This window comes from Phymastichus coffea, unplaced genomic scaffold (assembly GCF_024137745.1).
Source record: "Phymastichus coffea isolate CEN01 unplaced genomic scaffold, Cenicafe_Pcof_1.1 PCOF00078, whole genome shotgun sequence".
In the NCBI taxonomy this organism is placed as follows: domain Eukaryota; kingdom Metazoa; phylum Arthropoda; class Insecta; order Hymenoptera; family Eulophidae; genus Phymastichus; species Phymastichus coffea.
The window spans coordinates 1,275,473-1,338,050 of NW_026706889.1; the positions used below are offsets into that span (position 1 = coordinate 1,275,473).

Below are 62,578 nucleotides of genomic sequence, written 5' to 3' on the forward strand. Positions count from 1 at the left end.
AGGGCGACGAAGTGAGAGGATGGCTGTGAAAAAGAAGAAGACAAAAGAGAGTCGTCGAAGGACGTAAGAGCGAGCGAGCGAGCGAGCGAGAGAGCGAGAGAGAGAGAGAGAGAGAGAGAGAGAGTACGCGTGCGCCAGAGGGACGAGAACGCGGTTGAGCGGCAAACGCGCGCTTGGGAGCTTCTCTCTCACTCTTTCAGCCGCCAGTTCGGCACGGCGCATCGTCAAAGCCGCCGGCAGGTTTCGCACGCGCGCGCAACCATAATCACAGACGCTGCTCAACGATCGACGGAAAAGCGCCTCTTTTCGTCCCCTTCTTCCTTCTTGGAACCACGTGTGTTTGTCATGAGACATAGTTGACTATTTGTTTAGTTTTGCTTTTGGTGACAAGTTGATTTGAAGTATCAAATAATGGGAGAGCAGAGGCATAACGGGTTACATCAGTGTGCTTTGTCTCATGGTGAGGACAACACGGCGTTTACCAATTTTCAATTCTCACTATCTGCTGCACTTGTAGAACTTATGCATTTTTCATGTAAATGTATGTACGTCTGTCGATATTGCACGTTACCATTGTCTCCCGTACCGCATAAGCCGCTGCGAGTTCCATCATGCATTTGTGCGCATACGTCATTCCATCTGCGCGCAGCCCGCAGCAGCTGACGTAGATGTTAACTCATAAAAAATCCATTCCCATCGTTTAACTTTGCAGCGTCGCTTGACATGCAAAAGGCCCAGCAATCAAGCGATAAGCCCGGTCCATTGCATATTTTTAATAAGATTTTTTTCAGCTAGATATGAAATAGACCTATAGATCCATTAAATGGACGTAGCCTAGCTGAGATGAAACTCGGCGAGCATAGCAAAGACGCTTCGTTATCGCGCCCGCGAGAGGGAGAAAGAGGGTGAGAAAGCTAGAGCGCCGGAAGCTGCATGACGTCAATGCCCTCGACAATGCACGCGTTCGGTATGGTTGGTGGTAGAGTTGGCGGTGGGAGAGCGGCTGCCGCTGCTGCTGGTAACACACATAAACATCGCGTCCACGCTCTTTACTCTCCCCTTTCGCTTTCTCTAGGGAGAGCCGTAATAGTAATTATAGTTCACAAGTGCAACAACGCATGGCTAAAGAAAGGCTCCAGATATTTAATCACACGGATGGCCTTATGTTACATATTACGTGTGACTTAGAAAGGCGCGCAGCAACGCCAAGCCATGTCATGGAGCGGCTTTGAAAAATTGAGGCTGCCAAAAAAAGAGGGCGATCCGATTTCAACCCCTGAGCTCTCCATCAATTTCGTCGTGACGTAATGAGCTTTTTGAGAAAACAAAGCTGTGTCGCGAAAGACAGACTATAGTGTACGTAAAGAGAGCTGGTTATTTTACGACGTTACTTCATTCCGATTACGCATCTGAAAACTTTGTCGATATATTGATTTACCATGTGAAAAGGGGTCGAATTCGCATGACTGTTCGACGTGTAGCTGTTTTTGGTGCGCGCGGTATACATGCGCTTGCACAAAGGACACGTGTTGATGCATTGCGCATGCGTACTGATGATGTTGGCTTACGGTGTACGTATTTAGTGGCGAGAGAGAGAGACCATATCTTCATCATTATTAATTACCGCTCGGATTTATCGATTATCAGAAATCGAAGGCTGAAGATGAATAATGGATTAGGATGGCTTTCGGCGAATACACAATAAATCCTCATCATCATCATTAGGTTTCATTCACTTGAAATGGATTGGGACGCGCGAGGTGCCCCAAAGAAAATTATCCCCGTCGAATAGTACATCGCTGCGCGAAGGTGCCATAGCGCGAAATGCACCAACGCAATCATTTAACAAGAAATACTCAGATGTGAAATTTAAGCGACTCGACCGATTTGTAATATAATTGCACTTAGGTCAATTTATATTTTGTTTGGAAGAAAACAAATGAGATAGAAGAGACAAATGAAGGAAATAGATAGAGAAGGTGCGTGCACGATGGTGCGTTTTTAGCGCCCGAGATAAACTTGCGCCACCATAAATCAAGTGTACATTTATGGCGGATAGACCTTTCGAAGAAAGCGTTCACCATATATGCGCCAGCGTGTGTGTGTATCTATGTGAGACCAATAGATTCTTGTTTTGTTTTCCGACGAATGAGAGCTGGACTTATGGCGGATTCGTGCGGAATTACGTCAAGATTTGGGCGGCCACACATGCTGAGATCGAATTCTGTCTCCAAAGCTTTTAGTGCGTCAGGAAAAACTTTTCTGTTTGTTGTTGGTATTCTTTTTCTTCGAAGTTTCCGATGAACGGATTTTATAGGCATATTTTTATGTTATACATTGTTTGGGGATTATGACTATTTCGATATTTTAAGATAATAATTCCTGTCATTGAAACACACTCAGCCTGAGTATTATATGAATGATAATTGCATCTATGTATTGCATTTATTTTATGCATGGCAAACGAACAATAGACTTGGATAATAAATCGAACTAAAATTTACGTAAATAATGTTTATATATTATATATAGCAATTGTGACATTGGTTAATTTATTAGAAATTAATTTCTTGTGTAGGTATTATTTATAAAATAAATACGTTCAAATCTTAATTGCGAATATCATGATAATATATTTACAATACGTACTATCAAATAATATATTCTTGAAGAAACTATTGACCACGTAGTCGTCGGAAGAATATCAGAAATTCGTTATTTAATTTGCGTAAAAACTTAAATTTTCTTTTAAAAGTGAACAAATAATCTTGACTTTTCTGATTTTCTATTGCGTTGAAAAATTCCAAAGAAAGAGAGAAGAACCTGAAAAGAAAGCAAAAGAATTTCTTAAAATTCCGACGACTCTACGAGACTATGCACTCTTGCCTCGCACGCAGTGGCTGCATGCTCAAAATATATATATATATATATTCTCAAGGAGTGCTGACACGGATATGGTACTCGTGAAGTCAGCCGAGTGCATCCGCCTAGAGCGGATTTTTAACTGCGTTTCGCAGTTGACGTCCTCGGAAAATTGTCCACACACGTACACGTGCGTCACACACCCTCAGAACGACTTTCTCTCTCCCTTTTCTCTCTGTTTACTATTCCAAATACGACTCTTTCAATTATGCTGATGAAGAGCCTTTGCTCGTAAAATAGGACAGAAAAAGACTGCTGTTTACGCTGTACGTGCGAGTGCAATTTAATTGCTCGTGAAATATGCGCTTCGATGAATTAATTGACATTATTATTTTTTCATATGCTGTCATTTCATATTGAACGACGCATAGCTACTTTTTGTAGAAACATTTTTCTTAACGATTGCGACGTTATTTATTGAAATAAGCTTTAGGCAATCAAACAAGTTGAATTCTGTGGTGAAATTTCTTTCAAGAAATCGTATCGTATCTTATAAATCGTACCTTTCGAAAGTTTTTTCCAAAAAGTTTGTTTACTGAGAAGGAAAATATCTCGACTATTCACTGCTTTTCCTCACTGAATTCGTTTCTGAAAAAAAACGAACCAATTTTTTTTCCTTTTTTCTACTTACACACTGTGTGTGTGTATATGTGTGTGTTGATAAAAATGCAGCAATAAATCTCAGAAATTCTCCTATTAATATAGGAAAATAATTTTTATATATTAGCATTTCCAAAATTCAGGTACGTGCAAAGAGGTTGATGCAACAGGCTACGTGTCGTCCCTCGGGCGCGTAAAAATTGCGAAACAGCGATGTACGTAGTCTTTTCTTTCGCTTTCTCTATATCTCCCTCGTACAACTTTAAGCTATTCCATCTCGACTCTTTCACCTTAATGTTTTCTCGTTTCATTTACATTATTTCCCTTTTCATCTTCTCTCTTTTTCATTCTTTTTAATGTCAGATTAATAGTTTTTAATAGATCAGAGCATTTAAATTTTATTTGATGCTTGATTAATACATTACTGGCGATGTTATCAATCAGCTGTAATTTTGGAGATATACGTACTGAAATCAATTTTGTATTAATCACTCGACAGAATATGATTTTCTTTATTATTTGCAAATTGCTAAGTGATATTGATAAAATTATAATCAGTTTTTTTTCATTATCGATCTGATGTTAACTTACACGACTTAATATGATTTTATAGATCTTTTTTCATATTGCAGAAATGTTATTTCATAACGTGAGTTATAGAAATAGGTCATAAAAGTAAATGTCTTAGTTTTTATAACGAACAGCCATAAATCCTGACTTGATTCTCATACATCCGAGGGTGTTAATTGTATTATCGAAGTGCAATTTTACCTCTCTCTGGAAAGCTCGAATTTCCATATTACAATTCCGTCTATGACGCATTAGCTCGAGGTTTTATGCATAGGTATACGAAAATTTTTCCCTAGTACAAATATATTGACTCTCAAGCTGGTTGATTTTCTTTTCAAAATGTTTTGATTTTGAAAATCAAAGTAAGCTTTGCCTAATTCTCATTAATCCCCGGTTAAAACTTTTCGTTTTTCATGATTAAAAATTAAATTTCTTGCTAAACGGTATCACAAAGAAGTTCTGCTTTTAATTTATTTATATACGTCGACCGTAACAATAGAATAGCATAGCCTCTCAAAATTTCAAACGTAGTGCCTGCGTGGAAATATTCGCGCAAGAGAATATTTTACCTTTGTTGGCTGGTGGCGCATAGTTGAAACAATCGCTCAATTAGATCGACGTCCTGCATGCCAACAGGAATAATCCAGTGACAATATCTCAAACGCAACGTGCCAAGTTTCAAAGCAAAAAGCTCGCCTTACGAGATTCCGTCAACTGTGCGCCAACTATGCGCCTTTACACGTCTACGCAAGCAACGTGGCACGCAAAGTTTCGCAGGGCGAGACAAATATACACGCACACGCACACGCACACATACATAAAAAAGAATTTCGTGGCTTTTTATTACCAGTTAATTAAAACTTGTAACTTGTCTACTTTAATACTTTAATGTTGTTACACTGTGGTTTTCAGTTTTCCTTACGCGCGACTTGGATTTCTCCACTCGTCTTTTTCGCGTGCTTTTTTTCCAACCCCACGGCGGACGCGATGCATCGCTAAACTCTATTTTCAGGATTTATGGCGCTGCACGTTTTTCATGATAGAAGCGTCGAATTTCATTCGTTTCGTTTTCACGCAGTCAATTTGCTGAAACGAATTTCGACAGCCTAAAATATTTGAAGAAAGATATTGAACGCTCAAGTTTCATTGTAGAACGGAAATTACCGAACGATCGCGCGGGAAAAATATGGAAAAATCGATGAGCCAAGTAACAAAGTCAACTAAACGTAAAACTCCGTTTCCTCGATAAGCGTATTCAAGCGAATTCAATTATAATGCTATTTTCCAAAACTTGTCACCGAAACAAGAATACGCGTTTACTTTACAAACTGTCAATATTACATGTTGAGTCTTTGTCACTCTAAACGAAACATCGACCTGCATGTGCATACTAAAGAGTGAATTTAATCTTCTTAGCCTTCGTGACGAACTTTGACATTGGATTTTTTTCGAAGAACCTGACGTTGATGTGCAAAAATATTTGCCTACTTATCGATCTTGCGTTTCTAACAAGCGATGCAACAGGAAAGAAAAAGAAAAAAAAACTTACGACTCTCAGCAACTAAATCACGTCGGTATCTCGTGTAGTAGCCATTACTCCTTTCGAAATGGAAAAAAGGAGCTCAAAACATGGTTAGTGTGCTTCGGTTTCCAAGCTCTATCCCCTCCTCTCCTGCGATAGTATCCGTAGCGACTTTCCGGCTTTTATTACCCCCAGGCACCAGAGATAACGGCGCGCAGGCACAATGGCTGGAATTGAAATTTCCAGTTTTTTTTTGCTCGTTCGTTTTAATTGGAGGATTTGATAGAGCTTTATCAATTGAAGGATTTATCGTTCTACGGATATACGATTTTGTCAATTCTTCTCGCGCTTTTTCGCGAGACATTCTATGTTCCATATTTTTTAATTGCAACATGAAACAATATGTACGCCACACTGCTCTCGTTAAAAAAATGATTACGAATGAAAAACTAACTTTTTTCCCAGAAAGCTTAATGCTTTATTTACCAACACGTATGTGTATTCGCAGTTTCAAAACATGTCGTAAACCTTATTTTTCGACAGGTTCATGTGGAAAAAATAGACAAAGCAAATTTCAGTGAAAAAATTTTAACGCAGGCAATTGAGTATTGTTCGCAAGTAAAATTTGCACACGCGGCGAGATATGAAAAAAAAGTTACTACGGGTTTTTGACTTTGCAGCGTAACCGCGTTTGCGAACTTTGTCACATTTCTTTACTACATTCAAACTCACGAATGAAATCTAAATAAAAAAGAATATTATAGACAAAATGTAATTTATTCACGATTCAAAATATCCGCGCCATTATTTTTAATTACTCATTTAATAAAGTCTACTATCAAACAAATTTTCTGTGTTTTATTTCCAACCTTCAATCGTACAATTACATATACAACAAACTTAGAGGACTCTAAGAAACGAATAAAAGCAATCTATATGCGAGCGAATCATTAGATGAAGAACATAGTAGTGCTATGCATATAGTATTATAAATATGAAAATGAAAAAAAAAAAATAACTAAACAGCAAATTTAAAGTCTCGCAATAAACAAGTGATTGATATATAAACATATTTTCCATCTTGATTTGCAACCCTCTTAGCGCAATGCTGATTCTCTTTTAGGCGTCAAGTGTAGGTTATCACGAATTACTAACTTCGAGGATGACATTTCGAATTGATTTTTTCATTAATTCTTTTCCTCTCTATCGAATGTTTGGCGTCACAGAGTCCCCAAAAAATCAAACGTTGATTCAATAACGCTTGATTTAGTCGTGTGCAAGCACGCCAACGCACCATCAAACGCACGCATGTGTTTATCGGCGTCGCAGCGCAAATGTTAAAACGTATAAAATTCAACGAGCGAATAATCAAGTAAAAAGTCAAATTGAGCTGTATGAAGCTAACGCACACACACATATGCAATTGGTCATCTGTGCGTAATCATTTGCATCAAAAGCTCCAATTGAATTTTCATCGTGTGTGCGTGTCTATCCGTTTCGCTTCGTTTCGCGAACGAAATAGTTTTATTAAGTTGGCGCTCCAAGTAAAAAGCTCGGGAATTACACTCGTTTGGGTTTTCAGTTGCGCTCTCTGTGGGTAGCAAAATTCCGCGTGCGCTCTCTCCCGCGCGCGCGTACATACACACACCCACACACACACACACCCACACCCACACACACACACACACACACACACACACACACACACACTTTATGCTTGACTAGCACGCGAGATGAAAAATAGTAGTGCTCGCGCGCTCGAGCGCCATGAAAAACGTTTCATCAAGTTGCCACCTATTGAATTAAATTGTACCGAGGAGAGTCCTCAAAGGTAAAACTTTGCGAATCAAAACGCACTCTACACTTCGTCAAAGAGTTCTCTAACTGAGAAAGTGTACATGGTTAGAGGAGAGCAGGTATTGATCTGAGTAGTAAGTGGTGACCTATAGCAAGGCGAAAAAAAATATTATCAAAAGTAAATAGGTTATCTTAGAGAGAAGGCCGACCCATGTATTTCATGCCTTACGGATTTCATCCCACAACAGGGACCTCCTTCTCCCTTTGTCCTCGTACTTTTTTTCGGAAGACTTTATCTTGGTCACATTGGCGTGCTATCTGTGTCTTAGCGTTAGTGTGATCAAGAAAAAGGGACTTGACGTTTGCAAAAATATGGGATGGTTTTCATTTCCAGGCGAACTCTCTTCGTAAGGTAGATTAGAGTGAGAGCTTTTATTCCTATGCTAATTTGTCAGCCAGACAGATTCAAATTGAATGAGATACAGTCGTTTATATAATTTTTCTTTCTTTGTTCTACGCCACGGAACAATTGGCTCCGAATTTTAATGAACTTATTTTACTTGGAAATTATTCGATGCGCCTAAGTTAGTTCAATAAAAAAATAACTCTTCACGAATTACGAGCTGGTTTGAAAAAAGCTCCATTAGAGAGCAGTGAACTTGATTATGCTAGTCCAGTCAAAAATATAGAATTCAATTTTAAATTTTGAAATAAGTGACGGTGAACAATCTTCGTAAAGTATTTTGAAAACTTCATACTTTAAAGAAAACTGTAATTTTGGTGGTAACGGTTCGCAAACTTCGGAAATGAGCTCTGGCTAGGTAATTTATGCACTTATCCAGTATATTTATACACGAAGTATTCTCGATAATGGACGCCGGCTGAATAATTTTATTTTCCCTATTACTCGATCGCGTGTCCGTGGGAGGTTGGCGGAAAAGAAAACGATTTTACGATATTTTTGTCTTTCATAAGGTTCGTTGACTTTTATTTATGCTCGAATACATTTTTTGTTCCCTCTTTAAAAGTAACTCCTTATATATTGATAGATTGTTTTGTGTGGCTAGTAGAAGGTTCCTTCGTCGACAGAACTTTACTGTTCTTTTATTTTATTACACAAGTACAATAGCCGCTTACAATCACTAGCCATAAAGTAAAAAGCACATCACTTTACTGACCCATTTTGTTATAATAGATATGAATCCTTCAACAAAAATTATTGTTTATGTACTGCGGAGTAACGATTTGATAGTTTTCAAAAATCTATATAACATTGAGCGAAATTATAAAATTTCTTTCCTTGCAAAAATAGGAAAACCAAAAACACAATCGGGAAATAGGAAATTGAAAAGCAAGTTACACGGTTGCGGATCACATTGTAGTTTGGCATCCCTCTATCTGTCACCACAATGAAACCCGACAGCCTTTTCTCTGCTCATTCCCACAACCGCAGCCGAGTAGTCGAACGAGCGCACAAGCATGGTAGTATTCTATCATTTAAAGAAAAACATGAACAGAGTTGACCGCGCATGTAACCCAAATGAACCGCTGCCAACACGAGTAATGCTAAGAGCGAGAATTGCGCCATTTATGCGCGCAAGTAGAAAGCTTACAGGAGCAAAGCTCTCCACTACTGTTATTCTCTAACTATAATGAAATTGATCAGTGGCGCAACTCGGTAACAAAACTAGCTATATACATTATCGAGGTATTTTATGCGTCGCATAGTTCCGAGTCTCCAGTAAATGATTAGTCGAGAAACTATTTGAACCCTTTCACAAACAACTTTTGGCTTTGCGTGAATAATTCTCCTCAACATTGTTTCATGGCCTATTGAACATTTCTTTGCTCGCTGTCATTGCGATTATAAATCTTGATTGAACAATTCGATAGTCGTCAAAACGAAAAAAAAATTGCAGCACAAAATGTTTTTAATGCCTAGCCCGCGAACACATGCCGTCTATAAAAAAATGGCTACCCCAGTGATAAAATGGAAAAGTGCTCAGTACGTAACGAAGAATACTTTTATAGACTTTTATCGACGTGCGTTAAAACCTTTTCCCGCTTCAAAATCATAAAACAGATAGCTCTCTCTCTCTCTCTCTCTCTCTCTCTCTCTCTCTCTCTCTCTCTCTCTCTCTGTATGCTGCTATTCCGTAAGCTTGCGTACAAATATACAGCGCATTAAATCTAATGCAAAATGATAATTTGGAGTTATTCGATGCGCACACGCGCCCCGTGATATCATTTCGAGCATCGATTAATCTAAAGCTAAGCATCCTCCTGAATCGTAATGATAACAATATAGATTATGCCGGCGTCCCCTTTTTAATTGGGTTATGTATTCGAACGCGTCGTTAATTCGTAATTTACGATGCTTACGTTACCTCTGGGAATTTTCAATCGAATATAGTACGCGACTCAACGTGAATTTCAATGCAATATAACGAAAAGTTTGCTATTAAAGAAAAGAAGATGAAAATATAGACGTTGTGAACGGTTGGTAAGAACAAAAGATTAGCGTTCAATGTTCGGGGTCTCGCTTGCGAAAAATCACAAATATGTTATCGACAGCGATTTTTGCGGCTGTAGATAGCAATCTTGAAAGTATTGTGTCCTTATACACACATATCATCTCATAATATTTTTCGCGGGAGCTTATGCTACTCTTTGTCACCTGCGGATATGAGTGTGATATACCTTTGACGTCCGCATGCTTACAATGGGGCATACTTTCTTGCCAAATTGCCTTTGGATTCTTTTTCTTTATTTTTCTTTTACTGTGCACACAATCTCATGCCAGTTATACCATTATACCGCGTGAAACACAAATTTGAATTTGAATTCACAATTTTATACGGTATCCTATTTTTTACCGCAGATATTATTTAACAGCAAAATCGTTTAATTTTTCCTATTCAAGCAAACTGTTTCCCAACTAAGAATTGACCCGAAGAATAAAAATAAAAAGCACAAATCCAGAAACTTTGTTTTTCTCTTGTTTACAGTAGATGCTTTTTTTTGAGGATGAGATAGATAGATGAGATAACTTAACGGCATAAACTTTTAAATCGAAAATTTTTTGAATTTCGGTTTTAAACGTTTGCCGTTTGGCGGTTAACGATCGAAAGTTCTTTGCAAAACAAACGATTTGTGGCATACATATAGATAAGTTTCTGCAGGAAACTGCACAAGAACAAAAGTATTACAACTCACGTGTGTGAGATAAAGCTCGGCAGCCTAATATTCTCTCCCGAGAGAAAAAAGAGGAACAAAAGTCCAAACTCGCATCAGTCACTAAGAAAATCATTATCCCTCTTACTTTCTTCCTCTTGACCTCAAGCACCGTAATTTCGTAACTATCTACTAAAATTAAATTATTATCTACCAAAATTAACTATTACTAAAATGAAAAGAAACAGTTACAGAGAGTCAGAGAATGAGAGAGAGAGAGAGAGAGAGAGAGAGAGAGAGAGAGAGGAGAGATGAGAGATGAGAGTGAGAGAAGAGAGAGAAGAGAAAGAGGAAGAGGATGTAGGTCTGCACGAGATTACACTCTCTTTCTCATGAGCATGCGAGTGCAACATTTTCAGGAAATTGGATATCCTCGTTTACTCACGCACATGCAATCCTGTCCTGAAGATTTTCAATTGTGCATTTACATCAGTGGTAGGCACTGCCTACGTAATAATCCGTATTATCTCTTTTTGTCTCTTAAAAGCTCACAAATAGATCGCCTCCATGAAAAATGTGTTTCTCACGTGCTCATTTCAATTAACCAACGCAATATCACACACAATTACAGTTAGCGTAAACGTCGGCATCAATTTTCCAAACGACGAAAAAAGCCATACTAATTAATCATCTAAGGAACATTGTAGTAAAGGTCAAGTGCGAGGCCAAACGATGATTATGGTAATATTGCGAGAACGCTTGAAAAGAAAAGGAAGGAGGTAGAGCAACAATATTACACTAATTCTGAAGAGGATGCAGAATCGATAGTCTCGACTTTGCATAGCTCCCTTCAATTCACGGCCTTGGTACTTCGCGCACCCAGGCAAGATTGCATTTTCGGCCGCCACGCACGCGCGACATGTACTTTAACGACGAGCGATTCGGCCATAGTACGACAGATTCACGGTGGCTAAGCTCGTGCTACGAATTTTTACGAAAGAATGCATCGCTAAGATATCTCGCAAATTTAATTATACTTTATCTGAATCTCAGTCGATAACGTGAACATGCATCTTATTTTTGATTAAACCTACGCAAACTAATATCTTATACTTGTTATTCAGGCATTTGAAACAAGAAACAAGGAATATATCGATTTATATAATCAAATCACCATGGAATAACTATAACAAAACTGAACGTATTATTTCCGTTGCAACCTTCGTACTCTCGTAACATTTAAAAAAGCTTTCCAAAACTTACGTAAATATTGTCTAGCCAGTTTATTGTATATTATTTTCGCATGTAGCACTCTCTGAATATGTGGAGAACATAAATGAAAAGATAATTCATTACCAAGCCAATCTAAGCAATGCGTTAATGCATCGTGGCGACATTAAGTTTATCGGTGAAATGCAAAACTCGCCACGTGTGCAAGTGTGCACTGGGTGAACACAGCTGTGCTCGTAAAAGCCAGTTTCGCTTGCATTATGCAATATCCTACAAATTCGTCGGGCGACGAGCGTGCACGTTCGCCTTTCTCTCTCTCTCTCTCTCTCTCTCTCTCGAAGTCTAATGGAGAATTATGCATGACCGATGTTGTGTCACACAGAATATCCCTTCCTACCCGGAAATTTCATTAAAGCTTCAGCAACGAAAACCCAGAAAAGATTAGCAGTAGTGGAAAACTAGGTTGATTATACTGATCTATCCGACTGTGATAACCATCGTTGAGATGAAAATTCACGTACGATATAAATTTCTAATGATCGAGCAAAAAAAATTCTCAATGTCATAAACCTTATTTCTGAAAAAACCTTCGCGAAATGTTTGTACTTGAAAACCAAGCATGATCCATTCAATTACATCATGCATTGAGATCGCATGTCGCAGGCAATAGGAAATTTCTAAATGTAGCATCTTTACTGTCGACTATCTGCACACAGGTTGAAAGAGGGAGCCCCGACCTTTCTCTCTCTCTCTCTCTCTCTGAACCTTATTGCAAAGGACGGACACTTTTGATTGATTACGAAACAATTTGACCTCTTTGGCAAGGCTCTTTTTCTCTTTCTCACTCAGTTTTTAATAAACATAAAAAATAGGCGATAGAAGAAAGAAACAAAGTTGCCGTGGCGTACAAAATATTATAGACGTTGTTCGAAATTCCCGTCGTCGTGTCGTCGTCGAGCGCACAGTTTATCGATAATTTTCATTCGACCTAAATTTTACCGTTACGCCAGCGGCTGAAAGCCTTTATTATTGCGCTTTCTCGATAGGCACAACAAAAAAATCACATCACTAGCTCTCTTTCTCTTCATTCAAGCTTAAGTACACGTTATTTGGGCACATGTTTATATCACCTCTAACCACGACGACGAAGACCAAGTTTATGTGGACAGTTATTAATAGTGTTTGCAGAAACAGAGTACAACTTAGAGCATCTGCAAAGTTCACTCGAGTTATGTTATTTATCGTCATTGTTTTGCGTGCAAGGCTCAATTGCTAACCGGGCAATTTTCCAAGCTTTTCAAAGTAACGTCTCGAAAAAAAATTTCAATTAAAAAACCAAAGATAAAGGTAATCGGCGTTTGCCTTAAACGATAAAATAACGTCGTCGTGTATTTCCACTTGAAATAACGTTTGAGCGTGAAAGAGGTGCGGGGGGGGGGGCAGCACTCACGTGCTATTGTTTCAGGCAACAGCCATTCCGAGTCTGTGTATCTTCGACATCTTCTCTTTTCGTTTTCGCTATATATAGGAAGTTTGTCTCTGGCGTCTCATATTTCTCACGCTCCGCTACAGTTTCCGATATTCCCGTATATGTTAGTTTCACTTTATTGGAATTCTTCGTCGGCGTGATTCGAAAAACCCCTTGGCCACCGCGCGTGTGCTTTTCTTAATGACGACGTCCGAGCCTCCAACCAACTTTTATTCTTCTTTCTTCTTGTTTGTTTTTCTTGGTGCTTGAACAATCGGCAACTCGAGTGGCCTCATATATTCCAAAATATTTATGAGGACTTTCACAAAAAATAATTACAATTTCGGTTATTGGATTTTTTCCAATCTTCAAATAGCGTGCCCCTCCTCAATTTTATGAGTTCACAGTTTTACGAAATGTCAAAAGATTTCCTGTTTCCTTGTGACATCTACTTTGAGTTTGTGAATAACTGCAAATCGCGTAGAAATGTTATGTTCAGAAACTTAATTCAAAGAGAAACAGTTTTTTAATAAGTTTTCATGTTTTCTGAACATTCAAAACAAACCAAGAAAAATAATACTAGTCTCAATTAAATTCAGATTTTTTTAATCAAAATATATCGAAAACTATATTTTAATTTATTTTCTAATTAAAGTTTTAAGTATATTCAAACTTTGACACCATGGTGTATTAGCTCTGTATTAATTAAGAATTTTAAGCCTTTGTACAATTGGACACCTCGTGCTCTTCGTGTAAAAACTAATTTAACGCGAAATGTAATTATTGGTAATAATGGTTCTAATAAAGTAAATAAACTAAGTTTATTTTAGTAAAATGTACTATGTGAGCGTGTAAACTTGATAACTCATCTAGATCGACTGACTTGATTCACTCAACCGTGATCCTTAGGCTAGCTAAAGAGAATGACTAACAAGTGCCAACCGCAAAATTCTTGAAAGGCCGTGCGAGCATACAACCGCTGCTTGATTCGGCAGACCGTCGCCTAATATACAAAACCAACCAAAACTTATAAATAATGTATGTGATATGACGAATACAACTTAATAATAATACGACACAAAGACCGTCAAAAAGTACAGTCAAATAGAAATAAATTGTAAATTAAACTTATTGACTCTAATAGTTCAATAAGTTAATAAAACACTAAGTTTCGAACTGCTCTACTATAGTATTTAAAGGTCTATACAGATTAACATTTCAAATAGAGAATAACTAAGTAGTTTTCGATGGTTTTTTTTTCAATTAACGCTCAGAATAACGTTACCTGCTTTTGTTTTCATGTTTTTACAAATTTTAAATAAACCATGAAAAATAAAGTTCTGTGACTAAAAAAAGACTGTGACTAAGCATTTATCCAATTTTTCTCTGGTTCCCTATGTCAAATACTATGTAAAAATGACTCGAGCAAGAGCTTGTAGCCAATGGAAAAATATTTCTAAACAGCGCTGAGTTGTGGCACTTTTTTTCTCTGTAATTGTTTCCTATATTGCATGCATACCACGACAGCGACGATGAATGTAGAAATCGGAGATGGCTTGCGATATCTTTGACAACTGTGCGTGAATATGTTTGATGTAGCATCATCTTTTATTTCACCGAGGATCGAGTAGTCTGTGTGGGGGTTTTCTTCTGTTTCGATTACCCGCGAAGAATGTTACTCAATACGAGATTTCTTGGCTTCTATTCAACTGCGCGCAATTCGAGTTTACCATTTATATTGCGAGTGAACGATATGTAACTTAATATATATACATACACTACTCGAAATTCTGAATTATTTACATATATCTATTTTCCATTTACCCACCGAATGCTCAAATAAAATTGCATCGTTGTTTGTGTGTGTGGGCGGGCGTGCGTGCATATGCGTGTAAATAATCATGATGTATATTGAATTTTCCTATAACGTAATGCAAAATAATAATTCTAGAATTTTCCTGTAAAATGATAAATTCCGCTGGTAATTAGTTGAATCACAGCTTCAAGCAGCGTAAATGTATTTTATCCGCAAATATCCATTGATAAACGATACTTTCAATTTCGCATTTTTATTTGAAAGCCCCGAAGTATATTTTCATTTCAATACGCACGTAGCCTCCGTATATTTGATTAAACATTTGCAATCGCTAACGGAAAAAAAATTAATTATTCTGATATCATAGCAAGCCATGATTCTCTTTACAGAAAAACCTCTCAGAACCCATCCAATTTTATCGTTGCGTAAACATGCCTCCCGCGTCAAAAGTTGGAGCATTCGATAGTATGTAACCAGGCTAATCCCAGCTGAATAATTATCCGACGTAGGTCGTAAGTTGGCCCTCCTTTCTCTTGAAGCACCCTCCCATTTGTTTTTTGACGTTGGTTGGACTTTCAACGCGTAACACTAGATACTTTACGTAGGCCAAGTAAAAGAGCTGTTCGTCTGCATGAGAACCTTATTAATTTTCAATAGTCGAAAATTCGTTCGTACAAAGGATCAGTCGAAAACCTTAGACCTAGTATAATGCAGTTTGACGTTGCTGTTGAAGCAATATGTAATATCCAAAAACTTATCCAAGAGCAAGATGGAAATAACAAAGTGCTCACTCGTCGTATTTTCCCGATATATAAACTGGCAATTCAACAAAGGATTCCATGAGCGCCACAATTCTCTGCAGATCGCGCTTGTTCTCAGAGAATAAAGGAAAGAGATGCATACTCTCTCTCCCCAGTCCGACCATTACTTCCGTCAAGTATAAAGATGCGATATGAGATGAAATCAGCGTTTCCGGTCGTCTCCTTCGCTGAAATATGACATTGAACTTACATTGTCTCACTACAAGCTTGATAATATCTTCGATGTACATTTTCATACCGAACTCAGACTCTTCTCAGTTTTTCAATTTCCCTTCTCTTCTCCCTGTTTTACGGAAGACCCTACAATGAAACACCGGAGTATCCATTTAACCACGCAACAGATATGAGATGTACGTGCAAAGTTGTTTTTTTTCCAACGCGCGTGTCTGCATTCTTTAGGCCCATGCCGTGGGATTATGTAGCTGAAATGCAATTTGACATTTGACGGACGTTTCGCTCGCGCGCGGCGAGCGTAAAACGTGCTATCCTCTTTTTATAACTCCGAGTGTTATATATATATATATATATATATATATATATATATAAACGTGTCGGAGCGTCTGCCTATACGCCATTCAGTTTTGTAGCTTCTACGCGACTCTTCTAACTGAAGAATCCCGAGAGTAATAAACAAGGCTATTGAAAGATGCGCGCGTCTCGAATTTTCACACGGCCGGAAAGCTCTTCATGGTTGTTAGGCGTGCGCTAGCCTTGAAAGAGGTCAAGTGAATTATAACAGACCACTCCCATATACACGTATGATATATACGAGGCGTGTGTAAAAGAACCAGGCTTTACGCACGCACGTGTATAGCCTCACAGACAAAGTGAACCGAGGGAAATATTACGACTTGACTTTCTAATGCTTTAACGTTTCGCCGGTATTATGTTTAAGTTTACGTTGGGCGAAAATGACTCGTTAAGTTTTCGTCTCATACGTGTGTACGTAAACCCGGCGTACTTGCGTGAGCTTGAAATTACAAACGTTTTCCAGTGTTATAGTCGAGATATGTATTATAATAGAATGATATTTAAACGGAATACTCACATAAATTATTTCGTTAAAGTTTATCGTTTCAAATGTAAAGTTGTAACCGAATTTGCAGATCAACGACTCGCAAATGGAAACGAAAATGATATTGAATATAATAAAGTACCAAATCAAAGCCGGCACTTCAAATTTGATGCACAATCCGATGACAAATGCATAATGATGGTTTAAAAATGAGATCGTGGGAAAAATTCGTCTCAAGGGAGCAGTGGATATTGAAATGCGCTCTCGACGCTTTGGAATCTTAAAAGACATATCCCCAAGCTCACCCAAGCCGGCCATTAAGAGAGTGGAAAAGCTCTCGAGAAAGTGCAACGGCCCGTGAAGCCTTGCGCGTGTGCGCGCGTGTGTGTGTCTGTTACTCGATTGCACTAACCCAGTCACGTGCAACACCAACTAATAGGTTCACTCGCCTGACTCGAATACTCTCCCTCTCTCTCTCGCTCTCTCTCTCTCTCTCTCTCTCTCTCTCTCTCTCTCTCTCTCTCTCTCTTTACCAAAAAGCTTCTCTAGCTTAGACCTTTCTTTCTATCGAAATCGCCGAGCACTACCTTTTCAATCATTCCTTGCCGACACGAACTCTCTTTCTCTGACTTTTACCTGTCGCCTTCAAAACTTAAGATCTCTACTGCGGCTACCACCTCGACGATTAGTTGATCTCAATAAAAGAGATCTGAACTGAATTCACTGATTTGTTCTACTTCTATAGTTATAAAAAGTCAATTTAATTTTGATCAATAGGATCAGCATTTTCAGTAATTTCATTAATAAAACAATCAAAATGTAAATGAAATAAGTAGTACTTCAATGGTAGCCTGATGTAATGATATCAATCTAAAATATAATTATAATGGAAATATTAGAAGTGATCTTATGAACAAAATCATCCTTAATTTGCTTAGTCAAGTTTCGAAGAGTAGTTTATCTTTACTATGTATACACAGGCGGGCGTAAATTTATTAGCCGAATATTACAGTTACAAACTTGCAACGCGTATGCGTCAGTAGCCGTGTGCATCTAATTCCACAACAATAATCTCAAAATTTGGAGCAACAGTTGTTCAGTATTGTTTGGCTTAATGAGACCTTCGTAACATATGCACAAATGTGATTGTACTACACGAGAAAGCTTACAAATTAGTCTCTAATTAAAGTCATCAAACTCACTTGAGGCAAGCAGACCTATAAATAAACGAACAAATAGACGTGACTGTAAGTATTATACTCGCTTACCGAGAATAAAATGTCAGCTTGGATTCAAAAATTAAAATGAAGATCCATTTGAGGAACAATGACGGCTGTTGAACGTAATAAAACTTGGTCTAGAAATATCGACAAAAGTTGACCGAAAGTATAAGAGCGTTCGAATTCAATGAGGCTCGTCGCCCGTTGCCAGCAGCACTCGCGTCAACACGTCAGAGAATAATCGATGCCTTCGTCGGTCGGAATTTTATCGGCAGTATTATACAACCGTCAAACGTTAACGCCACGAGACACCAGATGCTGGCGACTTTGCTCATTAGATTACAACAGAAGCTTTGCAAAATCGTGCGTAATATTTCAATAATGGATTATTTGAATAGTTGGGCGTCTTGGTTAAATTAATTAATTCACTGTTACAAAGCTAAGAAAGAGAGAGTGTCGGCGTGTCGGCGATCATTTTATGCCGTGGTGCGTCGTTAATTCATGCGCGACGTCTTCATGTAATTAGAGACACGCAAGTGAGTTTGCAGTTGAGAACAAGCAGCTCATGAAGTTTTGCGGGCTCGAGAGATAATAGGATGAAGCTGCCAGCTACAGCTAGCTATAAACGGCTTTTCTATAAGTCCCGTTAAAACCCGGTCAATCTGCTTTTCACTTTGTTCATTTCCAGTTGAATTCAAAAAACTATCCATAGCTCAGAATTTTTTATTGTAAAACTGAAGTATAGAGTAAGTATTGAAATGACAAAGTTTCGTGCAAAAAGAAATGGCCCAACAGAACCCCAAATATCCTTTTGAATTCGGTAGTTGAAAGAAAAATAAGGAACTCGAGCGTAAATTCGATGAATGTGATTTAATCGGGAAATTCATTGAACGCGATCCATCGGTACGCATGCATATCAAGTAACGCATCAACCAAAGCAATAGTGCATTACCATCCGAGGGATAGTTACAATGGACTCTCAAGTACAATTAATCCGCACGTTGTCGCGTACGTGGGTGTTGGTCCTTGGCCTCGATAAATCAAATAAACCGATCTCCCTCTCGGTGTATCTCTCGCTCGTGGCCTAAAGTACACGTGGCTTTGTTGTCAGCCGTAGCGTATAGCGTTCGCTTATTATCTCGATTATCTTAATGCGAGCCGAGTGCTGGCGCACATTCATATGCATGCGCACGTGGCAAAATCGTCGCTGCCTATTTCCTCTGGAGAAGCCAAACTCCAATTATTGACTCGCCTGCACATATGCTAATGGAACACAACAATACCTACCGACGCTGCCACTTAATTAATAAACTTTTGGCCAATGCGCGTATACATATTTCAGGTCAAAGGTATATGATTCGTTCGGTTCGATCAAAAAAATCATCTTCATATCGGATTTTCGGGGAAGATAGAAATTCATTTAATTACACTTCCATTACGGTACGAATGATGAAAAGGAGAAAAAAGTATATAAGTTCTTTGCTTCGAACATTTTCCATTTAGCTGGACAACGCGTGAAAAACTCATTTTACCTGATCCGCTTACGTTGGCAAAAGGTACTTTCTTACAGGACGCTAGCAAACACTGCTGTAGCAGCGAGCCGCACAATTTTTTCACTTAACCGATCGCTGAATTATTTCAATTCCGCGGGAAAAAATTTTAATCAGAGAGAGGAAGTTCGTTCGCTCTCTGATAAAAGAGGGAACACGTTTTTCACATAGACCGAGATTGGAAAAACTGCTGGGAAGCAGAGAATGAATGATTCTCTGCCTTGAGGGTTTTCTCTTTGTCGTGCAACCCCTGTAACTTTGCTTTCTTACCTGGCCAACAAGATAGTTTGAATCAGATTTCGCTTTACCTTATCAATGAGAAAATGGGAAACACTCATTTTGAAATTTAATAAACTCCAATCCGCTTTGCTTCGCATATTCAGTCGAATTGGTTTACCTTCATCATTGTAATTCGGCAAACGTTATATTCATAGGGATAGTCACTCGCGTAGTTTGCTTACCGCAGCTTCTCTTCTGTGTTAAGGATTCTCAGGACTCTCGACATTCCATGGATGTCCTTTGTAAGACCAACACCTGTGGATGTACGACCACAAAGTAAACTTTGAATACTTGTGTATATAACTGTGCCATACTATAGCTATTCACTATGCAACATCTCAATACATGTCGAATATTTCGGGTTTCATTGTGCCATTGGTTTTTACGCGGAACTCTGTCATTTTAATTCTTACTCTATATTAAAGTTTTATGCTCAGACTTGAGTATGGATATTTAACTTCTAATACTTTACAACTTACATATTCATGAAATTTGTAAATTTTAAATTAGCGCTTTGAAAACTGAAATTTTAATTTTAATTTTAGATTCGAAAGAGACCGCAAGGTAATTGAATTGAGACGGATAACGTTATAACAAACGCAATGTCATACAGACTTAGAATTCAATTTCGTAACACTCATTTCAATTACTCGAACTTACACCAACCGAATTTTCATCAGAGAAGCTTTTATCATAAATTCACAGCACCACGAAATTTAATTTTCTCACGCAGAAATAAAAAGTGCATGGATCACCTCGCGAAAGTGAAAATTCAAATTCTATAAAATATCGGAACATACATTTAACTTTTTCATCTAAAATACGCATATAATACTTACCCTCTTACATTAAGAAATCCTCAAAGGTATCACAAAAGTTAAGATAAAAGATAAATCTACCCCTCTTTCAATTTTACTCCCCATAGCAAAGCATTTTTATCAGCGTATAGGCAATAAGTAATCTTCGTTCGATTTATCTCGCTGTTCGTTGCCCCAACGCAAAAAAGAAATCTTGTTCATTAGCCAAACGCGGCTTCATTGAAAGACTTTAATTTTTTTCTATTTATTTCAGATGTTCGGAGAACCTTGTCGCACAATTCGCTCACGATGGCATGATTCGCCAGTGAACACTCCGATGGAGCACGTCCCGGATTAACTGAGGTAATACTGTTTTCGTAAAATCTCTTTTGTTGCCAAAATACATTATTCATCGATGTAAACATTTTCGTGTAATTCTTAGCGAAATCGGACCACTCTATAAGCCGTTTTTAACGAGATGCTCGCCGACCTGTTATTTTTTAACCCTATTATCGGCGTAAATAGAATATTGTGTTCACTTTGAATAATATTCTATGGAATATTAGAATATGGAATTTCTCCTCGAGTAACATTCAATCTTGATCATGCCATCGAGGAAACGAATGATTATCCAAGCAGTATCATCAATCACAATGCCTTTAATTGAGATAAGATGAAAGTTAGGGACGTGCAGTCGTAGAATGAGAAAATTTCTGGCGAAGAAACAGCAGCAGCAGTTCGCTTGATTAAATTAAGCAAGTTAGAGTAGCTACGCGCGACTACTCCTTTGGCAAGTTCGCTTCCCCCCCAATTGTCCTGACGGAGCTTGCTCTACCTTGCACAAATGAAATAATTGCGAGTAATCAGAGTTCCACCCCGTCTCTATCTCTCTAGTTTGCAGTGCATAGTTGTTGCTTCCATTCATTATAAGTAAGCAAAGGGCTAAAACATCGAAGGTAGAACGCATCTATATTTTTCACACCACACAACTGCTCGATTTTTTGATTCCAAATTAACTTAAACGATTTATATATATATAACTTGTAATGATTTAAAAACTGGCCCATCATTTTGACTTCGTTGTACGTACGCGTTAGTATAAAGTTGCGTTGTTGTACGCAATGCGACAACTGAAGATTCAACGAATTGATTTGAGATAATTTACATTTCATTCGTAACAAATGCCAACAGTGTGCTATGGGCATCAAGAAGCTATGGCGGGCATGGACAATGGCGCCAAGCCACACCGGCACCGAGGCATTGCTAAACAACACGAGTTTACCAGAATCATGGTGGAACGACTCAGCAGCTCTCAATACCAGCTTAAACGTCAGCAACTGGCCCCAAGAATATTTCGAACTCGATGTACTTTCCCGTGAAGATTACGAACTCATCATCACCATCGTCATTGCCATCGCCCTTAGCTTCCTTATTCTCACTACGATTATTGGTGAGTGAATTATATCTTATTTTTATCGTAAGACATACGTTGGAGGAGTTTTCAAAAAGAAATCGATAGGGCTTCTTAAGAATAAAATCTACGTCACAATGGTAAACCACTAGTACAAACGTGCAAAGTTGTTTGTTAGAAATTTCAGTCACAAGTTTGGCTTTCACTATTATCTTTTCATATTACCAATTACACTTTGCAACTTCTTATGTTTTCTCACGTAATTTACGAGCATCAGTGGAATGAATTTCACACCAAAAGACAATACTGGGCAAGTCAGCTGAGATAACACAATAGGTTTTCATTACAAATTCCGGGGTGTAACGTTCAAATGAGACACTCATTAGAGCGACTTTTCTTATCAAGTTTTCAAATTTATTCCGTGAGAGATAGAGAAGGGAAAGGATGACGCTTTATAAAACGAAATAAGTCAATTTTTACTGCTTCTCGTTAAATAAGCACGCTTAGGTAGACAGCCGCAGTAAAAAAAAGTCCAATAAATTTAGAACCAATTTAGGTTAACGATTATCGAAGAGCGAGACACGTTTACGACTGGGTGCATAAAACAACATTTCGCTGGCTGTGTGTAGCTTTGCATGATCTGATCTACTTCTTTGTTTCTATTGATTAACTAACGCGTTTCACACAATAGGATTGCGCGATCGAACTGCATAATAATTTTCAAGTGGTTGAATTATCTATACTACGTATATTGAACAATTGATAAATTACACGCTTGAAATTGTACCTTGTACCATTGTACTTGATAATCCATAGGATATAATACAGTAGCTATGTTATTTGCAAAGATGCACTAAGCATTACATCTGATAGCCAATTTATCTTCAATTATAAATACGATTAATGCACCGAAAATAAATGAGATAATTTGAAATTTGAAATCTGTCTGTCGAAATCACGGATCCGAAAATATTTTCAGATAATACAATCGTAATCTACGTAGACGCGTAAACCCAAACCCCTTTCATTTCATTGCACTACCACCTTCTTCTCTCTTTTCCTGCTTTTTTCAATGCTAGAGCATAAAATAGCTATAGAGCGAGTAATGAGGAGAGCAATTCTTTTCCCACGGATCTCTTTTGCAACATCAATGCCGTGACTGATTGTAAGTGACGTTTTCTTATCGAGGACACCTCCCAGAGGTAGTAAAAAGGAAGATGAAAACTTACCCGAGTAAAAGCGTAATCGCACGGATGTAACTGACTTCTCATCACTCAAGTAGAGCTGCCATTACAGAAATAAAGCTGTTTGTTCATTTTGTTTCTTCTGTAGCTAATTATTAAAAGAATATGTCCAAAAAGTTGCTCTTTTAGGGGGACGAGCTGCTATACTACAACGCGCTCGGGAGAAAACTGACATACGTAGTAATCGAGACATCGCGCGCTCTACCACTAAATACAAGTGCAGGCGATTAGCGTGAAAAGCAATTGAATGGCGCAAACGCGCTAACACGAATTTTGAATAGGTGCGTGTGTCTGCGTGGACCATACACAGGCACACTTATGACGTGAGCGCGAAGTATTAGCAAAAGACGAGAATACAATTATCGACAAACAAGCGTTTGTGTCTGCTGTACACTAATGTTATTCAATGTTGGGAAACTGAGCAAGGCTGCCGATATTTTTAACTATTTAGCATCCGACGTCGTGTTGAAAGTTTACACGCTCGCGCATTAGCCCTGCACATAAGAATGCAAAATAGGTCTTTGGTGAATTTGAATACTTACCGTCGCCGCCGGATAAGAATATCCAGCGACGATGGCAACGGCCGAGATATCCTTGCGGCTATAGTTCACGGGACAGACAAACTTTTGGTTTGCTCTCTGCCTCGGTTCAAACGTTCGTTTGTCAGGAGGAAAAAAGTTTGCCGCTTACTAGGAGCGCTCGTGCGAGTTTTCAACTTGTATTCGTTCTCTGGCTGATCCTATAATTATATCTTGGCTCGCCCAAACTTACGCTGGTCGATTGTGACCAGGCTAGGACGTGGTTCTCTTGGCAAACTTGCAAAACTTTTCTTTCTCCGACGCGTTCTGCCCTGTCGCCATTGTGGATATTAACATCTGAAGCGATGTAGATGAATTCCTAATTGTTGGACTTGCTTCTTTCCACCTCACGTTTCCGGTTATTTCAATAAAAAAGTAAGCTTGGCCAAGGCAATTCTTATACACTTGTTAGGAATTTGCAACTTGAACAAAGGAAATCATCTTATAAATATTGACTTTTCGTCAAAGTATGAGCTTATTTGCAAAAGAAATTCATTCGTTTATTACATTTCATTGCAATGAGATAATTAATATGATAAATTACCGGAACTATTATTAAAGATTATACGTATCGTCGAATTGCATTATTACCTTCAGCTACAGTTCTAATATAATTACGATCATGATTGAGACAAAAATTCAATCGATGCGACTACAATTTCAATATAACATTCATTCCGTCTAAATTCATCTAAATGCAAAGGTGCTGCAATGTGAAGTGATTTGCAAACTTGTCTCGATACTTTTGCATACAACATCGCAAAAATCTTCTCGTTGTCAGTCAAATTCTCATGCCGCTACTTTTCAATATCAATTACAAAAAGCGAATGTCAATATCTTGTGACTTCGAGCTCACCAATCTGCAATAGTTAAAAAGTATTGTAACTAATTTGATGTTGCCATGTCAACAGGATAACCGGAGGGGAGGGGGGTAGTTTATCGATACATTGATCTTAGAGTGCGCAAGAGCTTAATTGGATCGGCCGTGAGGATCATATATCCGTTCGGTATATAGTAGGTGTCGCACCGTCTATATCCATCCAAAGAGAGAATTTGCATATCCTCGGGTAAATGATCGGCCACTGATTGGCAGCGCGAGGCTAGCCACTCGAATGAGCATGTCGTGTCGTGCTCGCCATGCACAGTCAAATGGTAATTAAGATGATTGCACGTTTGCCCATCAAACTTGTGTGTATGTATGTCGATTTGACGTGCACGCCGCGCCGTCCTTCACAAAGTCTCACGTAGTTTGCTAGGGGTACCCGAGCATTTGATTGACCAGGCATCTACACTTTTACTACATGCGAAACTAGAACGTCGTTATTTGAATGTTTGTATAATATCATTCAAATTTTTCATGCTCTTCATCTGAATCTGTAATCTGTATCAGCGGAAGTTGAGTTAGAAACGTAATATGATGAATTTTAATGACCTTGCAGCAGCAGCCGCACGGTAATAACTAAACGTTTCATAAAGTTTACATAAAATTATATCTTTCGACATTGCATTGTCGTTGGTACTTTTAATTGTATTCGGGTTAATGTAAAAATTGCTCACGAGACGAGTCAAGTGGAAATCTATAGAGCACGTGGCTGACTGATGCTGTTTAATCGAAAATCATTCAATTTTAATTAGATTATCTCTCATCGATAAATTGACAAAAATATAATCTTACACGACTATGTTTTTAGGTTAAAATTTATGCGTACACAAGTATTGTAAAATATTGTTTTTTTCGACTGATCTCTAAATATACCAGGCCAATTTCAATCTAATATAATTATAATACTAATTAAAAGGGGTGAGCACTATTAAGAAAAGAAGAAATTTCATACGGATTAATTTTATTGTATAAAGTCCCTATGGATGCATTATAAAATTATATGTAAGAGAGAAAGAGGGAGATAGAGACAGACAGACAAACAAACAGTCAGATAAACAGAGATAGAGAAAAAATCACATATATCTTAGCCGAGAAAGTGAGCAGAAATAAGCTTTCCCTCTTCTATGACTTACCGTTTCATTTGTCTGGGCGTTATATTGCGGAAATATAAGCTTGTATTCTCACTTGAGAAAGTTTTTTTTTATCCTCATCGAACTAATTAAATGAAACCAATCACTACGTTCAGTCTTACGGAAAACACCGTTGCATAATTGATGAAGTTCGTACGCACGAGAAGGAAATCCGTGTCGATTAATGACTTGGACACAACAGCAGAGCTCGCGGTGCTCAATTTATTATGAGCAAAGTAGCTTAATTTCATTTAATCTTGACTATTGTCCACACGCTCGTCCGCATGCCATACATTATCAAATCCTTCCATTTGGGAATCGTTTTTGACAAGTTAAATGATCGTCACCTGGAGATATATCGAATATTAGCTAAGTGTGAAACGATAATAGAGCTTTAAATACGTAGAGCACAATCCGTTCAGTCAAATGCCATTCCCTATTATCAATTGAATTTTCATTAACTAAGAATAACCATCAATGTAGTTTTCTCATTCGAAAAATATATTTTTCTTCCGTTAACAGTCATTTCTTCTTTTAGTTTTTAGTTAATCCGCAAAAAAAAAGTCATTTTTCACTCGATATTGAAAAGAAAAAAAACGAAAAATATCATTCACTTAGGAAAGCGATCGATAACGGCCATCACACTAGGTCACCCGTAAACCTCGGCGTACGAAACTTTTTTTCGAGCCGCCTTACAGAGACAAAGGTGAATCCATCAGAAGACGGCATATTTTTCTTACTGCTACGTTAGATCAAACCGTTAGGTTGAACAGATTGCCAGACGTCGATTGCAGACGGTAGCGATAAATTTTTCACATTCAGTCAATTTTTGAAAATTTATATAGGCCGCACGATATATACTTCGACGACAAACTCCGGATCGCGTGTCGTTCTCGACATGACGATAACTCAGAGCAGTTACACAGTTGGCCAACGTGCACGCATTTTCGGGCCATGAAAAGAGAAAAAATTGAAGTCGTTTCTTTGGGTTTGCTTGAGGTCGTTATTCGAACGAGCTCGCGCCTCTTTTGTTTGCAAATCGTCGGATTTATTGTTTGATTGTGGCGGCTATGTGTGACAAATAAATAATCTTCCCCCTTTTTACCTGCCTGCCTAATATCAATTGCCAAATTTCGAGACTGGTGATTATTTCAGTTGGATCTTGAAACAATTCAGCGAGCAATTGCTAATATAGTTGTTAAAATCTAAGTGTTCAAAAGTTTGTCGAGAATAAGGCCTATATGGAAAGTTAAGGTAGGTGTATTTTGAAAAAAGTTAAGTGGCTTCGAACTTGGAACATTACTTGTCGCAACGGCTAGAGCGTTGAAAATGAAAAGATCCCGATGCATCAATCAAAAAAGCGAAAATTTAACTAGCCTACGCACGTAACGCATGGCACAATGATCCCAGGCGTCATTCGGATAAAGACATACACACTACACACGCGAGGACCTCGACTGCTGTTTGGAGTATAACTCGAAGCTGCTGTAGAGTGAGAGAGAGAGAGAGAGAGAGAGAGAGAGAGAGAGAGAGAGAGAGCGACGACACAAAGGGATGAGAGCACGCGTTTGACACGCGAAGCGGTGGAGGCGGTAGTGTGCTTTTGACGCTGCCTATGGGTATTTACGACACAGCTCTAGCGCGTCCATTCAATTGGCCTTTGTCATCGTCGTCGTCGTCGTCGTCGTCGCGCTTGGCACTTACTTTCACAGCTGCTGCGAGCTGCTTCTTTGTCATCTTCTCGACGAGTTTATGTACTTGAATAGGTATATATACGCTCGCAACGAGCGGCCACGGACATTCCACTGTGCTGAGCTTCATTGCATAACACCGACGCCGCCTGCTAAACGTGCAGAGCCTCACGCTTCGAGGCACTGTCTGCCAACTGGAAAATATCTCGACCACTCTGCTACTACTGCCGCGTAACTTTGTAAGCGGCATTGTTTTCCTCCACTCTTGCATTTTTCTTCTTTACGTGCTTCATTGGCTGTGAATTTTTTAAACTACGGAACATTTTCTGTGTGAATGAGATTTTATAGTTTGAAGACAACGCCTAAAACTGTTCTAGAGATTTCGGCATTGGGACGAAGGTCAAAGGAATTCATTTATCAAACTAACGCACTATTTATCGTATTTAAAAAATACGCAAAAGATTTGCTGGCGCTCCTGAACGCGGTATAAGCCATCTTATCTACACTTGACTCAGACGATTATACGACATGAGAAAAATATGACAAACAGCCCATTGTGTTCTACAGTACTTCTTTTGGTCTCGACCTTGCTCCTGATATCACAAAAACGAAGACCAGCCAATTCAGCAAATATGAAAAATTTACTCAAGCGGATAATTGGATATTACATGCTCTGAAAATAATTATACATTCATAATATAACAATGTATAATATATAATAATTTAAAGTTATAAAAAAAAATTTAGAGTTTAATATCTTATTCGATCCATGCAGATATTTCATGAAGTACATCAAGCTAATAATAATGTTCATTGGTGTCATTATTCTTTTAGTAAAATAATGAAAAGTAGCGCTAAATGAAAAATCAAAAACATTATCGTCAATCGTCTTCCCACTCGTTTAATTAAGCATATGAAAGGTCCGTAAAAAAAGACTTGTTGGTCTTCACGCAATTCATTAGATATTTTAATTAGATTTCTCGATCAATCTTGATTTTAGGAAATATGTTTATTAAAACAACTTTTTGATATATAGTCATATAAATAAAACCACGTTATAAAAGCACTTGTTGAATTACGTCAATATTTTTTCAACTTAGATTAAAATAGTAAAAAATAATACACATGAAGTACCATTCATGATTCAATCTACATGTCTGCAGCGATAAAATAAAAATATATTCATTCCAAAACATTGTCCTATCAGATGAGCAAATATTCCAGCAGTCTCTAAAGCTGCAAAGAAAAAAGAATATTTTACGCAAGAACTCCTATAATTTTCACGCAGTAAACTTCTTGCGCATCGAAAAAATGAAAACAAAAGACATCTGTTTTTTAAAATAGTCTCTTTACCCCTGTCTTCGTCGTTATTCAAAATTGTCTGTCCTCCCCCTCTCTCTACTCTCTCACCGGCAAGGCTACGCAACATGCATACTAACGCCCAGAGGGACACTCGAACGACAGTTGTGTATTTCCCCATGGAATGGAGCGCGAACGATAGAGAAGCAAAACAAGCGTGCACAAACGTTAAATAAATCAAGTACTTCGTCGAGTAATTGCCAAATCGATACCTAGAGATCAAGAAAGAAAGGTAAACAAAAAGGAATTGAGTGATTGACGAGGAAACGTTAAGTGGGATAGGAAAATCTACTTGAATTCTCTTAGTCTTAAGTCGAAGCTTATGTTTCCGCGACTTCTCATGAATCAAGCCCGTCTTACGTTGCTTGCCACCAAGTTTCCGTGTGCTAAAGGCCAATTTATTCGACGGAAAAGAGAGCATACGACTCTACTGGCTGTGTTCAATTTGCTGCCGGTTAAAAGATCGAGTGGTATCGATTGCTTCTTTTTTTTTTTCTTTTGTTTTCTTTTTTAACTTCTTACTAGGGAAATGATTTTAAAATTCAAGTCCAGTTTTCTTCTTGTTTCATGATGTATTTACTTGAAAGAAAATTTAACTACTACGATATTATATAAGAAACATCGCTGTTGAAATTTTATTAATGCAATAAAGTCTACTTGCCTTTAAAAAATTGAATTTAGCCGAGTAAAAATTCTATCATGTTCGTATATTTTCTTGACTAATAAAACGCCCTGGAGTTTCATCGGAAAGGACATACTTTTATTGAAGACGCAATCTACTTTGTAATTAATGAGCCTCTTCTTAACTTTTCATAAAAATTTAAACTTATTTTAATTTATTGAAGAATTTTTCAAAGCTAGTTGTTGAATTAGGTTGTCCAAGAGCGTTGAATATAAAAGTCACAAAAATAGAATAAACACCAAGTGCTGTACGGGCACACGTGTTTTTTTTCATTGAAATCTTAATTTTTCTCGAACAGCATTATATCTACGTGGTTACATGTCAATAAGTAGTAAATCTAGATCGTGAAAGTCCGGTTTGCCGCAGCAGCTGCCATAGCAAAATGAACCGTTATAATACACGTGACGCCACTCACTTCTCTCCTTCAGTGTAATTCCCTGGACTCTCATATTATAGCTTTCATCCCGTTTTCTCTTCCCTTTTGCCTGACCTGTTATTACGCGCGTAGCTTTCCTCTTGTCTCATTGTCGCTATTTGTCATCTTGCATTTGGAGCTCGCGCGCGCTTCCTCTTTTTCTGTGTGCCTTTTTATACGAGCTTGGGTTCTCTTTTTTAGAACTGTAAGTCTTATTTTGATCTGCTAATTTAGGATAGCTGATAAGTTTGACCTTCTTTTTATTTTTTTGATGTTCGCTGCGAAAATCACTCTGACAGAAAAATAAAGTATGCTACGAAAAAAGATTTAATGCGAAGTTACGGAATATAATCTTTTTGAGTAAATTCATGAATTAGTTTACGCATTGAAGAAAAAAATCAATGAGAAATATAGCAATAATCATGCTGCTCAATATCACAGTACATCCATCAATAATTCGCTCGCTAATATTCGTCGGGGTAAATTAATTTTCCGGGAATCTTAGCTAAGATCTAAAAGCACATCGAACTTTTATCCTAAAATATTTACCGAGAGCTTCTCTTTTCGTGGCAGCAGCAAGAGAAGCCATTGACACTATAGCTAACCCGTGCGGCAGCGTACCTTTTACTCCTCTCGGAGGAGATAAACGCTCCACATGCGACATTCTCTCTTAAAAGCTTTTTTGTCTCATGCACGCAAAACTTTTCACTTAATACTCACACTCTGTATATGTCCGCCTAAGTTGCCAAGTTTTAGGTAACAGTCTATCGGCAAAATCATGAAATTCTGAGGTCTGCGGTCAACAAGAGCTACTACGTGCTATTGATTTCACTGTGCTGCAAATTGGTATCGATGAAATGCGGTCTCTGGGCTAGGTAGTACTAGTATTTTAAACCACGATCATTGGTTTTGCGTTACTTTTAGTTGATGCTCCCGAGTGAAAAAAAGAGAACAATAGCCAATTCTTTCATTGCTTCTCTCTCGTAATCATTTTTTTAGGCGCAAATCCTTGATAAATTTTCGTAAAACCCATTGAAAATACAAAGTCGAGATAGCTCGGTTGCAAGCACATTCAATTTTAATCTCAAATATCGCTGTAATACGGCAACTGCTTTTCAAGCGTGTTTATGTGTTTTCGCATCTTACCAAAATATCCATCAAGTGGAGCGATGTTTTTGTAATTCATTATACAACACAAATTCTATGTGAAAAGAGATTTTCGTCGAAATAAATTGTTCGTTATTGAGTATTTTTAATCCACTAACAATCATGCGATTAATTATACACTGTCAGATAAATTATATAACAAAAGCAGCACATTTGATAATAATTATTTATACAGTCAAGTAGCATAATCAAATAGAATACTGACATTATGAAATCCTTCAAGAATATATGAAACATTTCAATTGATGGTTGAATTTACGAGGAAGTATTACACATCAGCCATGCTTTCTATTTTCAATTCAGTCGATAAAATACAAATCCGTTTATCGTCATGATTTATCGAGCGATAAATTCGACAGCACGTTTCAGTATAGCAGTCCGATCATAAAACGCGAAAGAAGTAAAAAACAATAAGAGCTACGATTGCATTATCCGACCTGTTGCCTGCACAAGCATCATTGTATCCAAGAAGTAGTGAGCATAATTAGCATTGAAGCCTATTATCACAATAGTACTGGCTGGCTTAATGCGGCTACACGCTCTTGCTTTTCCAGCTGGCGCAACTACCACCTGATTGATTTACCGACCTTATCTGTAGCAGCCCAGAGCGAGAGAGTCGCCGCTCGACATTCAACGGCTTCGATCCTCCCGCCACTCAATTTTCAATTGGCGATCGGCTTATTCTGATTTTCCTAGCTTGTTTCTACAAAGCACGAATGAAAACCTACCTTAATTTGCCAATCAAAGACCTTCTTTTTCTCTTCGTCGAGGGCTGTGCTTTTGATCTTATGCAATTACTCTCATTACACAAGTAGGATAATGAACATTTAAGCTTTCTATATCAAGGTACAGCGATGATTCAAAATTTAATTAATAATCGTATGGTGGTCAATTATCAACCATGATTTATTAGTTATCTGTCGTTTACCAAATGATGAAATGGAACTACAACGCTCATTCTGTCATTCAAATTAACAATTAACAACGTTCATTCTCACTCGTCCCACCTTTGCTAAAGTTCGTTCTTAATTTCACATGCGTCATTTCAATTCGGTTCCTCTAAACTTCTAATTCGGAAGCTTTCGACATAATGCTGATCCCCAGGAGGAAAGACTCAAGGCGAGGAATTGATTGCATTCGAGAAGACACGAACACTTGCCTCAATCTGCATTTTCATGCACTAGCGATCCTAACGACTCAAGCCAATTACGAACTACAGAAATTCGTCCTCCCCTCCCCTCTCTCTCTCTCTCTTCACGTTGCAGAATTCGCGTGTAAGCGCGGCTCAATGTAAGTCGAATCGCAAAGTAAAAGACATGTCATCATTATTTTACGATCGCTGGCGAGCCCCACTGCCAAATAATTACTCCGTAACCTTCAAACCAAGCAAAAAATAAGGGTCAAGGTGGATCATTTTTGTTCATGATGATATCCTGACGCAAAAATAACCCGCCGTTAATTGATATAACATTAGCTTTCTATTTGAACGCTCGTGATTCTTTATGGCGAATCACTCTCTTATTTCCTTATGTGGTGTAAGCTTTACGACCGCACCTCCTAGACGTTATTCAGTGGTTGCGGCGCGTTGTTATACGGCATTAGTACCGTAGCAAGTCCAAATTTTCACGCGAATGTATACGGTTTATTGCAGTTGCGCTCCACGAGCGGTGCACTGCTAGCTACTCGCCCATTGTACGTTTATGGTCTTTACTTATTTTCCCGCTTGCGGCTTTTACGGCTTGCAGCTGCAGTAGTTCGTTTGCGGGTAATATTTGTCGTTTGTCGTTTTCCAAGCGACAGGCAAAGCAACATCGGGATTGTAATAAATATAAAAAATCGTAAATCTGCTAACTGCCGCGGCGCTTACTTACCACGACTTAATTAAAACACGAGTGCTATTATATTTTTGAATTATGAAAATTATACGGCAGCAGCAACAACGTTTCCGTGTTTATAATTTAACGGCGCTATTAAGATAATAAGGACTAGCGTTATATGCGCGCATATAAAATGCCTGCAACGGTCAATTTATCGTTTTCTACTTTATATTATTTAAAAATGAAAACTTCACGTGCCAAGTTTGGTATGTGTCGGGGCACGAAGTGTACTTTTTTCCAAGGGTATCTAACAGCCGTGCAATCGGTATGTTTCACAATTTTCAAATGATGTTCCCTTGCAAGGCTATAACCGTGAGCATGAAGTTTGATCTACTTCAACAGGTCTCAGCGAAACATACGCGTGCGCATATGCTCAAGAGATTAGTTGAACGAGGAGTGATGAGGAGCTCTCTTTTCATGTATCACGCAGATATCCGAGTATAAACTACGCGCTCTTTTAACGAGCTAGGCGCTATTATTGTTGAAATTGTTATGCCTTTCACGTTGGTGCGCAGCAATGGTTTTCAATTTTATAGATTAATTATAGCGACGTGCGATGTCAATTTTCAGTGACGATAAATCCACGTGACGAATGTTAGGCGATGGCGTAGTGGCTCGTTATTAATTCTACTTCATTAAAATGTTCTGTGTCTAGGTACTTTGGCTTTTGCGAATTCTAATTTAGCTCCCGTCGGTATAATGAAGCAGTTCGCTGTAACTGTAGAGCTTTGGAAATTTTCATTATAACGACGCACTCTCCACCAATACTCACTATTACATCGAGTGGCAAAAATTGTATTCCGTGAGTTGACCTATAAAAACCGACGCATCGATCGCATCGTGAAAACAAATACATATCCGACGGACCGTTATCTTCTTTGGCGCACATATTCTTAGCGCGAGACATCGCGACCACTTTCGTGGTGCGTGTTGCGACCACTTGTGCACACATGAAGCCGTAGGTGTCGAGAGCGAGTCAATTCCACATCGTGAGAGGCGTAAATCGAAAACGATGGCGAAACGATAAGAGAAATTGATGGGCTGAGTAGTAAACCGCGGTAAAAAAGCGATAGCCATTATTTTTCCCAGCGGAGACAATAGGACCGACTTATCTTCGTGTTTACGACGCGCGAGCCGACGGAAGTAAATGCTACCCGTTTATTAAGTCGTTTTTTCGGTGAACTACACTTGTATTTAAAAAGGGTTCTATTTCCCTATAAGATTTATCGCTTGAACATTTAAGGATCGGTAAGAAATTTTTACGATTCATGCTCTTGTAGAAGTTTCTTTACGGCTTTTTGATAGTTTACGACTAACGACGATAATAAATAAAAATAAAAACTCGTGATTGCGTAGATAATAAAGAAGAATTTTTATTGAATAGTAGGCAACGGATGAAAGTTATGTTTTCACAAAAAAGAAAAACTCGATGCATGAATAAATATTTTCTTTAAGTGGATTTTTATTTTCAACTGTATCAACCACCCGACATTTCATAGAAAAAATGTATACGCGGGCGATTGAAATGCCTGACATACATAGACGTTTATGTTCGCTATTTTCAAATGTAATCGAAAATGTAGGTTTTCAACTTTGGGAAAATGAGTAATATTTTGAAAAAGTAGATTTAGCGGAAAACAGGATTCCATGAGAATCAATGTACAATCATTCATCAAAATTATTTTCAGTCGCAGCAGACATAAGAAGCTCCAATAGCTTATGCGAAGAGAGATGGTGCTCGCGAAGAAAAAAGTCGCACTGTACGAATAATTGATGCACTACTTACGTACGCATGCCATTCATAACGATTATTTACGACTCTTAAAAAAGAAGGAAGATAAGAAAGTCTAAAAACACAGCAGCAGTCATAGCAGCAGCACGTGTCATAATCTCCTCGAGAAATGAAAAATATATCTCAAGGTTAAATTTTGATTTATATGCTCGTTCTGTTGCCATAAACGCCGCGACGTATCTCGTCTGCCGAGGCAACGCGCATACATATACATATACATACATATACACACATACACACACACATATTCTACACGGTTTTTCGTTTCACTTGTATCAAGAGAGAGAAGTGCGCGCGCAATTCGCCAAGGACGCGAAAGCCCTGCGCTGCGCGGTTTTTCCTCGCATAGCGTGATCTCCGCTCCTCTCATCTGTATTTATGCTCTCCCAAAACGTTAAGTGCATGCAGGATAATGGAGATGACGGACGAGCGATATAATTCTTCATATTTATAGCTACTCTTATTATGGGTTTCAATTTTCTCGTGATGGAGTTCACTTAACGGCCTGAGATTTTACCGCGAACGATTTATCGACCATGCGCCTCTAGCGTCTGACCATTCACAGGCTGTTACTACTTGATGGCTTTCCAGGCGCAGTTGCACACGCAACAGTAAACTATCGAATTAGGTACAAACAAATTGACAATCGCGGCTCATGCTCTTTTCTATTGCTGCCGTTGTTATTCTTCCGAATCAATAGCGATGTTATTTATTAATGGTATTTAGTCAGAAGACAGTCGTCGAAAGCTTGAACGTGACTATTGTGACGATTAGCAGGCGACGGCTGATCCAGGAATGGGAGCTTGAAGTGTTACAAACGGATACTCTGTGAGATAAATTAAGATGGCAATTGAGCCTGTCGTTTGTAATTGCGAAATATAGATGTTGACTCTTTACGAAGCTTATTTTATTTGCTGATAATCTTCGTATTCTCGAGAGAGAGAAAAATAGCCCGTAGGCGTGAAAGCTGGTGTACTATTTAGTATCGCACCGTAAATTACAGGTTTTAGCTTGTTCGTTTCCAAAAACGAAAAAACCTTGCATGACAAAATGCATCTTCTATGTCCACAGTGATTTTTATTTGAAATTTCGTGAAATTTCAATATTTTCTCTATTCCTACGCGCGCCCGAGTGCAAGCATGACGCACATCCGTACAAGGCATGAATCTAAACTCCGTCACTCGATGCAAACTCTAGACTGCTTTATGACCGCTGACCATGACAGTTTTTTCTAAAAAATCCTTCCCCTGGATTTATTTCTTTTCCACACGTACTGCAGCTAGAAAAAACTGTGCGGAGAACAGAATCCCAATCTACGGAGAATTATGTCGCGACAGTTTATGGTTGCGTATCCAGCGTACATATTTTTCATGAATTTCGACAGTCGCCAACTCGAAAGAGAGAGAGGGAGAGAGAGAAAGAAAATACGCCAACGCTCCATAACTTCGCTCCAGAGAGCTAACGCACATTCACATGCAAATTGTACTCGATCGATTATTCGCAGTAGGCACATCTGCTGCTTCGTCGAGCGCGTTTCCAAAGATGAATGCTTTGGCTTTTTTCCCGTCGCAAGCTATTACACGTACACGTGCGCATGCTTTTGAACTTTGAGGTAAGGCACTGCATCACCATCGTATCGCGAGCGTCGCGCGTGGCTTGAGAGTGCAAATTAGCAAGTTTGCTTTTTAGGCTTCAACGTTCACTAGGCAGTCAAGTTTATCGGGCTGAGGGAGAGTTTTATGCCGCGCATGTGAAATGTATGCGAAATGGCTTAGGGCACGCGAAAAATTGCAATTTTTCTTTACTTCGTTTTTCGTATACGTAATCTTTTGTACGCGAGCCTGAAGGAAAAAATTCAGCGTTGCTAAATTCGAGCTATTATGTCTTCGCCATAAAATTAGCATGACATAATTATTTATTGTTTGAACCACATTATTCATAACTATCAAAGAGATCGAGCTACATATATCGTAGGTAGATGTAGCGAGATAAAAATAATATATGCAATTTAAATTAGCAATATCCGTTTACGCTGACATTCATTGAATTATGCGCGCGACTGCTGTCATGGACAGTTGGCTTGTCGCGCCCGCTCCACGCACACGTGTATTTGCATGTAAACTGGGCGAGCTTGCACTCAGATTTTTGCTTTATCTGCTGCTGGAGAAATTCATTTGGAGCGTCCGCGGATCAAGTTGGACAGTTTTCAATGTTTTTCATGAATAACATTCGCTCCAGAGAGGTCGCGCGCATGCAATTCCACGTAACGTGAGCACTAGGAGATAGCAAATGAGAGCTATAGAAAAGACTATTAGTCGACCTGTAATCTACGCTGTATTCCAAGTAATTAAACTTTACACTGCGATGACATGAGAATAATGACGAATCTTACTCCGTTTGCACGCCTTCATCAAATTTTTGACATTTTACTATCTGATTGTCCTACCTGTACCAAATTCCAATGCTACGATTTCACACGTTTTGGCACATAGTTTATTTTTGACTCACTCCACAATTTACCAGAGCCATTAAATCAGATTCGAGTTTACGAAAGTTGATAAATTTTTTAAGAGTTTACTAGTTATCTTGCTACCCTTTTCCTATTTTTGTAAGCCTTTTATCCTAGCCGATGTTTGTTTAATGATAATAAAATTGTAATACTTCCATCTTGAATAACCTATAGGGACAAAAGTCGACGAAGAAAAATTTAAATTCTCCTAATCTGTAATGTTGATGTTTAACGCGTACCCGGTGTACATTTATCAAAGTTTATCAGACATTCTAAGCTTTCAGTTCGAATACTAATCAACGTGTCATATATCGTACGTCGCGCGGCCACTTGGCGTAATGTCTTTCGCCTTTCCTATTTCCGACTTTATTTCCGACTACAACAGCAGCAGTGGCGGCTGCGGCGACGATAAGCATCGATGCCCTCTGGGAGCTATCATCGGAGAATATCCTCGGTACGTTGACATTAGCAGCAGTACTGTCTCGGGAACGATCGTCCGGATGGAATTTATTCCGTAGACTCTCTCCTCATTGTTTGCTGCGACTTGGGACGTCTTTGAAAGAGAGAAAGAGTGAGAGGGGGGGGGAAGAGAGAAGAGTGATTAAAATCGTTTTGATAGGGATGAGGTGTATATTGGAAATATCGATTCTCTTCTAGCTTGTTCGTTTGAGAAACTCGGGCTGGGATATAATGAAATTTCAATTTTCTTTCTCGCGATTCCAATATAACTCGATATCGTCGCTCCTCCGGTGAATAAACTGAGTTATCATTTTCACATAGATTCTTGAGAGAGATATTGATAATTCGAACTTTCAATTTTATAATCAAATTTTTCATTCAGGCCACGATCATATTATCGATCAATATTTAATCAAGTTATCATAACAAGGAATGGAAGTAAGATATAAAGAGAACGTCTTAATCATCTTTCACGCTTTCAGATGTACAAATGGTCTTTAACGCCAGGAAAAGTGATCCTGTCTTTGTCGCAATGCAAATCAAAGGTATTACAGACTTTATCTCGTAGAAATATCATAAAATAATGTCATATTTCTATGTTTAATATTCACTCTTATCCTCTTTTTAAAAAATCTCTAAGATATTCCAAGAAAATTTTTTAGATTGTTTGAAAAAAACACTCTTGTTAAACATACCACAACCATACAAGACCATAATAATTTATGTATTATAAACCATTTCCACGCATAAAATATTTACTTCTCATTTTCATGTAAGGAAGCATGACATTTGTGATCTATACAATGGAATTAGCATTGAATACGCGCGTGGAAATGCAATGCAGACTTTTAACGAGGCCGTGCGCGCGTAGGTATTTACATTTTTGAAAAATGTTACGAGAAAAGTTAGCTCTGCCCACAGTGCCGAACGCTCTTGGGACGAAGGTTGCATAAAAATACGCATAGCAATATTTAATTTCCTTTATAAAAAAAAAAAAAACAAAAAAAAGAAAAGAAAGCTAAAGATAATCCAATAAAATTAAGTGACGCGTATAAACACGCGAAGCGCAATATCTCTTGGCAGCCGTGAATAATCGCCAGCCGCATCCTTCCTCTCTCGACATTATTAGCCTTTTCCTTACGACCATAGTAGCTGCAGTTTATTGCGCGCTAATTATTCCCACTAGGAAGCGATTGATTGGATTAATTTAAGCAGCGCAGCGGCCATCTATTCCCCCTCGTATTAATCGCACCTAGCGTATTCTTGAAATTTCTCTCGAGGTTTTTCTCTTATGTCTTTTTGCAAATGCGCTTTTATTTCCAAGTTAAAAAGCATTGTAAGGCTTCTGTTGTGGAGACTTCTCTGTACTTTTAGATTTTATATAGCTTAAAAGAGTGAAAGATGAAGTGAACAAAGAGCATTCTGTGTGTGTGTGTGTGTGTGTGTGTGTCGTACGCCTTTTCCTTGAATAGTTCAAGGTCGCGTACTTTTCTGGAAAAAAATTCCCAGTACCGACTAAAACTGCCAACACTCACTGTTGGCCTGAACAATGCACGAATGCCTCTGGCTTCATTAAATTCGACCTCAAAAAACGCACGACAACAATTTTTTTACTCCACGCTTACTTGGAAATATTAATTGCGATGAGAAAAAGGTTTTTTTTGTGGAGAGCGACAATTTATTCTCGAGCGCGAAGCTATGTGAGAATGAAAAAGTTCGCGCGCGTGTGTATAAAAATATATATACTACCTCGTGTGCCATTTCGAATATGAAGTAAGAGGAGAGAAAGAGAGACAGAGAGAGAGAGAGAGAGAGAGGGAGGGAGATTGCCGCCGTGGAGAGTCGAAAAGTACGCAAGTAGTGAGCATTTCAAAAAGTTTGCGCCTGAAGAGCTGCATTAGGAAATCCGATTTCTCTTTCTTACCGGTCTAGAATTTTGCCGATTGTCGTCAGCGTCGCTCGTCTATTCAATGCTTGAGGGCCTGTTAAATTAAGAATCGAGTGTAAAGTTGAAGAAAAAAACTATTTGGCTTAAGTTTTCAATGGTTACTGCGCTCAACAAATACCTAAAAAGCTGCGGGCGCTTGTGTTGGATGAAAGTTCAACTTAAATTATGATGATCTTTCTTGCAAGAGCACTTTAGATTAATATGAATTATAGGTCTATCTTACGCTCTACTGTCGTTAATCTTATAGCGTCATTCTCATTTTTGAGTAAATTAGATTTTAATCGTGAAAATTTTCATTATGAATGTCTTAATTAGCAACTAAAAAGTAACCTGCCAAACAACTTCTTCAAGAATAGTCTTTTCTGGAAAGCTTCAAGACTTATTTAAAGTAAAAAAATCCATCATTCTTGAAAAGATCACTTGAGCATGATCATCATAAACTGAGGCATTAGGAAAAGGTTATGATGTGTCTTAATTAAAATATGAAAAGCTCGAGTGATGAGGTTTATAAACCTTCTTCTCAAATATATAATAAGTCACCCAGAAGATACTGAATCATAAAAAAAACTTTGATTTTCTGAAATATTTCTTGCAATTTCGTAATTCATCGATGAATCTATAATTTCATAAATACTCAATTTTATAAAACCTTGTCGCTATCAAACAAAGAATAAGGTATTAGAGTAAACGTCAATTAGTGAACATTTTATGCGTTAATTAAATTCGTGACTAAACCAAAGAAATATTCAGGAGAAATATAGAGATAGAATTTTGGCCAGTTCACGTCTAATTAGGAGCATAAATTTTCAGGAAGCCAAATTTTGCTGTAAAAACAGAGAAATTTCGTTTTTTCCCTCTCATTTTCACCTCCTTGCAAGCGCAATATGTAGCTTGTTTTTTTTCTTTTTCTTTTATAAAAAGCCAAGAGGCCAAATTGAAGAACAAGAAGGTATATGCGACGCACAAACCTATTTCAAAATGGAATTACACCGGAAGAGAATTGCTGCGCTTGACACCACGATTACAATGTAAATTGAAATATTATATTCTTGTCGGCTTACAAAATAGATGAGATGTTTATTTTTAATTTTTTTATTGCTTTTTAATCAAAATATCGTTGATGTTCAAAGGAAGCTTTTAATATTTCTTTTCATGTTTCAAGTGGAATTTTCTTCGTGCTACACTTTACTATATACTTTAAAGTTATACTTTACTATGGTTATACTATTGTTATAATTTACTGTATACTTTAAAAAAAGCAAGATGATTAATGTATTTATACCTATTTTTTTATTATTGTTACACCAAGTTAATTTGCAATCGGTCTATCAAATTTTGACAATGAATAAAGTTGATTGCTATGATATGTTAACATGATGTACACCAGGATACTCCAGTGAATATTACCTATTTGATTTTAGGTTATTTGTATATCATATAGATTTTGGTTTATTTATATTTTGATCAATTTATTTTTCTTAAGTCTTATTTTCTTCTTCCACGATTAGTATTTGTAGATCACTTCGGATGACGTCGTTTGGTACTAACCGTGGAGCCCTTATGATATTTCGTAGGATTTTCAATTGAAATCTTTCCAAGATTTCAATATTTGATAATTAGCCATATTATTACCTTCGACTGTATTGAATCTTGCAAAATTCTAGAGCAAAGAAATAAAAAAGTGATACCCAAATACTATAAATAAAAATAATCTCCACTCAATTTATTATTGACAACGTTTCGCTGGTTTGTCTTCATCAGATTTTTTATTCAAAATAAATGAATTTGTTATATGTCATCATGATAATTAATTAAATTGAGTGAATATAATTTTTATTTATAGTGTTTAGGTGTCAATCTCTTATTTTTTTAATCTAGGATTTCGCAAGATTTCAATATTCGAGTTTGAAACGGCACCCTATAGTTTAATTCCATAAGTTCAAATCAGTTTAATTATAGCTTTCTAAAGCAATATTTTATTTTCTATTGTAAGCTTCGATTTCCCTTCTCTGAGTCAGTACATTTTTCTCCATTTTAGTTCTGATTGTTTACGTTTTCTGAATATATGTTTCGTCCATGTGAGTTTGTGGTCTAAGTATATTCCCACGTACTTGAAATGATTACTTTGTAATATGTGTTTATCTTTGTATTTAATAGGTCGGCAGGTGTCTTTTCAAAGTGTGAACATTGTAGGTATTGATTTTCTTTCATTTACTATAATTCTCCATGATTTAAACCAAATTTGAAGATAATTTTTGATGTAATTTTGTAATACTTCCGAAGCTATTTTTGCATCTGAGTATGACGTAATAATGGGTGTATCACTTGCGTATGTTACTACCATAGCGTTTTGAAACTTTAACAGGTCAGCGGTTAATAGCAAATTCATTGTTGACCCTAGTACGCTATCCTACAAAACTCCTGGTTTTATTAATTAGCTGTCATTTCGATATTTTTTATTTATTTTGACTTGAAACGCTCTATTTGATCAGTATAATTGAAGTAATTGGTAGTGTCTCTTTGGACAATATTTAATTATTTTATGCAGAAGTCCTTAATGCCATAGCTTATCAAATGATTTACATTTATTAAGATGTATTTTTTATGAAAACAACATTTCACGGCAAACAACAAAAGTCTTGGTTAAACATCATCTTAGAATACTAAGAAAAAGAAGCAATAAGAAAAATTATTAAATGAAAAGTCTTCGCAAACTGTCTGAGTTATTTCGAAAGAACTGAACCCACGCGAACAAATCATATAACGAGGCTTTTTCATCCCAACTCCTCAGTGGCATAGCTGAAGTCGACAGTGTAATTAAGCAACGGTCTTGCGTCCTTGCCAAGATAAAGGCATTTAATCTCGTGGATGGATAAATTAAGCGCGCTTTTATTTCTCTCCCTATTTGTCTTGGCGCCCGACAAAAGCGCGGTCACGCCGTTAATTCGATTCGCGCTCGCAAAGAAAGCATTCTCTAATTTTCCTTCGGTCCGCGCGCGATTTTTTTTATTTTCGCGCGCGCGTTCTATACAGAGAAAAGAGCGCCAGTACGCGCAACAGCTCTTCTTTATTTTCTTTTTTATTTTTTCGTCGACGGATTGAAATCTCTCTGGAACGCTTGGTTTAAAGCGTTCTGTAGCAACTGGAAAGAAATGTAGAAGGACGTTTTAGATTTTGATTAAGACAATTTTGAGTTTTACAACACAATATGACTGGCTGTGCTGTAATGGATAAACAAACGATTCCTGGAGGTAAAAAACGAACAGGTTGCTCTGTGCATCTAAATTTCATATATTCCGTAAGACTCGCGCTATTTATATCACATGAACTCAACATAGAGAGCAAAAATAATACAGCTGCAAATACATATTACGATATATCGACAAATGCGTGCCATCAATCACTCTCGGTCAATCACGTAAGTCCAATAGCACAGACAACAAATCACAAACAAACTTCATAGTTACGCACCACTTAATGATCATCAGTCTTCAAATGGATTTGCCAACGACAGCTTATCGTCGTACAGTGAGATTTTGAGGAATTACGCCGGCTTGGTGAGAGAGCGGCTAAAATCGAAACAATACAAATGCAATATTGCTGCATAACCTAATCAGATTATATCGCGAAATTATCGGTGGTAGACCGCTATTCACCGCTTGATTATTCGATTAGACTGCAAGCTGCAAAACCTAATATACATTTTGGCATTTTGGCATCGCGACTATGGTAAATTTGGGGTTGGCTGTAATTCTCCAAGAGAACGAGCGTTTATTTGTTGAAACTGAAAATATGATATTGATTGAAGTCTCATCATGCGTAATTTATCATCGGTGAGCGAATAATTAATCACGACGATGAACTGCAGCTGTAAATAATATCAAATATCATGATAGCGACGGCATTGGTAATAAATTGATTTCACTTTCGAAAAAATGCTACGTAGTTTCAACTGTAAGCAATTCAAGTCCGAAGATTTTAATGCGAATAATTATGTCACTCGCATAACTTATTGATTAAAACTGAAATTCGTTTATCAATAACGTAACATTATGGATTTTTACGAAGCGACGGAAATTACCGCTTGTGACACCTCATCAGGTGGATGATGCGTGGGGGATTAAAGGTGTGCGTACATTATCAGCTGTTATGTTCGTCATTTGCCGTTAATTCTTGCGTTCCTAAATCATTATACTATCACTTTCGTAATTAGATTTTAAGAGGTAGCTACCTTCTCTTGAACCATTTCTTTTTGCATAAGTTCAGAGGGTACTTTATCAATGTCAAACTCTGCATGTCATATATATATACACGAGTTTAAGATTAGCTGATTTGGTGAATTGCGCCCGCGCTGGAACAGCCGCAAATAATAATTTCAAGTTTCGCGTGGTGGCGGTGGCAGTGGACTTGTTCTCGAAAAGTTTTGAGCGCGGGCAACATAGTTTTGGTAGTGATTTATGCAATTAGCTCGCTAGGTAGAAGATGGCAATTAGAACCATGGCTGTGACTGCACAAGAGACTGACTTGTTGCCGAAATTGTTTGAGAGCATGTAAAAAAAATCCATCGCGTGATATTGTATGACATCACTTTAAAAAAATAACACGAGAATTTAGATATAAGATGAGAAACGAGAAATGCTTAATCCTACGGAAATCACAAATTCAGTTTATATTCTGCGAAAAAGAGAGACGATATAATAAGCTGCAGAGCAAAAATGTGCCTCTGAAAAGCGTCAAGGGTTAAAGCGAATTAACTCGTCGGCCACATTTACGGCAGTTAAGCGAAATAGCCACCGCGTGACGACGCAATGCCCAAAAGACACGAAAACCGTTTACCGCGTAGCCTCATACGGACAATAGGCGTAAATTCCATGAGGGGCGAGATTTCGCACGGAGAGAAAGATAGAAAAAAGTAATTGACTGGAGAGCAACAAGTATATTCCCAAAAAAAGAGCGCACGATGATTGCATTGAAGCGAAACAAACGAGAACGAAAAGAAGAAAGAAAGCGGGTCAAGCTGATGAGAAGATAGAGATGATGTTACGTTGAACAGAACGAAGAAATAAAAGTGATGTACTAGCGTGTCGTAAAGATGCGATTACCCGCGGAAAGAGGCGGGTCGAGAAGCACGTATAGCCGAAATCGTAATCTGATACGAGAGAGCGAGAGAGCGAGAGAGCGAGAGAGCGAGAGAGAGAGAGAGAGAGAGAGAGAGAGAGCGGCTTATAAGCGGAAGGGCGGTTGCAGCTGCTGACGCTGTAGTAGCGAAGGTTGTGTTGTATCGACGTCACGTTCCGCTCTAGGAGGGGATCATTACATGGAAACTGCGCGAGCCGCCGACGCAGCTGCCAATCGGAAACTTGCTTTGTTCATTTCACGTTTGAATATTAATACTATATTGTACCTACCTAACGCCGCTTATGTCTACGGGAGATTCAACATGCTCACGTTACGTTCGCTACGACAACTGACGTGGAGCTGTAAAGCAAAAAGTCAGCAGGGGTCGTAACATCGCGCAAAGCTGTCAAACAATTGCGAATATCTCGTAGATGCTAGGTGTTATCAGTGTCATGAATGAAAGCCGTAAACTATCGCGCTAATTTATCTCTCTTTTACCGTCTGCTCATCCAAATTCATAGCAAAGATAAGGGGATTCTGATCATTAAAAGTCAACAAAACTCGTGCGCGCTAAATCATTGCAGGTCGTATAAAGCGACGCAATATCCGCTCTCGCGTCAATGCACGATTGATCATCGGTACACACAGGCGCCGTCAAAGCTCGCCTTCATTATGCGCGGAGCGTGCAGTCTCTTTTACGAGCAGTAGCTTTATTTGGAACTTTATCTCGACGAACTGCGGCGCTTCTGCATTTTTAGTGCTTTATAGCGGCGAATCTGATTATCGCTCGGGGCTACAAAAAGATTAAGTGCCCGGCTCTACCTTGCTTGCACGTACATGTAACAATGTTCTCTACGTGACGAGGGTAAAACTTAAGACTCTCTGCTTCGTTTCTTAGTTGTTATGCGGCTCGGCTGCGATCAAATTCGTATCGTGTATCGTGTGTCGTGTGTGCGATTGATTTCGGATGTGCTCAAGCTTTTATACGCTTTCTATTTTTATGCATTAGTTTTGCGTGTTTGCTATTTCATTCCAGTCCTCGCAATAAAAGCAAAACCAATTTTATGATTCGATATCGACTAGATTTCTGTTGGTACTGTGTGCGTAGAATTTCATAAAAGAATTTATAAATAATTAAACGTGCTCGGTGCGAAATTCAATTTGACGACTGAAAAATATCACGTACGAGTTTGTAGCAAGTCGGTGTGTTGATATTCCGATCACCGCGCACAAAAAAATGTATACATCGCGATATATAAGAAACCGGGGCACACGCGGGAACGACACATTACATATACTCGGAGATGCTTGCGCGCATCGGCGTTAAATCGTCAAATATTGCCGTAGTCGCAGTTGAAATTGGAAGCATCCAACAGCCACTGCTCACTAGTCACCCGAGTAAATAGACTTCATCGATAAGCTCTCTTTGGCTGGCTTCCAATGCAAAATTGCCAAGAACCGCGAGACCTGAAATAGAGCTGCGCTTATAGGAACATGCACATCTCTCTGCGGTCCAAGTGCAAGAAACCCATTGTTGCACGTTTTATAACCCAGCAGACGTATGCCACGTGCATTTCGCGGAAAGTTGCTTTTAATCTGTACCAGACAACAGGCCAGAGAAAGAGCTTTTGACTCACGCATTGCTTTCTGTAACTGCCGTACTCTACTGAACTTTTTAAATTCTTCCTCTACTGGTAAAGAGAGTTTTATTATTCTTTTTTTTCCTTTTACGAAAAAGAATTTTGAACGAGAAAGAAGTATAGATTTCGATTTCAAGTATTGAGGTACTTCTGCATGCCGTTTTTGAATGACACATGAACGAAAGGATCAACAACCGTTTACTTTTCAAAACTGGTTAGAACTCTTTTCAAAGATACGATACAAATCAGCCGTTATATACAGATATATGAATATTTTATATTTCCTATAGAATTTGTTCTGCAAATAATTAGCCGTCATTTAATAAACGATCGCTTTCAACATTTCATAATCCATAAAAATAATTTTCATTTTCTATTTGTAAAGCTCACGCAAAAGGAAATTCCGTATGCTTAGTAAGAAAAAAAATTCAATTGGTGAATGCAGCGGAAAAGTTGATAATCCAAAAAACTTGGTAGGACTGAAAAAAAACATAAGAGAGAAAGAGAGAAAGAGAGAGAGAGAGAGAGAGATCTCAGCTCATCTTTCCGTAAATTCAATCTAAATGCAAAATTGCGCGTGGAGACTAAAAGGGCGTATTCGTCCTTCTGATTTCCGTCAGTTCTATCTTTTTCTCCGACTGAAATAAGCATCGTCCACTCGATTCACTTGCGCTACCGACGTCCTACGCGCTTACGGCTCATAATTATTCATTGACTTTAAAAATAAGTCAGTTCCAGTTTCTGTCCTCCTCTTTTCTCTTGAGGGCAAAAAAAATTTCCCTAGTGAGATACACTGATCTGATGAAATATTTTAATATGATAATTAAATTGTTGTGCAAAAACAAAAAAGCGAAAAAGTAAAGCTATCGCTCTTCACAATCACTCCTACGTTCGATTTATCCTGGCTACGGCACAAAAAAAAAAAGATGTTACAAATCGAAGATCTTTTCACGGTTCTTTTATTCTCATCAATAAATTCAGTGGATAGGAAATCACTCAAGCTTATTGATGAGCCTTCTTTTGCCAAGGAGAGATAAAAGAAGGAGAACATTAAATTACCACGCTTTTTGGCTTTCCGAGTGTGCTCTTAGCCATAAATCATATCCTATCTCTTCTTGATATCATTATACGAGGCCACTGACGAGGCTTTGACGATGTATTTAGATGTGTGCGTTGACATATTCACACGCGCTGTATATCCGGCCGTAATGTCAAATGGAGATCGCATGTGAAAGCTCTCGGTGTGCAATATGATCGATCATCAAAGGAATGATATGACGAAATAAAGTCACTCAATATGTTTTATCGTGTATTTCCTGAAATTATTAATCTTCTCGCTGAATTCTCATTATTGCGATGATATTTATTAATATTCTCATGTAAAATTGTTTAATGAAAAGCAATCTTAATGGAGGTATTCGAAAAAAATGCTTTTTCGTTAATTAGAAAGATAATATCACTAACATCGGTATAAAATTTAAATTGCTGGTTGTCGCGTGGTAGAAAGAAAGTTGTATAATATTTCAAACGTGTTGAATATGTCAGTTTAATTAAATGCTACTACCTAAGCAGGTTTAACTTCGCCACAAGGCAAGCTGAATTACAGAGGGGAAATTCGTTTAAGTACTAACATCAAGCAACCGTTAGTTGTAATGTTTTAGTAGTCATTTCATTTGGTAACAAGCCCCCTTGTTACAAAATAACTTAATTAGGCTTTATTAGCCAACTAGTAGCTATTGTTTTAACCAATTCATATTGTTTCCTTTTATAATTACAGTTTTACTCGTGATATTTTCAGAAGAAACTTTCTCTATAAGAAGAGGTTTCCCTAGCGGCTTTTCTATAGCAAGAGCTCTTAATGAAATGGAAACATGCAAATTAAAAAATGTATGTCCCACTTGGTAAACAGAAAACTTACTCTCTCACTCAAAGCTTTGATATTTTTCCATTCGAATGCACTCAACAAGTTTTCCGTTTCCGCTAAAAAAAGTAAGAGGTGGTAGGGGAAAGTACGACGACGATTTTATGAAAATATTCAGAACTTCCAGGTTGCATTTCACAAGAACGATATTCGCTGCTATTCACACGTTGGTCACCGTCGTTTTTACCGGGCGCGCGAGTGTACTTTGTATACATTAACGCGTTGTGTGACGACAGGCATGTCGCTATGTAAATACATCTTAATCCTTTTTTTGTAACAGAGGCAGCAACGACACATTTGACTATGAAAACTATTGTCGCGCGAGTGCATAAATTTTTAGTCTCTGCGAGGGAGCGTTTATTCTGTCCATGTATTATTCATTAGGTCGAGCGATTTTTTTTTTTTTTTTTCAAAATTTATGAAAATTGAAAATGAGTACACTACTTTTGCATTTACCCTTTTCCAACGTTATATATTTTCCTCACAGTACGCGTAAAGTGGTGATTGTGTATCCTTTTAAAGGGAGCACGGAGCCACATACTATCGTAATATATTATTTCGCAATATCATCAATACAAAATGTTACTAAAGCTTCTGTTGATAATACCTAGTTTAAAAAACTTTTGTTTGAAATAATTTAAAAAATTTTAAATGACAATTCAAAAGCGATAAATGTTCTCGGCAATATTGTGAAAATGTAATTTTATTCGGCTCATCTGAATTTACAAGTTTGCGAAATGCAGTAAAAGCATAACTGTGAAATGTGTAGTCATATTACATGACCCATCTGCATTTGAATAGTCTTTTAAAAAGTCTCAGCTTTGACAAATTTTTATACGACGAATATTACACCAAAGATTTACGTATTTTCCTTTTTAAAGGCTTTACATTTTCCGGGCTATCATATTTTTTATTAAATAACTGATGTGTTTGGTAATAACATTTTTAAAAGTTTGAGTTTCAATGAAGAAAATAATGCTTTTTTTGCGGGTCGTACAAGCTACAGAGTGAGCGAACACCTCAAATATTGGAATTCGGTAGACGACGCAAGCGAGCGCAAGGGAGAGGAAAATAGCTCGTTCCTTTTTACTAATACCGCTGGGAGACGACTCTTCGTGCGAGATTATTATTTACCACCCCACAGATAAAATATTTTCATATACACTCGTGCCATTTATTTCACCGACTTATTTTACATAGCAATTTTTGTGCCCGCAACCTCTTTTTTATCATTTCTATTTTTTATATGATAGGAAATGATTATTAGAATTTATAAAATCAACACAGAAGCTTATATTAAAAAAAAACTACTTGCATTGCAAAAACGATCGTTAACTTTTAATTAAACCTGTAGAATAATGTTTCACACGTAGTTGCACTATTAAAAACTAAATGAAACTCTCGACAATTTTCTTTTTATCAAAAGCTTCGCTTTTCCATTGTTCACGTTAAATTGATTTTGTGCCACAGTAGATAAGCAATGTATGTTCTGGGACACAAAGGAGCCGACAAAGGATGCCGCCAATGTATAAGGATACGTGTATGTTCTGGGACACAAAGGAGCCGCCCGATGAAGGTGTGAAGGTAGTGACACCTTTTGATTTATGGTCAGACCCCATGGTGAGTGCCTAAAAGGGATTTGATGTACCTTTGACACCTTCCGCGTGCCAGTGGGCCCCATGCTGAGTGTTAAGGGGCATTTGATGTTGGTTGACACCTCGCGCGCGCCGCCAATGTATAAGGATACGTGTATGTTCTGGGACAGAAAGGAGCCGCCCGATGAAGGTGTGAAGGTAGTGACACCTTTTAATCGCGATAAGATGAGACCCCACGCCGAGTGTTGCATTTGATGTTCGTTCGACACCTCCGGCGTGCCAGTGGGCCCTTCGAGGGGGCCAGTCTCCCCCCCCCCCCCCCCCCCAATAGTAGGACGCTTCACCCACCCACCCACCCACCAACCCACCCACAGAGGTTGTTAAGGTAGGACGCTGTAGAAGTCGGTAGGGCGTTTGGTAAACTATATGCTTATGCTGGCTGAGTGAAGGACCCTCGGAGAGGGGGTAGCGTCTCTAGCTTGCTAGACGCGTACGCCGTATAGTGAGGATGCTGTTTTCACTCTCTCTCTCTCTCTCTCTCTCTCTCTCTCTCTCTCTCTCTCTATCCCTCTCTCTCGCTCTCCTTCGATAGTAGGACGCTTCACCCACCCACCCACCAACCCACCCACCCACCCACAGAGGTTGTTAAGGTAGGATGCTGTAGAAGTCGGTAGGGTGTTTGGTAAACTATATGCTTATGCTGGCTGAGTGAAGGACCCTCGGAGAGGGGGTAGCGTCTCTAGCTTGCTAGACGCGTACGCCGTATAGTGAGGATGCTGTTTTCACTCTCTCTCTCTCTCTCTCTCTCTCTCTCTCTCTCTCTCTCTCTATCCCTCTCTCTCGCTCTCCTTCGATAGTAGGACGCTTCACCCACCCACCCACCAACCCACCCACCCACCCACAGAGGTTGTTAAGGTAGGATGCTGTAGAAGTCGGTAGGGTGTTTGGTAAACTATATGCTTATGCTGGCTGAGTGAAGGACCCTCGGAGAGGGGGTAGCGTCTCTAGCTTGCTAGACGCGTACGCCGTATAGTGAGGATGCTGTTTTCACTCTCTCTCTCTCTCTCTCTCTCGCTCTATCCCTCTCTCTCGCTCTTCTTCGATAGTAGGGCGCTTCACCCACTCTCCCACCCACCTACAGAGGTTGTTAAGGTAGGTTGCTAAGAGTCTCAAGCATAACCGATGTTCCTTTTTAAATGAAGATGCGTTCTAGCAGCGTGCACTATCCTTTTTCAGGACCACACATATAATTTAGAAAACTTTCGACCACCCACACCAGCTTGCACTTTCTCCAATAACGCTTTACCTCATGCTGAGGGTTAAAACGCATTCGATGTTCCTCTTTCAATGAAGATGCGATCGTAAGTATGTACGCAGCAGGTGATTGGAGATAGAGTAATCTTAATGACGTCTGTTAGTCATTTTATTGCTTTTTTTTGCCTTAGAGATAAGGTTTTTGAGTTAGCCTTGTTTAGTTGCGCTAACATCCTCCAACATGCCCTTGTACCTTTTTTTCTTTTGAAGTTATCTTGTATCTTAATTACGAATCGCATACTGAGCAACTAAAACTAAATTTATTACCTCTTCCGTTTAAAAACAATACTTTCACTATTTTTGAATGGAGCTTCGAGAGTAGGAACCTTTTGGGAGGAACGAAATAAAAACGTCTTCATTTTCAGAAAATCTTTCATTAGTAGACTAGGTCTCCAAGAGAAGACTTCTTAAAAAGTGAGTAAAGTTAAGTGATTAAAAAAGTGCATCATGAATTCATTGGAAATTATTCAAACATTAAATGCTATGATCATATTCATGGTGAATGTAAGTAAAAAAAAAATCAATCTTTATATTATAATTTAATTTATATATCTTTTTTTAGACTCCTCCAAACCTGCTGGCGGGCATTCCGACAGCAACATTTTATCATCTATTATTATCAATTTTATCAGTCGTAAGTAATTTTATTATATATTTATTTTTAATTATTATGGTCTTATATATTGTATTTTTCAGCTTCATTCAATCATGGTTGATCCTGCTCAAAAACTAAGGATTGGCCAGCTGCTGCAGGGAGTGATCGAGGTAATAAATTTTACTTTTTATAAATATATAAATATATAAATATTTGTTTGGTTTTAGTTGCAGCAGATATTGGAGTTATCTGAGCGCTCGGCAAGACAGCGGGCTGATGCCCAAAGAGCCGCTCTTCAAAGGGCTGCAGTCGAAACGGCTGCAGCCGAAAAAGCTGCAGCTGAAAGGGCTGCAGTCAAGAAAGCTGCAGCCGAAAAAGCGGCAGTCGAAAGGGCTGCAGCCGAAAAAGCTGCAGCTGAAAGGGCTGCAGTCAAGAAAGCTGCAGCCGAAAAAGCGGCAGTCGAAAGGGCTGCAGCCGAAAAAGCTGCAGCTGAAAGGGCTGCAGTCAAGAAAGCTGCAGCCGAACAGGCTGCAATCGAAAAGGCTGTCGCCGAAAAGTCTGCAGCCGAAAAGTCTGCAACCGAAAAGGTGATGGTGGAAACAGCGAGGAAAAGAAGAAATCCCTTTGCGTCGTTACCCCCCAAAAAAAAATTTTTTAAGGTATAATTTTTTTTTTTTATTAATCATATCATTAAATATAAAATTAACATTTTAAAAATTATTATTTTTTTCAGATAAACGATGTTGCTCGAGAGTCCTTGTGTAGTATTGAAAATACCCTTACAAGGGTAAAGTCTACTACCGCTGACATCACCACCACCATCAGTACTACCGCCACCACTACCACCAATGCCTTCACCACCACCACTGCTGCCACAGTCACCGCCGCCACCACTACTACCACCGCCACCTCCACCACTACCACCGCCACCAACAAGAGTAAAATAAAAATGAAAAAAATAGAATATGTAAATATAATGTATCCCGGAATGGTTCGAAGGCCAACACAACCTTCCAAACCATACGGTAAAAAAAAAAATTAAAAAATACATGTAAATAAATAATTATATAAATAAATAAAAAAATTAATAAATTATATAATCAAAGTGTCTCTCTCTCTCTCTCTCTCTCTCTCTCTCACTCTCTCCTCCGATAGTAGGGTGCTTCGTTAGTAAGCTTATGCTGGCTGAGTCTAGGCTCACGGAGAGGGGGTAGCGTCTCTAGCTGCTTGCTAGGAGCGTGCTCCGTATAGCCCTTGAAGAGGGGGATAGCGTCTTTAGCTTGCTAGACGCATACGCTGTATAGTGTAGATGCTGCTCTCTCTCTCTCTCTCTCTCGCTCTCCTTTAATAGTAGGGTATTTGGGCCCTTGGAGAGAGGGTAGCATATAGCTTGGTAAGCTATATGCTGCTCTCTTTCTCTTTCTCTAAGCAAGCGCTATAGTATTTTCATTAGATTTCGGGAACCTTTCAACCTCGATTATTATTTTATTCGAATATTAATTAATTAATAAAACTTATAGAATTTTCGTTTAATTATTAATTTATTGTTCATTCAACTATACATTGAATATAATACAGTCTGTCTATAATCTTTATTTTCAGTAGTTGACATCGCTATATTGAAATATTGAATTGAATTTTTATAGGTAATATTGTCCACTTCATCAATACCTTCCATTTCAGATTGCTTCAGTCTAGCTTTTATCCATGAAAACAATCTTTGTGCATTTGTAACGGCACATACAAAGTTAGCTGGTTTATTATAATGATATGTACATATTGTTTCTAATGGGTAAGGTAATGCGCTCATTGGCGGACATCTCATCTCGCTTTCAAGTTCTAAAATTTTTCTAAAAAAGGAAAAAATTTTTAATTAATAATGATTTTAATTTCTAACAAAAAATAAATAAATAAAAATACTTACTTTTCAGGTAAAATTTTTTGTAACCATTGTTTCTTTGTTAATCCTTTTACATAAATAGTTCTAGAATTATTTAAATGATTGTTTAGTACACGTGCTAAATTTTTATATGGAATAAGACCGGATCTCCATAATAAACCATGATGACACGTTTCTAAGAAATGATTCACTTTTCGATACTTGATAGGAAGTTGAAACCAATGATATGGTGGTTCGAAGAAAAACACAGTTGGAACAGTATCTATATCTAATGGTAGATATGCTAGTTCTTTACAAACAAAAGTCTCGTTAAAACTTTGAAAACCTTGAAAATCTATTACGAAATCCATTTTAAAAGATGCTGAAGTTAATGTGAACTCTACTAGTTCCCAAAACCGTTATGAGAGTAGAGGCACGTGTTTGTTCTATATAAAGCCTATACCTCACTATTCGAAAGTAGAGGGCGCCATAGTCAGCATACCTCACCAATCGAAAGTATAGGGCGTCATAGACACTATATAGTATGGTTATAGGTAGTTTTATTAAATTCCAACAATATATATAATTTATTTTCTTTTTTATTGAAAAGCATCGTATACATTGATTACATAATGTCTTGTTAATTTCAAACTAATTTTTTAACATCACCACTAATCGGGTTATATTGTACAATACGATCGTGTAATATTAAGCAGTAGGCTGCAGTATCTTCAGGAAAATCAGTCCGAGTTTCAAATTCTAGGCGAACATCGACTGGCGCGCTTTTTAATGTTTCATTTTGTTTGGAGCAGTCTATAACTATTAGCGGTACTTTATTAATGAAATCTTTTTTATTGAGTAACGGCTCGTTTTCTTTACCATAATAAGAGTTTTGAAAATTAGTATACATATCGTAGAGAACAGCATACTGATTTTGATTGATATTCAAATTGAGATTTCCATACGGATAGCATTGTGAATTGAGGAATAGCTTCACATTACTAATATTACAATGATCAAAATTACTAGAATTAACACTCGCCGAACTTTTACGTTTAGTTTGAAAAGCTAAAATAACAAAGCGAGGCTTTTCCAATTGATTGGAAGTCTTAACACTCCAAACATGCTTTGATGTACGTGGTAATTTTGGATACTCATACATTTCCCAAGTACGATAACTCATTGTAATTGCCCGATCTCGTCCGATCTGATTGAGTAATTTGATTTTTTCTTTGTCTGCAACCATCACATATGGCATCAGCCATTCAACCTTAGTTAAAGTAATTTTTGTTTTTTCTGAAGCAGCAGGATTCCCAATTGGAGCAGACAAAATAGCATTCAAATCATCTCTTGATCTTGTGAGAATAAGTTCATGCTTGACATTGACTACAATTTTCCGATAATCTTCAGCAAAGCCCATCAACATACTGAGAGGTATAGTCACATCAAAAAAACCTTGAGCGTTACATATTAAAACTTCATTGTTATCACCATTCCATCCGGCATTTTCAGCGATAGAGCTCTGACATGGATTGAGTGAAAGCCAATTTTTCATGAGAGTTGTTAAGCCTACATTTTTCACTTTATCAATTTCAATAGCATTTATTTCATATCGTATTTCCTCGAACAAATGACAGAGGGCGTTGTTGACTAATAAAGTGTTCTCCACTGGCGTAGTACCGTCCGGCTTGGTTAACCTACCACAAATATGAATCATACTGCGCGATGGAAGCAGAGATAAATCTTGATGTTGAATTGCTATATGAATTTCATCGCTATTATTGAAATATGATAATGAATAAGGCTGATGCGCATGAACTTCATAATGAGCTATAGACTCATCGAAAGTGACAGCTGAATGAATGTCTAGAATTCCCTCCATATTGTTGTTGTTGTTGTTTTATACAACACACTAATATGCACAATATTTTCTTCCACGATTTTCGACGACTTCTAGTCTCAAGCTTTTCAGGAATTGAATGTTCTGAGGTGTGAGCGGTCTGATAGCTCGCTGTTGACTGATTGCTGTTCGACATTTTTGTCTTTTAATATAGCCTCGGCCGCTCTTTATATTGTAAATGATACCCATTACTAAGATATGGTCTTTATATGCACTCGCACTGTGATGACTTCTCCTCGAAAGTTAACTAGGTTTCCGTCTTGATCAACTATACGAATTTGAAAATGATCAATGCTCCTCACAGCGACTGGAAGGTAAATGACGTGAGAGGGAACTTCTATAATCTTATATCCAGGTGGGACTGCTGGGAAAAATTCATGTATAGTATGTACTTTGCGATCGTTTATGTAAGAGCCTGTAGTAATATTACACTCTACACGTAAAGCATTGACTTTGAGTATAGTGACGGGTAAGTCAGAACTATGTGTTTCGTTTTCAACGAGCGTGCGTTTAGTGAAGCCTAAAATTGATCCAATAGAATCTTCTGGTTCAAAATGTATTTTTTGACTGCACCGAATGACACTACGTAAAGTATTATTATTTGGTTTTAGGCTAAACGATATACCTTTAGGTGCTAATTCGTCTATGAGAAAGTTTTCAATATCTTCTATTTCGTAGCTACCAGTCGGTAAAGTGATAGCTTCTTGACCTTCAATGTAAAATTTATTACAACCAACGTCAATGTTTGGTATTGAATTAAATGTCAATAGCTCAACTAGACCAAGAACGTATTTTTTGTTTGCTATCAATTCGATCGGTGGAAAATAATATGATTCGAGTACGGATGATGTTCCCGAGAGACTCAATGTTAGTGTATTCTCCATGACAGATTCAAATCAAATGACAGTCATTCTTTGCATGAGTATTTTATATACTAGTCGTCTTTTCTATAGTTTGTTTAAAAGAAATTTGAGACAAAGATGGCCGCAATTATATGTATTAAAATCTTGATATCTAATATAATTATACATGATTCTATTAACTTTGAGATAAAGCAATAGATCTATAGGCGGCTGTAGATTACCAAAACTATCAAAATACATAACCTCATCGCCTTTCTTTTTATATGCTACCCAATGAGTACCTGGCCCCCGTTTATTATCCAAATTTACAATAGCTGTCTCTTGATATCGAGGCCCATCGGTCGGTAAAGCATCACGCATAAAAACACCTCGAAAATTTGCAATTTTTAGTATTTTAGCATATTTTCTTATATCATGATCTGTCAGTGCTCGATTAGGTAAAGTTATTTCGAGCTTTTTTTTTTTAAACCTTTTCCACTTGAATATGGTTTCAGATGAAGACCATAACCTTTACGATGTGGTTTCAAATAAAGTCCTTTACCAATAGCAATAGCTTCCATAGTTTTATTGTGTCTATGAGCCTCTTTCAATTCATTTTGAGCGGCCTTAGCACTGTTAACGGCTTTTGCTATTGAAGCAGCTCCTCCAGCTAAAGCTCCAGTGGCGCTCAAAGCGGCAAATAATGGAATTAAAAAAGGAAGAGCTCCACCCACTTTACTAGGAATTGGTAGAAGACGAGGAACATTTATTTTTCTTCTTCCTCCAGCCTTCTTCACAGCTTCTTTAGCGCCTTTTATAGCCGAACGAATGACAAAGAGTGATTTATTACTAGGAACAACACTTCTCGAGGCAGCGTTAATAATTTTTTTCAATGCAATTGATAGATTTTTCCTTTTTACATGTGTCTTTCGTCGCTGTCGTCGTTGGCGATTTTTTAATCCCTTACCTCGTTTCTTTCCTCGTTTTAAAATTTTAACACCCATACCAAGTTTACTTTTAACTTTCATTATGTTGGCTACAGCAAATGCAGCAACTTTCTCACCAAAACTACTATCTTTCGCTTGCACTCTATCCCAGGCTTGTTTAGCTAGAATTTTGTCGGCTTCGTTTCTCGCCTCAATGTTCTCTCGATTTTGAGAATAAGTAATATCGTGATCTTTACAAGCAGCGTCTAGCGGATTTTTTCCAGGATCACCACGAGCAAGTCGTTTTTTCAATTTAGTTCCCGGTCCGCAATACTGATAACCAGGCAAATGAGCTTCGAATGGTAAGTTATTAATGATCTTATTCACTAAGCCAGCACCACCAGTCTTTCTTTTGTAACAAATGATCATACCTCATCAGAAGACAAAGTCTTAATGAAACTAAAAATATATAAACAGTCTTTTTATAGTTAGTAGTCTCATTCGTCCTTCGATCGGTGATTAGAAAACAATATGGACTTCAAAGAGCAACCACTTAAGTTGCAAGTCATAAATTTTGATAATGTGGTTGAGACGGAAAAACGAGAAAAAAGACATGGTGAACTACTGCCTGACAGTATACGAGCAGTTTTCTGTGGTCCTAGTAACTGTGGGAAAACTAACTGTTTGCTAACACTAATCACACATCCTAATGGACTTAGATTTGAAAACATTTATGTTTATTCAAAGTCTCTCAATCAACCAAAGTATAAGTTTTTAAAAGATTTATTGGAACCGATTGATGGTATACAGTATTATGCCTTCAGCGAGCATGAGGCAGTTGTTTCACCGGATAAAGCTAATCCAAATTCCATCATGATTTTTGACGATGTAGCCACTGAAAAGCAGGACAACGTGAGAGCATTCTTCTGTATGGGAAGACATAAAAAGGTAGATAGTTTCTATCTCTGTCAATCATACGCTCGCATACCGAAGCATCTCATTCGAGATAATGTGAATTTACTAGTTTTGTTTCGACAAGATGACGTGAATATTAAACATATTTATAACGATCATGTTAACTCAGATATGACTTTTGAGAAGTTTAAAGCAATTTGTTCAAAATGTTGGAGAGACGATAATCATGGATTTATAGTTATTGATAGAGATAGACCAATCAATCATGGACGGTATAGAAAAGGATTCGATTCTTTTGCTATAAATATAACGGAGTGAACGAATGAAGATTATTTAACTTTAGAAACTGTAAGCGTCAACATGGCTAATTTTGAAAAAGAAAAGAAGATGCTCGAGCAATTATCTGAGGCTCGTGATGCCATCAGACGTAAGTATCAACTAATAAAACGTGACAAAGCTGATTTAGAAAATACATTGAATGAAACTTTTAAACCTATGGTTGATCCATTGAAGAAACTTGTGGAGGTAGCTATTGATAAAACTAACGATAATACTGAACAGGAAACGAACAAGGAGAAGAAAATTACGTTCGATAAAGTTTTCAAGTCAAAAACAACAGCTGACACTCCCTATAAATCTCGATATTTCAATAGTACTGTTAATGACTTAAATTCAACATTACATCCGCTTGATTCTACATTTGAATCCGCTATGTCTATTACTGATGATGGTGATGAAGATGAATTTAGTAAGACTAGTGAATCAACACTTGATAGAACCGCAATAAATTTAGACAATGTTAGTTCAAAACAACAAAAACAGCTATTGGATGACTCGATTGTAGGAAACTATATTCGACTATTGCATGAACCGCAACAGAAAAGTAATTTAGACAAGACATTTGGCGTTCGCTTGCATGAAAATACATATGTCATAGGCAATTCTCCAATTTCTTTCCAAAACGATAATGTGACTGTGAATGATAAAGCATTCAGCAAGACGTCTGGATTAATGGAACTTCTCTTTCGTAAAGAACCTAATTCTAAATTAATCAGTTCATCAGATATTGAAAATTATATAAAAATTCTTGAAATCACTAACGCTCATCGTAAGAGATATGAAACAAATGGAGAATATCGCAATAAGCGTGTAAATAAATTTAAAAAGTATATTGGTCCAAATTTATCTTTAAGTGGTAGTGCTAAGAAGCGAAAATTGACTATTGATGGAAGAGGTCTTTTTCCTAACTATAAAATAGCAAGAAAAGGAACATTATTTGATTATGTATATTGGGATGATCCAAACGAGCTCGTTGATCGATTGAGATTGCTTATCGCCGAACAAACCGCTGGTAATCCTAGTCATATTAATGAAATTCATTCAATCATTGAAGAATTACGTGAAGCTGGCTATATATATTAAGACAATTCTAAATATTCCTCAGTAATAAAATGAGTGTTGATGTGTTTGGACGTACATTGAAAAAAAAGGAGGGTAATCAAGGTCCTCCTGGTATAGGGTATAATATCACTAAAGACGGACAATACGACGCGAATGACAAAAGAATTTGTTATATAGCCGATCCTCAGGAGAGTAACGATGCTGTAAACTTACGAACGTTGCAAAAAACTATTATACCTAACGTTACTACGCTTACGAGTATGATAAATGATCTCTCAAAATCATTGGATACAATAAGATTAGAATTAGTAAAGCATCAAGTAATTATTGCTAAGTTAGAAAAAGATAATATTAGTAATCATAAAGAGAAACAGAAAGAGAAAGTGTTAGAAAAAACTATTGGACCGTTAGACATTTTTACAAAAATTGGACCGTTTGAAATTTTAAAAAAAAAACTTTAAAATGAAACATCAAAGAGTGGTGGATGAGTTACACAAACCAGCACGTCGAAACTATCCTCGTCGAAAAGTCGATATACGCGGAATAGATGAGACGTGGCAAGCTGATCTTGTTGAGATGCAAAACTATTCTAGAGAGAATAAAGGTTTTCGCTATCTGTTAACTATTATAGATACGTTCTCTAAATATGCTTGGGGAGTTCCAGTAAAACAGAAAACTGCTACAGATGTCACTAACGCAATGGAGTCTGTATTAAAAAAGGGACGCATTCCTAAAAATCTCCAAGTGGATAGAGGCAAAGAGTTCTACAATACAAATTTTCAAAGTTTAATGAAAAAATATAAAATAAACCTTTATTCTACTTATAGCAATCTTAAAGCATCAATTTGTGAACGTTTCAATCGAACACTAAAAAATATTATGTGGAAAAAATTCAGTTTAATAGGAAATTATAAGTGGATTGACTTTCTCCCCAGTTTAATAGAATCTTATAATAATCAAAAACACCGTACAATAAATATGAAGCCTAAAGACGTGACTAAAGAAAATGAAATGCAGGTCTTGACACGATTCTCTTACGATCAACGTCTTTTCAAAAAACCGAAATTCCAGGTAGGAGATAAAGTGCGAGTAAGCAAGTCTAAACACGTTTTTGAAAAAGGATATACGCCTAATTGGTCTACAGAAATTTTTACTATTCAACGTATTTCGAGAACTAAACCTGTAACATATCACCTACTAGATTATCAAGAAAATCCCATTGTTGGAGGTTTTTATGAGCAAGAACTACAGAAAGCTATGTATCCTGATATTTATCTTGTAGAAAAAATTCTCAGAAGACGGGGTAATGAAGTCTATGTAAAATGGCTTGGCTTTGATAATACTCACAATTCTTGGATAAATAAGGAGACTATACAACAATGAATTATAAATATAAATTTATATGTATCTAGCTTGTATTTAAATAAACAATTGTTTTCATTTATAAATATTACATTGTTTTTTTATTTTAAGGATAAGAGCCCCAACCTTCGCTCTTACCTGTGAGGTACTTCCATTTTTTATATTCGACACTAGTGAGTCCATTAAGACAAGTCGAAACCTGCTTTAATAGAAACACTAATGACTCATTTACCTCTCCAGAAAATAAATTTATATAATACAATCTTTATTGAGAACTAATAAGATATACAAATACATTTACTTAATATTAAATTGAAATCGATCACATCCATAATATTGAATAAATAATGCATATTTTTGTACTCTATCAGAAAGATAAATAAAAAGATCCAAATGATGAATTATCGCTCTTGACATTCGGTCCGGTAGAACAATTTCGAACTCACAATCGAGTTCAAGAATAATTCGAGATTCATCTTGTCTCATGAATGTTATTAGATAATTCTCATCTTCATGCAATTCATAATGACTTTTTTCAGGAAGTATATCGAAAAGCTTCATTCCAATGTTATTCAACATTTCAAAATTCATCTTGCTGTAGGTAAAGAAATCTAGAATGTTACGTATTCTTCTTCTAATACTACTTCTACTACTACTTCTACTACTACTGCTCTCACTGCTGTTGTACTGTTACTGCTGCTGCTGCTGCTGCTGCTACTGCTGCTACTGCTGCTGCTGCTACTACTGCTGCTGCTACTACTGCTACTACTGCTACTACTGCTACTACTGCTACTACTCGATTCTTGAGGCAGAATGAAGCTCTTCGAGGCTCACAGCTCTTTTAAAACCTTTCCCCACTACTTTGGTTTTCGAGCCGCCACAACCGCCTCCCTCTACTTTAAATTTGATTTCCATTTTATTTAACATATATATAGTGTGATGATTTTCTAATATAGGACCAAGCATTCTATTCATCATCAATATACGTTTCTTGAGTAATACTCGTGATATAACTTTATTCAATTCAGCAATACGTCTTTGGAAACGTTCGTGATCTCGTGCTATTTGCTCCCAAATACCTTTTCTAGAGTCTTTTTCTTCGTATGGAAGATGATGTATTTTAACATTCTTCGCAAACCATACATGCTTAGAAGAGGGGTGAGATCTCCTGTTGTCTCTTATAGCTGGCATGGCTAAGCTTCTACTATTACTACTACTTCTTCTTCTTACCAATGCTTCGAACA

At 37.6% G+C, this 62,578-nt stretch overlaps 1 long non-coding RNA gene across 1 annotated transcript; it reads left to right on the forward strand.

Moving 5' to 3' along the window:
- The first annotated feature begins 222 nt into the window (after window positions 1-222).
- LOC131668497 (uncharacterized) lies at window positions 223-22,225 on the forward strand. Its single transcript, XR_009302273.1, has 3 exons — window positions 223-460; window positions 21,056-21,144; window positions 21,973-22,225. It is a non-coding gene; the product is annotated as an uncharacterized LOC131668497 (long non-coding RNA).
- Window positions 22,226-62,578: the final 40,353 nt, after the last annotated feature.